Source organism: Suricata suricatta, chromosome 10, assembly GCF_006229205.1.
Source record: "Suricata suricatta isolate VVHF042 chromosome 10, meerkat_22Aug2017_6uvM2_HiC, whole genome shotgun sequence".
Lineage (NCBI taxonomy): Eukaryota > Metazoa > Chordata > Mammalia > Carnivora > Herpestidae > Suricata > Suricata suricatta.
Window position 1 is genome coordinate 107,002,167 of NC_043709.1, and position 72,089 is coordinate 107,074,255.

Below are 72,089 nucleotides of genomic sequence, written 5' to 3' on the forward strand. Positions count from 1 at the left end.
TATTCAAGATAATACACTTAATTCTCAAATCACTTCTTCTGTGGTTAGCTTCTCTAATCTTCCTGTAGGTAAAGCAGTGAGAACCAGAAAGTCATCATGAGTGAAATCACTTCTGGCACTATGATTGCATAAGAGTTTTTGAAGTTCTCATGAACTCCATAGGTCATCTGCAAGGTCACAGGACTTGTATTTTAACACAAAAAAATCCTTAAACCTACATATACAACGAGGTTTCCTCAGAACACATGTGTGGATCCCTTGATAATGACTTTTAGAGACTGCCTCATTTTTTCCCTCTGTTAAATAGCCTCAAGAGTGATTTTTTATCTTTTATTTTTAATTTCAGTTTATGTTTTATTGGGGAAAGTAATCAAGAAAGATATTAACATTTTATCTACTTAAAAAATTGAGATAATGAGACCGTTTTTCTCAAGTGAGCTTGCAAATAGGCTCATGAACATTCCAAGAGCTGTTTGAAAATATACTTCAAAGGACGGCATCGTCTTGAAATAAGTATGATCACTGTAAGGAAAAATTGTCATTCGATCTATAAAAGTAAGATTTCAAAGAAATACTTTATTGCCTTTTGGTCACGTCTGCCATGAGAGAAGAAGGCACAATCCTCGATGCTGTGCTCCTGATTACATGCTAAAGAATACAAGGTAAAAATAAATTTAAATAACTACCCCAAAATGCTAAATTGAACTCTGTGGCTTGGCATAAAGTTTAGGGCTTATGTTTAAAAACTTATTTTTGAAAGAAAAGCAATTCGGAGGAGGGAGAAACCACTGAAACAGTAGTTCCTCTGCCAACTTTAGCTCCTTGACCATTAAGCTGCCTGGCAACCAAATGTTCCATAAACTGTAAATGCCAAGTAGCAGCCTCAGGCTGCCTCTGAGCTCACGTGCATACACACACTTGCTCAGAGGACTGCTTACTACCGAGAGAGGCCAGGTTGCTTGTGTATGGACCATCAGCTGGGCTTCTGCACCCTAGACTTAGACAAAAGGGTCCCATAGCCATGCAATGCTGGAAGGAGCAGGTGCAGAACCTCAGGGGGAGGGGGGGAGTCAGGGACTAGCACTACCCCGCAGGGCTCTCTGAAGGAACAAGAGCAAAGCCTAGCACTCCCAGTTACCTGAATGTGCCGATCAGATAAGCCATCCCACTTAGCCAGGGGTTAGGTTGGTGAGTGAAGAAGGCCAGGAGAGTTCTTCTACCAGGAGGGATATATTAGGGGTGCTTCATTCAGCTATTCATCTGAATTATGTGGGAAAGAGTGTACAGAGACTTGAACTTAGGCTCTCTCCTGCTTGCTGGCTTTTCATACCAGCCCCGTAACAACATGTCCGTTGCAGAGTAAGTAAGAACTAAATGTCAGCTATCACAGTACTATCCTGAGGTCCCTATTTCTCTGCAAAATAAGTTTCTTGGACGTGGCTTTCTCTGAGGTTCCTCCCAGTTACGGAATTTGAAAACAACTTGCTGTCTGACTAAAGTCGTTTATACAATAGCCTGGTGTCTGACTAAATTAAACTTTTCCCCCCAAAGCCAGTTGGCTTATGTCAACACAGACCAGGGCCTCCTTTTCCCCAATTACAGCCAAGCAGTGTTTAGGACACCGAGAAAGAGCTGATCTCTCCTGCAGGGGTGCTCTGTGGGAGCACGGGACTGGTTTGGGGAACAACCTTCAATATGTTTACAAATGGAAGCCATTACTTAGAGAATGGGAAGAAACCCAGTGGCTACAGGAAGAAAGGAAGAATGAAGAGCCAAACAGCAAGTAACCAAGACAAGGCAGAAGAAGCCATAGTCTCTTGGAAAGGTGGCCCTGAGTAGTGAAGACTTCCATCCATGAAATATAAGCATTACAATCATCTTGTTCAGATGGGGCACTGCCGAAACTTGACACGGTCCCATCACCAATATATTGTCATTTTTTAAATTAGAATCCTTGGAAAAGAAATATGTGTGAGTGTTATAGGCAAATGAGCATTCCTTTACAGCCTTGGTTCATTCATAGTATAAAAATGAGCCAAGGGACCCCTCATTAAAGACGTTCATCTAGACCCTCAGTTCTCAAGAAGGTATAGGGGACATGTGACAAGATGGAGCTATTTTGGGTTGTTACAACTGGAGTTGGGGTACCACTGGCATCTAGTGGGTAGAGGTCAAGGATGCTGCCTGACATCCAACAATGCACAGGAAGGTCCTCTCCCCATGACAAAGAATTGTTCAGTCCAGATGTCAATACCACTGAGGTTGAAAAATCTCTGCGCCAGGTTGTGCAGAACAAGTGAAAGACACAGCATGATCTTGGTGGGTTTCTGGCTATCCACTGCCATTAGAAGCAATATTTTATAAGATGCCGGGGGCTCTTGAAGCAGACAGCTCCCAGGTAAATCTGTCGGTGAGTCTGACTTCCACATACATAAGCTCAGCCTTCTTAAGTGTTGGTTGGATTCCACATCCAATGAGTTTACAAGCTGGAACAGTTTAGTCTGGAAGATGGGAATATGAAATCTCTGAAATGATTTCCCTACAGAAAGAAGAAGTTAGAGCTGGTTGAAATCAGAAAATCAGGAGTTATCGTTCTGGGCAAGCGAGACCACATGAGCCTATCTGGGAAGTGTGTGAGTTTGAGGTAAGTTTACGGCCCCTGCCTTGTTGGAAAGTTGGAAAGAGTCTCACATGCATACGAAATTGCTTCTCACTAAAAGATTAGACAAAACTGGTGATTCAGGGAGGCAAGGCCTATATAGAAAAGATTAGTTAGCATCGGGATAATGGAAAGTTCTAGATAAACTGGCTTTTATTTTAAGACCTAAAAATATTAGTCACAGGAGCTTGAAAGCCTATTGTTAGACCTTGGCTATGCAAGAGTCCACGTTCCCTAGTGAGACATTTCCACCACTACCCCAGCTTCTTTCTCAAAATACCCAGTTTCATGGTACCCCTGTGTTTCCTTTTGTCTGCCTGCCTTCACCTACCTCAGGTGGCAGGGACACCAGTGCCCTGTCCCCCCAGCCCCCGCCATGTTGTGGGCAGAAATTACCTGTCATCTATCTACCTGCTACAAAGACAGGAGCTGCTTTGGGGGGACTCCACCACCTTAGCAAAGACGTCTCACTCAGGAGTGCCACCTACTGGACGAAGGGAAAAGGGAAGAAAAACGGAACTGAAGGTGAGCAGGCGTGAGTGATTCTGTACCTAACTTTGAATTTTGGTCAGAGCCATGTGCTAAGATGCTGCATCTAGGCCCAGATTTAACAGTTTGCTCTACTTTTATTTATTAAATTATCCCAGATCAGAGGTAAGAAACACTCTATGGGACTTGACCAACACCCTAGATCAGGGATAAAAATTAGTGTCATTCCTAAGGCCAAGCTGGTAGGGAGGCTGGGGAGAGAAATATTCTAAAAATTGCCTAGAGTAATTGAGAAAGCTCAGGGCACAAACAGGAAATAGTGTCACTATATGCCCTGGTGGTCATGCCGGATCCAGGAATGGCAAGTCAACAGGACTTTATATATATCTCTGTATAGCAAAATTTCTGATAAGACCATTTGAACTTATGGTCCACATGAACCAATTCGGGGTTTGGGAAATTATTATTTGGTCACCTTATTAAGGTTTCCCATTTCCAATTAGGAATCTAACTTTAAAATCTTATGTTCAACTAATTTTGGAACATAGTAGAGCTTGAAACCTAGCCCTTTGCAGCTCCAATTTATATCCAGTAAAGAAAATAAAGTCACTAAGTATGTGTGTGGCACTGAGGTCTTATTCATGTTTTATATGGGGGGAAGACTCAGGCTTTCAGCCATTTCCATTAAATTAGCCATTATTAGGGGCACCTGAGTGGCTCAGTCAGTTAAGCATCCAACTCTTGATTTTGGCTCAGATCATGATCTCATAGTTGTTCGATTGAGTCCGGCTTTGAGCTCTGCCTGGGTGAGGAGCCTGTTTGGGATTATCTGTCTCCCTCTCCTCCTGGCCCTCCCCCACATGCTTATGTTTTCTCTCTCTCTCTCTCTCTCTCTCTCCTCTCTCAAAAGAAATAGTCATCATTATAATCATTACTTAGTGAGTTCCCTCCATATGCAAAACACTCTCCTAGGCAAATTAGCTCTCTAGTGTAATCCTAGGTATTGTACCATTTTGTAGGCAAAGAACTTGAAGAAGCTCACAGTGCCGAATGCCTTAGCTGAGGTTAACAGTGTAAATGACTGAGCTCTCTCTAGCCCTTCTGTCTGTTTCCTCCATATAGAGTCAGATTCCAGGACTTAAAAGGGAGGCAAAGGAATTTCTTCAGAATCTTCTTAACTTCCTAGAGTCATAAGTGAGTTTCCAGGGGTACTATTTTCTGGGGGACCATGTTGGAATCTCCTCAGAATTCCCTAAGTGAGAGCAGCAGGACAGAATTCTCCAGGACACAATATGGCGGGCCACAGAGATGAGGAGGGCATCGGTGACTTTAGATAATAGATGGAAGGGGAAACCTGGGGATAAGGGTACAACAGACCATGATCCACGCATGGGTTTCTCCTTTCTTTCATTTTTTTCACTTTTGTTTTATAAGAATATGTGAATATTGTGGTTCATATATTTGAACCCTCATTAATAAATATTAAGACAGTAAATGTCCCTTTATTGAATGTTAATAACTGATTGGGTTTGTAAATTAAACCTCATAACTCTAACAAGTTAAAACTAAAAAAGTCACAGGAAAAGAACAGTAGATGGAGGGGAAATGAATGTGTTCTGAAACCTCATTTTTGGTTTTCTTTCCCCAAAAGAGCACCCAGCCAGAATGAACGTCAAATATGAAGAAAGACCACAAAGAATGTGTTTTCTGTTCTTACCTCCCTGCCTTATTGAAAACTCCATTCACTGTTCCTGCAGTAAGTTCCTTCCCTCAACAATCAGGCCACTGTCCCTGAGAGTTGGCAAGGGCCTTTGACATAACCAACAGCAAGGGAGATGTTTTAACAGCTCCGTTAATATGGCAACAGAAGTTTATTGTTATCAGACAGACACTCTGGTGTCACTCCCACTGGCCCACCTGCTCTGCTTGGAGGACTCGCCAATCTAAGGGCCAAGTCCCAGCAACGTGGAGGATTAGCTCTTGGGTTGGTGAGCAGGGACAAAGAGCACAGGGATTTGGAGTTAGGGATTTAGAGTTGGCGAGAGCGGAGTGTGAGTCCAGATCCTCTGAAAAACTTTGTGACCTGTGGCACATTGCTTAATATTTTTAAAGCTCAGTATTAAAAAAGCTTAACATTTTACATGGCACATAATAAGCACTCAATAAATAGCAGTGCCTTTCTTCCCTTTAATTTTTTTAAAATTTGAGTCCTTACATATATAATAAGTTGCACAAATATGTATTGCAGAAATCTTAAATGTAGACTTTGATGATTTTTTACATATATATAAACATCACACGGATCAAAATATAGAACATTCCTAGCATCCAAGAGAGCAGCTTCATGCCCCTTCTCCATTCTACCTGTGCCCCTCAGAGGAAACAACTTGTTTGATGTCTATTACCAAAAACAGATTTTAACTGTTCTTGAACTTTCTAGAAAGTTCATCATTCAGTATATATACTTTTTGTGTCTGATTTCTTTCATTCAACATTTTCTCTTTGTGTTGTTTTGTATATCAGAAGATTGTTCTATTTTGTTGAATGGCATTCTTTTGTGTGAATGCACCATTATTTATTTATCTATTTTACCGGTAATGGACACTTGAGGGTTTTTTTTTTTTCCAGTTTGGGACTTATTGTGAACAAATCTGTGAACCCTCTTGTACCATGTCATTATTTTTTATAGGCAGAGAGTATGAAATCTGCTTCCCTCATTACTGGTTAACCAAAATTGGTTCCAAAACCATTTTTCTCTTCTGTTTTTCTCATCTATCATTTCAGTGAATATATTCAAATACTAACTGCAGCAATTTCTAATTTTTCCCATTTCTGTATCTTTCCCTGTATCATATTGTTTAGCTTCTGAAGAAAAGAAGCATCACACTACCTGGAGAATCCCACAGCTATATCTATAAAAAGTTTCATGGGTTTTTTTTTTCTAATAAATATATAAAATGATTGGATTTTAAAAATTTTACAAAAACTGTCTGCTCTTTCCTTCAGAAAGTATTTCATTAGGGGCACCTGGTGGCTCTGATGGTTGAACATCCCACTCTTGATTTTGGCTCAGGTCATAATCCCAGGGTCATGGGATAGAGCCTGCTTAAGATTCTCTCTCCCTCTCTTTCTCTCTCTCTCTCTCTCTCTCTGCCCCTCCCCCATTCACACTCATGTTCTCTCTCTCTCAAAAAAAAGAAAAAAACATTTCTTCAGATGAACTAGAAGACAAGAAATGTGCTCTAGGAAAAAACAAAGATTGGTATGATATGACTCTTACACTCAAAAGTTTGTAATCCAGAAAGAGGGAAGATGTCCATATTCAGTAACAGTGTAACAGGCTGGAATGTGTGAAGAGCAGTAAGAGAGGCTCAGCAAATCCCATAAAAGTTTACAGGAGGAACTCACATGAGTCGTTGTTCCCTCACAAATCATCTTACCAAGCACAGAACCCTCTAGCAGGTACCACGTCACTACTAAGTGCAGTGATATGAAACATACATCTGTCAGCATTCATCAAGAGCCCACAAAGAAAACTGCAAGCCAATGTGTTGCACATTTAAAGAATACTATGATAAAAGGTGTTCCAAAATACAGAGTAGATTTGTTGGAGAGTCTCCTCCAACTTAATTGCCAGGAAATAAATACTTTCCTTTTTAGTTTGCCCTTAATGTCAAATAAAAACCTCATTTATCTGTAATTCTTTACCTGAGGTCTACAGAGGAAGGACATTATACTTTCCCCAAGTCACAGGGGAAACAGAGGCACATAGAAATTGAATGCATTTAATCCAAATGTTTTAAATAAAGGATACATTGATTAAAGAAAACAAGTACAGGAAGTGAAGAAAAGGTATAGCCCAAGCACTCTCACCTTATCTCAGACATAAGGGCTACTTTGGAAGTAGAGGCTTCCAAATCTATCTGGGGCCAGCACACAGTAGAGAGGCAGATCCCCAGTGGGAAAATGCCAACACAGCAACAGCGAAGAGTTGGTTGTTGGGTACTGGACATTCCATAACATGTCTATTTCTATATTTCCATGCATGTGTTCATCTCAGAGACTTTCTACTCAAAACATGGATAACTCTCAGGTACAGCCAGAGCCCCAATGGAATACTACTTGGCAATGAAAAAGAATGAAATCCTGCCATTTGCAACAACGTGGAGGATGGAACTGGAGGGTATCATGCTAAGTGAAATAAGTCAGTCAGAGAAATAGAGGTATCACATGATTTCACTCATGTGGAACTTGAGAAATGTAACAGAAGACCATGGGGGAAGAGAAGGGGGAAAAATAGTTACAAAAAGAGAGGGAGGAAAACCATAAAAGGCTCTTAAATATAGAGAACAAACTGAGGGTTGATGGGGGATCAGAGGGGAGGGGAAATGCGTGATGCGCATTGAGGAGGGCACTTGCTGGGATGAGCACTGGGTGTTGTGTGTAAGCAATGAATGACGGGAATCCACTCCTGAAGCCAAGAGCACACTCTATACACTGTATGTTAGCTAACTTGCTGATAAATTATATTAAAAAAATTTTTTAATTAAAAATTAAAAAAATCAATACCACATCCCCCATGATGTCTCAGGGAGGAGAGACTACCTTAGCTAGCATTTGCCTAACATTCCAGAGGTCTCCAGATTGTGCAATAAATATCTGTTCAATATAAATATTTACATTTCAAGTTTTTATATAGGTAGGCAACTTCACTGTAAGTATGAAAATGAATGGTAATAAAGATCCAGTCATTCTCACTAAACTGAAGAGTGTGGTTCCAAGCCTCAGACAATAAAATGCCTCTCCCAGAGCAAAGCTCTCTGCTCCACCCTGTTGTTTGAAGACTTCTGCCCGGTATGGGTGTGCACGGAATGCCTGCCCTCCATCTGCCCACAGGGTTTCCATTGACGTAGATGGGAACCCTGGCCTCCAAACATACAACCCCAAGTAGGTCAGGAAAGGAGGCTTGTCACAAAAGGCAATCTGTCTTTCAAATGTCAGTGTGTGACAGCTCTCATGAGAGAAAGTCATAGGAACCCAGATACTGAAGCCTCTGCTCTAATTATTTCAGTGAATTGTCCTGAAGAAAACCACTTACAGCAGCATCTGTGAATTTTTATCTATAACTGGAGTGATGTTCCATCATTTGAAATCCCTTCTTCAATGAGCCTTCATAGATAAACAGATTGACACAGTATGGACATCTCTTTAAAGGGGCTCATGCATCCAGAAAGGCAAGAAAAATGAAAAATGCACCTAGGATCAGTCCAAATTGGGTTTGGCTTTGGCTGTGTGTCTGGGCGGCATTCAGTCCTCACCAGCCGTGTCCTGAGCCACTCCGTGTGCCCTTCACAGGGCCATGTGCCAGTTCCCCTCCTCGCTGATGTGTCCCATGGGTCTGAAATGCCATTTCATCGGGAGGGTGGCAGGGTGGATGAGTTAAGTTGTGGTCCCAATAAAATCAAAGTTCCCCAAGTAAAAAGGAAGATTAAGCCCGTAGGCCTGTTTCAACTGAACAGCTGGTTAGAAGCAGGTTGGATAAGGGTGGGGGCAGGTTGGAAGGGTGAGCAAAAGGAAAAGCCAGATGAAAACCCTGTGCTTGACATTGGGAGAAGGGCTCTCTACGGGGAAAGGGTGGGCCATCAATGGCCAAGCATCAGCCTCCTTCAAGTGACTTTCAGAAATATTTACAAGGCTGAAGCTTTTCTATTTGCTCTGACACCTACCACCTCATAAACAACATGATATAGTGCATGATCTCACTTCAGTCATGAACCGTCCTAGGAACCGTTATTTTTTTAAAGTTTATTTATTTATTTTTAGAGAAAGAGAGGGAGGCAGAGAGAGGAGAGAGAGAATCCCAAGCAGGCTCCCCACTGTCAGCACTGAGTGCTGACATGGAACTTGAACCCATGAACTGAAAATCATGACCTGAGCTGAAACCAAGAGTCTGATGCTTAACTGACCGAGCCACGCTGGTGCCCCAGGAGACAAGTATGAATAGCCTATGTTATGGATATGGATTTGGATTTTCAGCCTGACCTGCCCATCGTGGAAGAAGCAGTACGCGAGAATGCACATCTTCTCTCACCACCAAGCACAGCAAGGCTGGGTGCACCCAAAGTCCAGGGATGGTCCATAGAGATGGCAAAAGGTGATTGCATTCAGGTATCATCCAGCATCGGCTTTGATTATCTTCCAGAGGAGGCAACAAGGAAAGCTCTGTCACCACTCCTATTTTCATTGAGCTTTTGTAGTCCATGATGAAAATAAAAGAGCAAGCTGCCAACATCTGATGCCCTGAAATTGACAGTGAGATAAAAGAGCACCTCTGTTGTTCTGCCAGCCAGCGGCAGCCAAGCCTTCTCCCCAGCCTGCCTTCTGCACTGGTGACACCACTGAATGGAACCCAGGGATACAATGTCACCACACCCCCAAGAAAGGTCTGAATCTACCATTGAAGGTGGTACTTCCATTACCTTTCACTGAGAGAACCATCTGGGAGGAGCTGGGACCAGGATTAGCCGGTGGAGCTGCATTCTTGGCCATCACATCAGGCATCTGATCAGTGGTTCATCTACTTTTATCAGTAAACAACTTACATTCGTGTAGTACTTTAGATTTTAGAAAGGCTTTTTATTCATTACTCCATTATATCCTCAAAACAATTATGAGAGGCAATTCCTGATTTTACAGCTAAGGAAGCCAAGAGGTTGAATGACTGGCTTTGCATGACCTAGCTCATGAATATCAACATCAAAATGGGAATTCAAGTATGTTGGGTATTTTTTATTATTAAAATTTTCAGATGTAAGAAGGGTAGAGAGAGTAGATCATACTCTATGTGCCCATGTCAACATCTTTCCAGATTTGCTTCATTTATTTTTGACTTGCTGGAGTCATTTCACAGACATCCCATCATTTCACCCCAAAGTGCTTGGTGTGCACCCTTAAAAATAAAACCACATGGGGACATCTGGGTGGCTCAGTCAGTGAAGCATCCGACTTCAGCTTGGGTCATGAAGTTGTGGTTTGTAGGTTCGAGCCCTGTGTCAGGCTCTGTGCTGACAGCTTGGAGCCTGGAGCCTGCTTCAGATTCTGTGTCTCCCTTTCTCTCTATCCCTCTCCTGCTCATGTTCTGTCTTTATCTCTCAAAAATAAATAAATGTTTTAAAAATTTAAAAATAAAGCCACCTGTCTTTCTGACTTTAAATCCCGTGGTCTGCCTACCACTCCCTACTGCACTGGCAGAACTCACTTGTGTCATACACGCCTGGCAAGCACATCCTGGGCCAGGTAAGCACTCAGTTCAACGACATGCAGTAATGTCTGGTTTCTGGCCTCTGCAGCCAGGGCAGCATTCACCATGATGGCTTTAGGCACTGTTCTCACCTTCCAAACGTGTTCCCTCTCCTGTTCCTGACTCTAGAACTTCATACCTCATCAGCAGGCGAGCTGAGAGAGCCATGTTGAGGTGTCTGATAAAATCAGGACTGGGCTGCCTCATGGAAACAGACCAAGTGCACCCCTTGAGGTATCAGCAAAGGGGGGGGCACTTGAAGAGTTTATAAAAGAATGGGTATGAAAAATTACAAACCCCATACCATATTCTTGAAAAAACAAGAACTTGATTGGTCTTTGTGATGCTTATCCTATGGTTTAGTGAGATTTGTGTACCGGATTTTCAAGGAGCTCTACAGCTTTTGCAGTATTTGGAGCCTCTGAGGGATCACTCTGACTCCCACCAGTATAGGAAGATAGAGTTCCAGCCTTGTTTTCAGATCCAGTGAAAGACCCTAGGTGCTTAGTAATTAGGAGAAGAATTTTCTAAAGCAAGACGATGGGATGAGATTCTCCTCCTCACAACTTGGCTGAGCACCAACTTTTCAAGTGGCATTCACTAAGGTTTATAAGGAGAACCAGGGTGGCTCAGTTGGTTAAGCGTCCAGCTCAGGCCGTGATCTCATGACTGGCGGGTTTGAGCCCCATGCGGGGCTCTGTGCTGACAGTGCAAGCCTGCTTGGGATTCTCTCCCTCCCTCTCTCTCTGCCCTTCCACTGCTCTCTCTCTCTCTCTCTCTCTCTCTCTCTCTCTTGCTCTCTCTCTCTCAAAATAAATAAACTTTAAAAGAAATGAAAAAGTTTGTGAGACTATTTTCCCGTTTGCTGTGACATCTACCACATCCCAAAATGAAGGACTCTGTTGTCATGGTGCTCCCGGATTCATGCGCCCATCCTACAAGACAGGTGTTTATAGCCTCACCTTTTGGGTCAGGATATTCCTCTTGAGAGATTCGGGTGAAAGATGTCCCAGAGTATCCTGCAAATTTCTCTGGAACAGGGAAATTCCAGTATGAGCAGTGGCTGTTGTCACAGTGTGTAAGAAGGTGGCCAAGCCTGACTTAATGCTCACAGTTCTTGGGATGAGCCTGGTCGGCCTGGAAGAACCACCGCAGTGCCGAGAGCCATCCTCACTTACCCCGGCTGCAGCATCTAAGATGCCTCATGTTTCACATGTAGGCACATTTGGGGTGCTGCCCCCAGGGCCTTCCACCCAGAGCCCCCAAGCTCTGGGATAGGGGCAAGCTGGAAGCCCAGCCCAGTGCATCGGCCAGCTGCATTGGAAAGCCTGCTAGAAGTCTGGGCGTGTTACAGCCAACAACTTTATACCATGCAGAGAACGTATACCAGACGCTGTCTTGAAGAATCTAGTCTCGAGAAGCAGTTTATTGATCTGGCAGATGATTAAACAACAACAGAGATGAGCTCAAGTGATGCTTTGGTTTTTCCATCCTGAATGTGATCTGAAATTTCCTTGGGGGATCATTAGCCTGTCTGGTGCTGCAGAAGAAGCAGATGACTCCTCAGTGCAGTCAGCGGTCACAACAGTGTCCTGTCAATGTGTCCTGGCTCTTGCCTGTTTTCAGCAAGATACCCTGGGAGCGACACGTGCCATCCTGGATGTGGGGCATGCCAAGCCCTCATTCCAGATCATGCCTTTGCCAAAGGAGCCCACATGCAGTCTCTAGGATGGGCTCTGTTCCCCTTCTCTCTGTTTATGGGACGGGGGGAATGCTTATTGGACTGGCTGTAAAGTTTTAAGCCTGTTCCAAAAGAAAAAAGAGGAAAAAAAAAACTGGCCTGTACACAAGGCAAAGAGCCGACCACTTCCAGCGGTAGGGAAGAGGGATGGAATTTGGGCTGGTGTGCATGGACTCACCTGGAGTTGTCATCTGAAACAGACATCACCACTGCCAAACCTTGGATGACCTAATGTGCTGCACAGCACATTACTTGGACTTGTCACTAAGCAGGTATGCTCTGGTTTGAGGAGAAATTACAGGGGGTTCAATGCTCAGGCAGCAGATTATTTACAACCTGTTCCTAATGCAAGGGCTTTTACAGCGGTGGTTTTGTGGACAAAAGTACATATTAAAAGGCTAATGTAATCGCTCATGTTGGCAGTGAAATACAACCAGATTGGGTTTCAGCAGGACACCTATAGCAATGGGGCATGCTGCAATCGAATTAGGGAGTGAACAGCTCTCTCCTGGAACAGATTACATACTGCCCAGGCCAGCACTCGGAGAGCCTGAATAGCAAATGAATCCTGACAATTACCTTCTTCAAAGTAGAATTCTCTTTCCTCCTCTTACATGCTTTCTGACACCAGAGTTGGAATTGCATACTTAACGCTCTTTTATGCAGGACTCCACACACCAGCTCCCGAGCTACCGAGGAAAGCCAACTCTGCTTTGGAAACCCCGAAAAACAACAACGAGACCTAAATTCCCCTTTCACTTCAAAGTTCTCTGCAGAACTTGCTTTAGAGTAAAACCGCTGTGTCCCAGAAAAGCACTCTTACACACAATTACATTGGACCGCATCAAAGGGAACTTCTTTAGATGTTTTTTAAGGGGGGGTGTTGTGCATTTTTAAAGATAAAATGAGCCCCGTTTACCACCCCCACCCCCGACTCCCTCAGCCCTGGCAGCCCACTGTTTTTTGTCAAAGATAGTTGTAGTTACAGCTCATTAATCATCTGCCGCCCAGACGGACCCTGCCAGGAATGCTGATAGCATCGGGGCCGCAGGGAGCAGTCTGCACAGACAGGACGGGACGGGTGGCCTGGCGACATTCTCTGCAGCCCAGTCTGCCAGGCCACCAGCCCAAGACCTTCTGTTTCTTCATTCTTTTCCATAGATTGGGAGCTCACGCTCTCACTGAGGCTCAGATCAGCTGCCCAGGCACTCTGATGGTGGAGTCCTTAGTACCTGAGTAGTAATGGCACTCCCAGGCCAGCCTCAGTGCTGGCATTATGGAAGCAATGAGAAGCAGTCAACATCTTTATTTAAGACATTCACTGTGCTGGGGGTGCGGGGTGGCTCAGTCGGTTAAGTGTCTGACTTCAGCTCAGGCTCAGGTCATGATCTTACGGTTTGTGGGTTCGGGCCCCATGTACAGCTCTCTGCTGTCACCACAGAGTCTGCTTCAGATCCTCAGTCTCCCTTTCTCTCTGCCTCTCCCCTGCTCTTTCTCTCTCTCTCTCTCTCTCAAAAGTAAACAAACAATTTTTAAAAATTAATTTAAAAAAGACATTCGCTGTGCAGATTATGCTCTGGATAAGCAAGTGAGTTTTGTTCTATCATGACATTAACAGAGCAATTCTATTTCTGGATATCAGCTAGACTCATTTGTGAATTAAAGAGCATACCCACAAACATAGGCACATACTCACACACTCGGAGGAAGAATGCAGTGTTTACATATTGACCATAGATTCCGAACCCAACATTGGGACAGCTAGTGTAGTATGCAATGGCAGTATTGTTTTATCTGGAATAAGTATACATATCAAAGGCATGCACACACAAAAATTCAATGGATAATATATTGAAATCCTAAGTTCTCAAGATAAGAATTTTCAATAAGCAAATAATTTGCTTTTCTCCTAAAGAGATAACTTAACATCAAATGATCACTTTAAGACCCAATGATAGTTTTTAAAGAGAGCCTTAACTTGTTCACAAATATCTTTAAGTACTCTTGAGAAGCAAGATTTATTGCACTTTAGAGGTGAAAATTTGGAGGCCATAAGATGAGAGGCCTACCCCATGTCACTTGGGGAAGTCTCATTCTGTGACACTCTATTTAACACCCATTCCATTAGCCCCCTGCCAATGACGCTCATTTCCTTCCTCAGACACTGACTTTAATGGACATAAAGTCCAATGTTGGCATATATCAGACCTTACTTCCTTTACCAGTTCTCTGTTTCAGGGAGATGTAGGGGGAGAGGGAGACAAACCCAGACAGAAGGGTTAGGATGGAGAGTCAGGTTTACTGTGTCTGGATTTCCCTGCATGGAGGGACTTGCTACCTGAAGTTAGCTGGGATCTTGTGAATATTCTAAGTCACACAGGAGGAGGGATTTTATGAGTCATGGGATTGTAAAATTCTTAATTAAAGAAAAGATTTCAGGGATAAATGTAGCACCCCTTCTTTGTTTTAATGCCGACCTATCCATCAGCCAGTATTATTACCCAGTTAGGAAGCCACGTGCCCCGTGGATAGGCTGCCAGCCTAAGAAGTATACCATCTACTCAGCCTAATTCAATGTTATGAAAAGCTTGTTTTAAAGAAAGTCCCAGGGGCGCCTGGGTGGCTCAGTCAGTTAGGCCTCCGACTTCGGCTCAGGTCAGACCTCACGTTTGTGGGTTCACGTCGGGCTCTGTGTTGACAGCTAGATCAGAGCCTGGGGCCTGCTTCCGGTTCTGTGTCTCCTTCTCAATCTGCCCCTGCCCCTCTCATGCTCTGTTTCTCTCTGTATCAAAAGTAAATAAAACATTTAAAAAAAATAAATAAAATAAAAAATAAAGAAAGTCCCAGAAGGGCACCTGGGTAGCTCAGTCTGTTAAGCATCTGACATCAGTTCAGGTCATGGTCTCACAGTTTGTGGGTTCAAGGCCTGTGTTGGGCTCTGTGCTGACAGCACAGATCCTGGAGTCTATTTCAGATTCTGGGTCTCCCTCTCTGCCCCTTCCCCACTCATGCTCTTTCTCTCTCAAAAACGAATAAATGTTAACAACAACAACAGCAAATTCAAAAAAATCAAGTCCCAGAATTTAGATTATCCAAGCACACAGAAGCTTGTTTATAAACAAGAACATTTACAAAAGATCTTAGGCAAAATATTAAGATAGAGAAAGATGCTTCCAGAGACGTGCAAGTGACTCACAAGTGCACAGACATGCCACGTTAGACACTGGGAGGTAGGCACTTGACTCGCATGATTCTGGGACCTCACCGACTCTCCCGTTATCCCATGACTGAACTCCAGAGAAGGTGGAACCAGAGAACTGTAAATGAGAGTTTTCAAATGAAGAGGCACACAGAAGGCCTCGAGGTGATGAGTGGGGTTTTGACGAACGCTTTTAGACAAGTAACTTTCATTAGTGTTAATATGAGCCAGCCTTCCTAAAACCAACTCGTAAGCAAGTCAAGTAACTACTCCTGAAGGTATAAAAACAAAGTCCTCTCTCTTTACATTTGGGGAAAACAAAAGGAAGGAAAATTTAACAGCAGGGTCCAGATACGCCACAAGACTCTTGCCATGAATGAAAGTTTTTATTTAAAAGATAAAGCAAGCTCTGGGCATCGATCATAGTCCCTCTCTGTGAGATAACAGCCATGGCATTGATAGAAAAGAAAACTCTCAGAGAAGCCAAGACTTTTCTTGTCAAAGCACGGAGTTTATTTTCTAGCCACCAAGCTCGGTCCTTCTGACCTTGCCTGCCCTTAAGGTAAATGAGATAATAGAAGAGGAAGTGAGAGATTGAATCAGATAGCCAATGTGTGAGAAGAATGAGAAAGGCATTTAAGGGGAATCCACTCCACCCAGATGCTTTTAGTAAAAGGGTGCCTGCCTCATTGCTTCCCACTGTATTGAAAATGTAGAACAGTTTTTACTTGGAATGGGTTTTATTTTTATTTATGACCTCGCGCAGTGGCTGCTATGTCACAGGCCACCGCCCCTCCATCAGCCCGGGGTGCGCTGGTGGTGCAGACGAGGCGGGGCACCAGGGAGAGAAAAGTAGCCCCGGGAGCTCACTGCCATCCCTTTTTCAGATGTGCTGGCAAGAGGGGCTCTGGCTGGCCCTGTAAAAGTGGCTCCAGAGCAAATCATTAGCACATCTAACCTCAATATTTTGAAATCCAGAAACAACATTGAGTCATGCTGGTCGTACTGTAAAGTTTTATTGCTTTTTTTTTTTTTTTAAACAGAGTCAAAAACAAGCGAGGGATCATGTGAATTATCTCTTTACATGTGTCAAGCCCAGGAATTTGGCACAAGGATCCCAAAGATGGAATGGAGCAGGGAAGCCATTGGGAATATGTCATTAGAGAAAAATTGCCCTGGGCTCAGGAATGTATGCACCTCATCAGGCGGGTTCTCTGTTGTCTGAACCACATACCTGGCATGGTGTCTGATCTTAGAAAAACTGGGGCTATAAATACCCTCCAGCCTGTACTAAAAATAGAGATTCATTTAAAGCAAAAGAATCCGCAGGGAAAAAGTACTGACCACTGCTAACATCTATTGGTGTCTTCCAGTATCTGTGTTGTCCTGACCGTGCTGTCTGTGAGCCTGCAGTCAGGGATCTTAGACGGGATTTTCAGGGGGAAAAAATGAAGGAAGGAAGGATTCTCTCCTGGGGAAAGCAGAGTATGCACTGATGACTGAAACGGCCCATCAGCATTTCCTAAACGCTTTCGTGGATTTCCAGGCCTACCTTCCCTAGAAACAGTCCGCCAAAATCACCTGTTCTGTCATCTTGGTAAAAATGCTTGGTTTCGGGAGAGTCCAAGAATGATTTCTCAGCCTACAGCATCCAAGACCATGAGAGCAGACCACTTTCCAAGGTTCCCAGGTGTTCAAGAGGACCTAACCAAACTGACCGTAATTCAAACTAACACCTTGCATAATGCAGAACATTAAACAGATGAGAAAATCCAATAAAGTATTTCTGAAGACAAACAAGAAGACTCACATTGCCAGGCACCAAAATAGGTTATAAAGCTACAGTAGTTAAACTAATATGACATTACAACGAAATGGACAGGGGCGTCTGCGTGGCTCAGTCGGTTAAGCGTCCAACTTCAGCTCAGGTCATGATCTCATGGTTCATGGGTTCAAGCCCCACATCCTGCTCTGTGGTGACAGCTCAAAGCCTGGAGCCTGCTTTGGATTCTGTGTCTCCCTCTCTCTCTGCCCCTTCCCCACTCACACTCTGTCTTTCTCCAAGAAAAAAAAAAAGTGTTAAAAAAATGTGAACGGACAAGGAAATCAATGTTTCAAATGTCTAGAACTGACTCCAAAATTCAGTATGATATGACCAAGCTCCTACGTCCATTTAGTGGGGAGCACATAGATAATAGTATAATTAGTTAGCTCTTCAGCAAACAGCAAGTTAGAGATATACCCCCATGGCTTATACCAAAAGAAATCCCAGATGATGTATTTAACACAAAATCATAAAAGAAGAAAATTTAACTGACTGTTTATATAGTTGTTTAATGAGAAGGGAAGGGTTTTTTTTAAAGCATGACCTAAGAGGCCGAAACCAAAGGGGAAAAAGAAATGGATGCAAAACAAAACACACATACAGAGAGAATAAAGGGTGAAGGGGTGAATAAGGAGTCTGGAAAAGAAGCCGTACACGCGGCCATGCTGTGCATACGGCAAAAACCGTTGGCTGGCTGCCCCAACAACCATTTGTGAACCCCTTCTCCCTTATGGATTTCCACCCTAAAAACTGAAAAAGTGCAATACTCACTTCTCCACCTGCAGACACAAGGGTCCATGTGATGCAAATCTGTGCACAAAGCTGTAAGAAGGGGGTGCATACCTCTTTGTCAAGCAGTTGACAGATCTCCACTTTTGTAGGGCTGCCTACTGGAGATTTATTTCACTTCAGTTATGCTAGATGAATAAAGTCTAAAGGTCTGCTGTACAGCATAGTGCCTAGGGTCAATCACTTCAAAATTTGTGCAGCAGGTAGGTCTCATGGTAAGCGTTCTTACCGCAAACAAAACAAAACAACAAACAAACAAAACCCACAAAGGGACCCAAGGAAATTCTGAGAGGTGTTGGGTATGCCTATCTTGACCATGGCATGGTATCAGGGTGCATGCATATGTCTAAACTTATCAAATTGTATGGCTAAATATGCACAGCTCTTTGTATAACAATTATACTTCAATAAAACTGTTAAAAATAAATAAACGTTATGTGTAGAATGTTAGAAAAAAAAAGGTTAGAAGAAGAGGTTGCCATTACTTCGTTTCTTCCCATCTTGAATGAGGGTGTGAGGCCTAGAGGGGGGCAGCCATTTTGTGAGTAGGGGAGAAGGTTAAAGGGGTCACAGATGATTTACCTTCAACATGAACAGCCTTCAGCAGGTGCCAGTCTCCTGGTTATAGAAGAAAAACTAAGCCCTGTTTGTCTCAGTCAACTTTAATCTGGTTCTTTATTCTTTTGTAGGAAACACATCCCTAACTGAGAGAGCAGCAACAGTTAGAGAGCATTACACAAACTCATAATATACACCCAATCCCTTAATATCCAAAAGAAAAGTTGGGGGGGGGAGTGAGAATATGCATTCAAAAGATACTGGGCAGAATAACATTTTTATTTTATTTTTCAATGACTGTGCTATTTGGAATAAGAGGCTGTGATTCTAGAAATATTAATTTATAAACAGCCATGCCTGAATATTCTAGATAAGTAATCTTTTATGAAGCATCTAAAAAGCCCTATAATGACCAATTCTTGCTAGCAAACCAAAAACAAAAACAACAAAAATAAAAGCATATTATAAAAAACACATTTGAAAATATTCATTTTGGAGCACCTGGGTGGCTCAGTTGGTTAAGGATCTGACTCTTGATTTTGGCTCAGGTCACAATCTCATGGTTCGTGGGATTGAGCCCTGTGTTGGGCTCTGTGCTGATAGCATGGAGTCTATGTAGGATTCTTTCACTCTCTCTCTGCCCCTTCCCTGCTTGCGCTCTCTTTCTATCTCAAAATAAATAAATAAACTTTTTTTAAAAAAAAGAAAATATTCATTTTAACATTATATTGTCAAAATAAAAAGAGCAAAAACACAGCTGTGTAAATATGAGATTGATTAATAAATAATCACAAATCTATGCAATGAGACAAAACATGGCCATTGTATTACGCATGTTGCAGAAGAGCATTTAATAATACAGGACAATTGATGCTTTGTAGTTAATGGAAAAAACAAACTACAAGACATGGTACATGGTCATTTCTGTTGCGGAAGACAGACACCAAATCAATCTTGTTCATCATTGCATTCCCAGTGCCTAGTACAGAGCCTGCCATGTATTCATGTGGTTTTTAAACTTTGCTTAAATAAATTAATGCATGAAAGAAATGTAGTAAACTGCCACTAGAGGTTTTTTCTTTTTTTCTTTGATTAAACACATATCCTGTTTTTCATATTTTTTAAATTTTGCATTAAATATACATGACTTTTATAATGAGGAAAAAGTGAAAAGATAGCTAATGAAGTAAACTTTTCTTTTCCCCAATGCCACCTTTGCCTTTCTGTGGATGAAGATCATGGGTACCTTACTTCCATTGGCCGTGCTTGGGGTGGGGAGATCTGAGCTGCTTTCTGCATGTGCCTTTGCCTTGAGGCCCTGCTACAGGGGATGAGCAAAATCCATGGCCTGAATCCTTGCTGTCTGCATGATCAGCTTGCTGCTCTCTCCCCTCACCCCCCTGCTGACTTCCATGGAGGGCTCCTAGGATCCCCACTTTTCTGTTCACTATCCTCCTTTCTCTTCACCCCTCCACCAAGAATCCAAATGGATTTGCTCTGCATCCCATTACCTGTGTTCCTTCAATCTCTTTTGTGTTTGATAAAGTGACACAAAGTTATCATGAATAGGTGCTTTTACTCCTCCTTTCCAAGCTAATATTTTCAGCAGAAAATAGCTCTGGTGCAACCCAATTTGGGCCCAAATGGCAGAAATCGGAGGGTGATGCTCGCCCATGAAGTATCTAGACAGGTTCAGGTCTAAGACACTGGGTTGGTCTCAAACATGAAGGGTAGGCCAGGTCAGTTCCTGGAGAGCAAAGGCAATTGGAATGGAATTGGGGTAGGAATATAGCAAGTTATGACAAACTTACTCCCCTCGACCCTGTTTCTACCATCCTTCTTTTTAAGGTAGATCTTTTGATGTGTGACTGGAGAGAAATCTATTGTCCTCACCGAGGGAGCCCTAAGACTTGTAGGATAATATTGCTTCTTCTTCTAGTCAACAAGGATCTGGGAGATCCTGCTGGTGCAAGCCTGTCCCTCTATGGTTGTGAATAGCTGTCTTACTTTCTCCACCTGCCTCTCTACCCAGGCTCCTTCCCACTTGACAATTCCCAACCATCACACCAATTGTTCATTGTTCTTTACTTTTTATATTTTTTAATGTGTTTATTCATTTTTTGAGAGACAGAGAGAGACTGTGAGCTGAGGAGGGGCAGAGAGAGAGGGAGACACAGAATCTGAAGCAGGCTCCAGGCACAGAGCCCGATGTGGGGCTCAAACCTAGGAACCATGAAATCATGACACAAGCCAAAGTCGGACGCTTAACCAGCTGAGTCACCCAGGTGCCCTCAACTATTCACTAAGTATTCCTGCCTTGTGAAAACCCTGCTCTTGCCATCAGCCTCAATGTTTAAAATACATTCCACCCACCCTGTACTTCTGTGGAGTCAAAGTCCCCACAGCCATTGGCTTGGTGCTGTTTTGGAAGTCTTGCCTCTCACAGCAGAAGGAAATAGAGGAGACATTCAGAAATGAAGAGAAAATCAAGATGGAAAGGGGAAGAACAGAACAAAGAGCTGAGGCAGGGGTCCGGGGCCTCTGGAATTCTGTCAGGTGTTCAGCTGAGGGGTAGCAACTACGCCGTCAAGCATTTCATAAAAATGGGCCCAAATCACTGAGGGACACTCAAATGTTCACCATTCCAGGACTTTTCAGCTTTGCGGGATCCACCCAGACCACCATAGTCCCCCAGGCTTACAAGGGACAGACGTCTGAAAGCACGGCAGGACTGCCTGCCCAGAGGAGGCCACGACATGGGAGAGAGGAGATCCATGTTTCCATCATCCTCCTTTTTTCTCAAAGGCTGCTCACTCTCCCTACAGTCTCATGAAACCTCCTTGGGTCCCCATCTTGCCTTGGCAAACCTGGGGAAAACTCCCCACACCTTGGGTCCCACTTCTGTTTTCCAACTCATGGGCCAGCAGCTGGCCCATGGGGCATTGAAAGTCTTCCCAGGGAGCCCCCCGGTCTTCCCAGCACTGGGCTTCACCATGGAAGGAAGGGCTCTGGTGAGCTGTGCCCTGAACATGGGCTCAGGAAAGGCAGGGTGAGTATCTACTATTTAGAAACATTATGCTGAGGTACAAAGAGGAATACAATGCCCTCAAGAGACTGGCAGACCACAGTGTGCCCAGTCACCATATCCTGGCTCTCTCTAGTGACACTAGCGCATCTCACTGAGGAGGACACCCAGGTACAAAGCCATCAAACAGGCTGCTCTTGTGTTCAGACAGTTGATACTTCGGCTTTTAGGCTCCCTCCACAGATCAACTTTCCATTAAGTAGAATCAATGGAAGAAGTAGGACACACCACAGAGAATTACAAAAGCTTTTTAAAATCTCTTCCTACATATTTTTTAAAAATACCTAGTTAGGAATTTATTAAAAAACGCATCTTTTCTACACTTGTACCTGCACATTTTGTTCCCGTTGCATCCCCCTGCTCATTTCAGCAGCTATGAAAAACAGGTTCTTGTGTTGTTTCCAACTTTTGCTGGGTCTCATCAAGCTGAGTTAAAGATACTGCATTTTGAGGGCAGGGGTGATCTGGAATGCAAAAGGAATAAAGTTTGGAGCAATGTTTTCAAAGTAAAACTTCTGTGGCAACTTAGAGTGTTCTGGAAGTTCACAGGGTTATCCAGGGCCAGCTTTTGTTTACAAAGTGCAGAGGCTCATGGACTGTTCTAAATGGGCATATGTGTGTGTAGAAGCACTATTGTAGCAATTAGTCAACACAGGCACACAGTGTGTGCAAGAGTGTGAAGCTTAAACGCCATACATACATATATTTCACATTTAAATATATGTATAGAAATGTAAAAAGATGTATGTGTCTACCTAGATCTGTAACACAGATATAGACAGGATAAGTTGACAGCATCCAATAATGCTCTCTCTCTCACCAAGGGGCAGTCATGACTCTGCAGTAGGCAGGGCAGGCTGACCAGAGGGAGGTCATATTGATTTTCTTGCTTGGCCTCAGAGAGAAAGAACACTGCTATGCCCCTATCATATGCTGAAATACTAGGAAATTGAGGAGCCTGTGTTTTGCACCCTGTTGTGAAAAGCATCTGTTAATTTTCTGCCAGAAACAGGAATGGCTTTTGCCCAGAGGTCCCACACCGAATCTTCTTTCCTTGCCTTTGCACCTATAAACATGAGATTCATACTTATGTGAAAAATATGCTAGTTGTGAATGAGAGAACCTAGAGAAACCCTAGAAGACAAGAATGCAAATTTCAACAAATTAAGGAAAGCAAGGAAAGTGGAGAGTACAAGTAGTCTAATTAGAACGAACCCCTTACTTCGCTTTGCCTCGAAGGCAATCTGGAGTCTTGGCCACTTGGTTTGCCAAGTGAAATGTTTTTTCTGCTCTGCCATTGACCCAGCAAGTTACATGGTGTGTAGTTTTATTGAAAAGTCATGTGCAAAATGTCTCCAAAGCAGCAATGAGGATGAGACTACTTGCTTCAGTCTCTTTGAAAAAACCAACACTGGGAGCATGGGCTAGTTCACTGATGAAATGGCCAATATTCTGGGCTCTCTGAGCATCAGTTTTCAAAGAAGCAAACAATGGTCATAAATCTTTGCAATGAGCAAGTACAGTATTTAGCCTGACTTACCCTCATGGTGTGTGTGTGTGTGTGTGTGTGTGTGTTTATGTGTGTCTTGTTTTTGTTCCCTAGTCCTGGGATCCATCTCCATTTCTGTACTTGTTTTGTTTATAATTCCAAAATGCAAATTGTGACTTGCTGCCTGGGAACACTACAAAGTCCTTCCTCACAAACACTGAGGAAACAGAAAACTCACAGATTTCCCACAAAAGTGGCTTTCCACTCCTATCAGATACGATGATTTTCATAACGGGTTCACAGAAAATAAAACACTTTTTTTTTCCAGTGGGAAATAGGAGACTCTGAGATCCACCTGAAGTAATAGAAGAAACAGGGCTTAGGGGCCTCTTTACCAACTTAAAAAAAAAAAAACCTTAAAAACAAAACTTCTTGAATTTTAACAGAATTTTATAGAAATTTTAGGACTTTCCATAAGATACACAGTCATGGTGTTGAAGAGCCAAACTAACGCCATGACAGCCTTCAAATAAGCCTCAGAAACTAGAAGGCCTAAGTTTCTGTTTCCCCAGGTGTGACTCAGCAGCAACAGGAGGAAAAACAACGCACCCATTGCCCAAGCATACCACCCCTAGCCGGAGCCAATCATAAGACGCCTGATGTTCCCACTGTTTTAGTGAGCCTGCTTAGTTTTAAATTAACCAATCACCCTGCACCTTGCCGACCCCTGCCGATGCGCCGCCCAATCATTTTGTAATCCTTGCGCCTCACTCCACCCTTCACCCCATCCCTCGCCCCTATTGTATTAAAAACCCTGTCCAACTGATGATTGGGGCTCTCAGCACGGATCCACTGTGTTGGTGAGGTCTGAGAGACCGAGCTTAAGCCCGAATATACGCCCTTTGCTTTTGCATAGGTGATTCAGACTCCCTGGTGGTCTTGGTTTTTGGAGACCCCGTAATCTGGACATAACAGTGTCTATCATCACATTAAAAAGATGATCCCATACATTTGTCCTTTTTTCCATAAAACAGGGCTTCCATTTTCTATAGTTCTCATAGAAAGGTGGATACAAGAGTTAGAGCAGGAGAGGATATAAATTAGGAATGGAAAAGTTCCCAGCGCTGGTTATCTTTCTCCTTACTCTCCAGAAAGCTCTCTTTGTCAGCTTAGACATGGTTGGACACAAAAATTCTACTTTATTCTGGAAACATGAAGATGTTCCTCTCAGCACCAAGGACTGATAGCATCTGTCCAACAGTCTAGGAAGGGTCCTTCGTGTCCAAGAGTCTCTTCTTAAATGCCCAGCTCAGTGTTTCTGCCATAATCACTGTGACCAAATGCTTCATATATCCAACTCACTTTCAAGTCTGGCTGACTTCTAATGAGGACTGAGAAAAGGCTGGTCAGGAAGGTGAGTCTTTAAGAAATGACATCAAAGGTCATCCCTTTCTCTCTGTGAAGTAATTTGAGTTCTTTTGTAATCCAAATCTCATCCCCAGTGCACTCCAGCTGGGACCTGATTCACAATACTGGTCTCCTTTTTAAGGTTAAATCACAGAAGACTCATTTTAAAATACAAATACTTCATTCAAGAGGGACCAAGTCCAGTGAACTATGATTAAATTTGAGCAAGAAAAACAGAGAATGAGCATTGGAAGGAAGGACAGAGGTAGTCAAACGTCATTATAATTTAGGCATAGACAAAGATTTGAAGAATGTGGTTTTGCTAAGACTTGTGGGCCTGGATAGAAAGGTATAGCAAAGTCAACCTAGCACAGCAAGAGGGTGCTGGACGCAGATGGAATTCAACACCGAAGGGGATGAGGTGGTAGTGAGACAGCAAGAAAGTCTTCTGCTAGATAATTCTACCTTATCTGTGCTGTCCAGATAAGGATATTGTCTTTAAGATTCTGATCAATCATGACTGTCTAACTCCAGACTTACCAACATCCGACCACAGAGCATGAATATGACCCCAGCATCCCTTGTATCAGCATTTATCACCAACGTGGTGGTCAGTTTTCTGAGCCTCCACTCCAGATAACATGAAAAAGCAATGGAAATGAAATTAATAAATGCACCATATGTCAACTCCTTGCTCAAGTTGTATTTCAAATTAATGAGTTCCTCTAGAAATGTGTATTGCTATAGGACATTTGGAGGGAAACATCTGAAATAAAATGACTTTATGTGTCTAGGAAAACAATATTCCTGGAAATGAGTCAAAATCTACCTAATTCAAAGAACATCAAATATTTTTTTTAATCGTGCCTTCTTAAGGAAAATAAAGAAATGACACAGAAGTAAGTCTTTTGTGTGTTTTTGATGGGGACATTGTATTATTAGGATTTTGAGTAAGTCTGAGTTTCTCTTTGAAACGATAAAACCCATAATGAAGATGTGTTAAGCAGCACATTTATCTGTTAGTGAAACAGTTCCTTGAGAAATGAGATGACACGAGTATTTTTGGTTTTCAAAAAATCTATTTCTGGCCTTTTTCAGCTAGTATTTAACTGCAACGAAACATTTTCCACAGATTGAACCAGACACCTCAGGATCTTATTTGTAACCCATTGGGACAGGGGAGTTCATGGCAGTAGAATGATTTCAGCTTCCCTGGAAATGCAGAAATGAACCAGGATTTGCCAAGTTGGAAGTGTTTTGACAACCATCTAATGTGGGGCTTCTTAAAGCAGGTCCACACGGAGCTTTGGGAGTGAATTCCCTGTGCATGTTTGCATGTTTATGTGTGAATATACATTCTCCCAGGGCCATGGTTTTCATCAGATTCTGAGAAGACAACTCCAAAAAGGTTAAGAACCACTGGTATAAAGTAAAATAAAAGTGAAAGAGTCAGTTAGAAACAGAAGTGTATTTTGGAAAGAACAAATATTGTGGAATTGAATAATTACAGTACAGGAAGGATTTGTTTACTCCAACATTTTCCTGAGGACGTGGCGCCGAAGTCTGGGGAAGGGAAAAGGCAGAGCCTCATTCCTATGGGATGAAGGCAGCCACCGAGCAGACTCAGTGTCCCCAAAGGCAAGGTTTACTTTTAGGATTTTACAAATGTATGATAGGATAAAAGGTCTAGACTCTCTGAGTCCAGAAACAGAGATGAAAGAGTTCAGGGGGAGAAGAACAACATGTGAGAAGCAGATCTAATGTCAGCGAGAACAGGCTTGGAAGGATTCAGATCAGCACTGTTTTCTACTTGAAGTTTGAAATTAGGTAATGGAAGAGAATATATCACAAACAAAATGAACCCTTTGTAATTGTTTCGGACTCCATTTTTGTAAGAGGATGTCATCTGGCCTATCGGTGTTGAAGTTAGTGTCTTTCAACGTCACTGTGGTCAAAACTCAAGACTGAAGGTAATATAAGGCACATCCTCACCACACACCTACATACACACCAAACCCAGTTAGAAGAGAAAGAGTGTGTTAGGGTTCTCCAAAGAAACAGAATTAACAGGAGATATATAGAAAATAAGGAATTGGTTTATGCAGTCATGGAGGCCAAGTCCCAAGACCTGCAGTCAACAAACTGGAGACCCAGGAGAGTCCGTGGTGTAAGTTCTAGTCCAAAGACCAGCAGGCTTGAGACCCAAGAGCTGATGTTTCAATTCAAGTCTAAAGGCAGGACAATACTAATGTCCCAGTTCAAGGCAGTTAGTTAGCCAAGAGGAGTTCTTACTCAGTCCTTGTGTTCTATTCAGACCTTCAATTGATTGGATGAAGCTCACCCACACTGGGGAGGGGCATCTGCTTTATTTAGTCTACCAATTCAAATGTTAACCACATCCAGAAAGGCACTCACAGACACACCTAGAACAATGTTTGCTCGAATGTCTGAGTACCCCATGGCCCAGTCAAGTTGACACATAAAATAAACCATCACAAAAAGATTGATTCTTTTTAACAGATACCCCACTTCCTATATATCCGAAAGACTATTTGCCTCTTTGAAACCACCAATTCAATAAACTTTACAGTTCTGATAATACTGGTTGGCCTTCCCTGAGCACTTACTGCATGCCAGAAAATATCTGGACACATCTCATGGATTGACTCCCTTCATCCTCATCGCAACTATAAAAAGAAGATTCTACTCTTCTCCCCACTTTAAAGATTAGGAAACTGAGGAACAGAGAACCGATAATTATGCCAGAAGCAAGGAAAGGAGCTGGGTTTCAAATACAGCCAGAGCCTTGCTTGGTCTTGGTCCCAGAGCCCTTCTTCCAACTGCCTCTCATCTTGTGTCCTGCATTTACTCTGGTCCTATAATGCTTCCATAGCTCAAAATGCCTGGTGCTTTTGTAACTTCTTCCTGCTTGTATGGACTACTTTGAAATATATATTATATATTGAATAAATATAATACTATAAATAAATAAGCATAAACATAAATAGTATAAATAAATAATATAAACACATATGTCTGTGTATATCTTTTAAAGCTAAATTTAATTTGATATTGCATCTGCCTATGAAGGTGGTTGATGAGCTCTCATAATACTAACTATAACCTAACAAGGTGGGTCATAACCTAACACAGTCTCTTCATATAGTCTCTCTAAAAACAGCAAAGGAGGGTTTGGTCAGTGACTCAAAGATGATATGAAAACATTCTATCCCAACCAAATAGGGCAGTAAGAACACTTAGTAACCAAATAGGGCAGTAAGAACACTTCACTGTTAGTGAATCTGGAAATTGCCAACAGTGTTGTGATTACACACATGAATCTCCTGCCTATATTCCAAATATATAGTATTAACAGGTTAAAATAAAGTAATTTTAAAAATCAAAACCAAAATAAAAATTAGACAAATGAACCCATGGGCAGGCCATGAATAGAACAAAATACAAAGCAGTAAGTGGGATTCATGATTGAAACATGCATGAAATCAGGGTCTAAGCTGGGGCTCCCCCTTTTGGACAGGGCCTCCATGCTGGGCTGTTAAGCTGCATAGAGCTGCTAGCTGATGTGGTGAGAAGAGATGGAGGCAGCTTTATGACCTTGAAGGAAGTCTGCCCTAGCTGGCTTAGGAACAGGAGCCACCACATCCCCACTTGACACACCAAAAGAAGAAATGTTTCCAAATCAGGGACCTTGAGGGGCAGAGACAATAATAAACTATCCAGATAGAGTCATTAACACGGGGAAAGGAAAACGTGCGTGTGTGTGTGTGCATGTGTACACACTGTGAGTACACATGCACCCACACACACCTTTCCAAGAAAGCTAACCCAAGAACAAGACATTATGAAACCAAGAAACAAAATCAGAAATATTTGAATCCAGAACAAGGAATATTACAAAAGGCAAAGACTAGAGTCTGAACAAAAATACATAAACTAAAATTTAAAACTAGACAGAAGGGATAATAAACATCGGATTTGTCATAGCCGCAGGAAGGAACAGCGCAGTAATATTGTTCTCGGGGCTCCAGAGTGAATCGTGGACAGGTAAAGAAATGGGAAATATAGAGAAGAGCCCAGGTAACCCTCCCTAAAGGACACAGTAGGAATTCCAGAAGCAGAGAATATACAGGATGGTGGAGTGGCAGTTTTTGGAGAACTAAAGGCTGAGGATTTTCCTGAATTGAAGGAAAAAAGAGCCCTCATCTATGTAGTGCATGCCAAGTGTGGAAAGGATAAAATAAATAAATAAAATCAAACTATACCTAGACACTTTGTAGTGAAACTATAGATCATCGAAGAGACATATTTTAGAGGTTTTAAGAAAAATACGATGAGTTTCCTACCATGAGTAACAGGTGGGTGATGTATTCGTTTTCTATGCCACAGAAAAAATTAACACAAGTTTGGCAGCTTAAAGCTACATGCATTTAAAAAAAAATTTTTTTTAATGTTTTATTTTTGAGAGAGAGAGAGACAGAGTGCTAGTGGAAGGGGCAGAGAGAGAGGGAGACACAGAATCTGAAGCAGGCTCCAGGCTCTGAGTGAACAGAGCCAGATGCCGGGCTCGAACTCCTGAACCATGAGATCAGGACCCGAGCTGAAGTTGGACACTCAACCAACTGAGCCACCCAGGCACCCTCATATGCATTTCCTCATCTCCCATTTACCATGGATTAACAGTCAGGGCACAGCTTACCTAGGTCGTGAGGCTGCAATCAAGCTGTCAGCCAGGGTTTGCATTTGGGGGCTCAGCTGGGAGAGGGTTCACTTCCAAGCCCATTCACATTGTCAGCAGAGTTCATTCTCTTGCAGTTATAGGACTCACAGTTATTTGCTTCTTCAATGCAGCAAGGAGAACGAGGCTCTAGACCCAGTCTCCTAGCGAGGCAGTCTTATGCAACATATCATCTCATATCATAATCCCAGCAGTGATCTCCCATCTCCCGGGCCATAGTCTATTGATTAGAAGCAAGCAGCCACATTCAGAAGGAGAGATTAAGAACACCAGTAGGGAAGATCATGGAGACCACGTGCAAGTTTGTATGCTATAGGTAATAGTCAATAATATTGAAAGACAATGGCAAAATATCCTCAAAGTGCTGGAGAAAGTAACTGTCAATCATACTAGGATAAATGATCATTCAGTCATGGGGGCAAATAAAATAATTTTCAAACAAAAGCTTAGAAAGTTGACTATCTATAGAATCTTCCTGAATTTTTAAGGAATATAGTGTTAGAAAATAAGTTGATACAGCTAATTACTATTAGTTAAATATTAATAATTGGGCCTTTTTAGTTTATTTATTTTGAGGGAAACAGGGACAAAACACAAGCAAGGAGGGGAGGGGCAGAGAGAGGGGGACAGAGGATCAGAAGTGGACTCTATGCTAACAGCAGAGAGCCTGATGCAGGGTTTGAACTCATGAACCACAAAATCATAAGCTAAGCTGAGGTCAGGTGCTTAATCAATAGCCACCTAGGTGTTCTGATTGTATTTTGTTTTTAAAGAGGTAGCTCTGAAATTCCACATGGCAATAACATGAAGCTGAGGAACAAGATGGAAAGTATGCAAAACATGCTAGCTTCCTAATAGTCCCTGTGCTGTTTGGGAGGGGGACAGAGGCACTGAATAACTTATCATTAGGGAAATATGAAATAAAATTAAACAAATTTTACCTTAAAAAGCAATACTATAAGCTGTAATATTTAAGCAAACATAGAGGGCCAAAAGGTAGATCCAAAACCACCACCACCACCAACAAAAAGCTTTAACATTTCAGCATATGTCAGGAAAGTTAAAAAGAAAAAAGAAAAGAAAAAACATGGCATAAGAAAAGTGGTAGGAAGTAGCACAAATGTGTTGATAAATACAATTAAAGTAACATAATCATCGTCACCTATTAAAATATGCTGCTTTTATTTTTTTTAAGTTTATTTATTTACTGAGAAAGGGAGAGAGAGAGAAAGAAAGAAGGGGAGAGAGAGTGGGAGAGTGAAAATCCCAAGCATGCTCTACACTATCAGAGCCTGAAGATCATGACCTGAGCAGAAACCAAGAGTTGGATGCTTAACTAACTGAGCCACAGAGGTGCCCCTAAAATATACTGCTTTTAAAAGACAGAGTAGAGTGTGGAGCTGCTTGGGATTCTCTCTCCATCTCTCTCTGGCCCTCCCCTGTTCATCTGTACACTCTCACTCTCTCAAAAGAAATAAACATCTAAAAAAAATTTAAAAAATTAGAAAATAAAAGAGCAAGCATCAGAAGAAAGTTTAAAAATAAAAAATTTTTTTGATTTATGAATTTCAAGTCTCCCTACTGCTTTAGGCAGTGATTCTCCAAACTTCTAATGAACCACTAAAGTATTTGTTGAATGTGCAGATTCCTGGGTCCCAACTGAAAAATGTGGATTCAGTACACCCAGTTTCTCAACCCACCAGTCTGGGTGTTTAGCCAGTTAGCCAGTGATTTCTCATGAAGGTGATCAAGTATCCAACTCTAGAACATCAGTTTCTTCAGCCTTCGGTCTTGCCATCAAAACCTTGCGTCCTCAGCTAATCCTACCTCTCTCAGCTTAGCTTTTTCTGATCCCCCAACAAATGATATTTTTCCTTTCACTGTCTCCAACACATCCAGAGCTCGTTTCCAACAGAGTATGAGCTCCTTGCAGACATGAGAAACATCTCCTTCATTGTTGAACCTCTACAGCCCTTGGTATGGTGAGCTGAAAGGTTAGGCTATGTCATTTTCTGGCTTATGAGTAAGTCAAGGAAAGTGGGGGAAAAGCAAATGGTATGAAACTGGAGATAAAATTGCACCAAAAAAGGAAGAGGAGGGGAGGGGGAGGGAGAAGGGGAGACGGAGGGGGAGCAGGAGGAGGAGGAGGAGGACTGAAAGAGGACAGACCAGGGGAGTCAGGAAGGAGAAGACACAGCAGAGAAGGAGAACAGAGAGCAGGGAAGCATGACTTATCTGGTTTATTGCTTCCCAGGCTCCAATCTTCCGGGTGAGGCTCAAGGTCTTCCACAGACATTGTTTCTGCGGCAGCAAAGATGAAAGTCAGACAAAATAATTCATAAGTGCTGAACTATGCTTGCTGAGTCCTTAGGGGTTTATTAGACTTTACTTTCCTCATTGAGGAAAGTCTTCAGCTGAAGTCCATTAAGCAAATTAAAAAGCAGGAGAAAAAATAAACAGAGATTGATGTAGATAGCAGTTTTATGAGGCAAAGGGAGCAGTTAGTTCTGACAAAGCTCCTGGACTTACTTCTACTCTTGGATTCCCCAGCCCTTAAAACTGAAGATACTGTTTTCTCCAAGACACCCTGCTGGCAGTCATTAAAGGAAGCAAATAGAATGTTTTCCCCACCAAGACAAAAGCCGGTAGAAACTACAGTAAAAATATTATCCACATTGTTCCTCGGCGCACTTCCCGACACTAAACCATTTTTGTCCTTTTGTCTCTGAGCAGGGTACTAAGAAATAAATCCAATACTCTTGTATATGTGTATTTTATGGATTATATAGGGCACATGCTGTGGGACCTGAAAAGAAACCAAACCACATTAATATACATTTCCCCCAAAATAGAAATTTGTATGTTAGAGAATCACTTCAAGCTCATACCTTCTTGCGATTATTAATAGTATCTGAAAAAAAAAATTTTTATAACGTTCCAGATCTTTAATAATGCAAGTCAGAAAGATGTCTCTCGGCACGCTCACGACAAACAAAGCGCCACGCTTACGCCTGTGATACATGCAAAAAATCTGAACAAAAGATCTGCTTTTAGATCATCTTCCTTGCATGACTCTGTGAACTTATTTTAGACCCTTAAAAATAAAGTGACTCTTGGACCTTGTCTCCAAGGCAAGGAATATTCCCTCGGGTCAATGACGCTCTGCGCTCTGTGCCTATTTTCCTCAGGGGCAGGGGCAAAGCCTGCATTAGATTTTCCATTTCACATTCTGTGGCCAATTTCAGACGCTCAGCTCTTCCTCACCTTGCCCTGAGGTTATGGAAACTGAGCCTGGTGCCAGCCCGACTCTCTCCCAGATTCACATGCGTCCCCTGGTTTCTGTCCAGGACCCAGGGCTGCAGAAGGTGGAGCCGGTGATGCCTAACTACAAATTTAGTCCTTGGGGTTTCTAAGCCAAGTAAATTCAGCGTTTCAAAACATTCTTACATTAAAAAAAAGAAAAAAACTCAGGCTTTCCAAATACTGCAAAATTCTTGACTTGCAAGTATCTCCAGGCTTTGCTTCATGTTGATCATGCATTTGCATCATCATAGAATCATATATTTCCAAACAAATCAAAGGGGAAATAAAACAAACGTGAACCATCCAAGCCTATCAAAAGTGAAAAGCATTGTTTTGCAAAAATGTCACAGTATTTTTTATGGGAAATAAAATTAAGTACTAATTTTTTAATAGATGAAAGCACATTTTCATCTTTTTTGTGCAATTAGTTACAAAGGAGAGTGTCTTTACAACATAAAGGACCAGATTCTCCCATAGCCCAACTAAGTATCTTCAATTAATCTGCTAAAAGAGCCTGTAATAATCCCAAAGCTAGTTGCTGGCCACTTGACGCCAAAATCCAAATTAAATTTTATTATCCTTTCTAGTAGGACACAGGAAAGGCATACCAATTTAAATCCACAGAAACCCCAAACCTCATTTTTACCAATCATTTTAACATTTTCTCCCTTGAAATCTTTTGTAAGAGTTGCCTTAATGACAAAGCGGGCTGATTTGAGCTTCTCTTTTGCTTAGCTCCGCCCACTGCTTATTGGAGATGCTAACGACCAGGGAAATGTATGGATCATGCAGAAACCGGAAACGGGAAGTTCAAATACTCCACAAACCAGGTTACCAGTCAAAGGGAAAATATAAAAAAAAAAAAAAAAAAAAAGAGTTTTCCCAAATTCCCAAATGAAATTAGAAATAATAGCCCTCTGGAAGTGCCCATGATTTTTGACATCCGTGGAATGCTTGGTTGAGTTAATATCAAATATTATCATCACATCTAGGTTAGCAAGTGGAATTTCCACACAATCTTGGATCCCCAACTTTTCTTTTGCAACCTTATTAGGGGTATAAACTCTGCCATGAAAATCTATCCAGATTTGAAACCAGCGTTATCTTGTCAAAACGGTGAGACCTGTTAAGGTCAAAGGTAAAATCCTGGGCCCCGGTGCATATGGGGAGTAGCTGTAAAATGTGGACATGGCTAGGCCAGAGTGCCTTGGGAAACAGGCGGACGCCCCACGGCTCCCAGAACAGACTAGGGGGCCTAGAGAGCCTGCCATTTTTGAGCACTCAGGGGTTTGGGTGGGGCACCAGAGCTCTGATTAAGACTGGGTGAAAGGGGCACCTGGGTGGCTCAGTTGGTTAAGTGTCCGGCTTCGGCTCAGGTCATGATATCATGGTTCGTGGGTTCAAGCCCCACGTTGGGCTCTGTGCTGACAGCTAGCTCAGATTCTGTATCTTTCTCTCCCTGACCCTCTCCTGTTCATGCTGTCTCTCTCTGTCTCTCAAAAATAAATAAAAAACATAAAAAAATTTAAAAAAAAAAGACTGGGTGAAAGAAATGACTACTTGGAACAGAGTCAGAATGCCCTAATCAAGATCAGCCACTGTGAATAGAAAACTACACTTGCCAATTAACTTGTAGAAAGGGTAGCAGGCAATAGTAGCAAAGGGTTGGTCTTGTTTAGAATTCTGCTGCTCCGCCACCATGTTCGGAAGGGAAAGTGAGGGGCGCCTGGGTAGCTCAGTCTTTTAAGCCTCAGTTCTGGATTTCCACTCAGGTTATGATCTCAAGGTTAGTGATATCAGGGTTAGTGAGCTGGAGTCCCACACTGGGCTCTGCGTGGACAACATGGAGCCTGCTTGAAATTCTCTGTACCCCCCTCTCTCTGTCCCTCCCCTGCTCTCTCTCTCTTTCTCTCTTTCTCTCAAAAATAAATAAATAAACATTTTAAGAAAAAAGAAAGTGAACACTGCAATCATATTTCACAGTGAGGTGGGCTGGTTTGTGGAGAGTTGCACCCCTGGGATAAATGATATATTTATCCATTGATATATATCCTAATAACTCAATATTTATTAAGCTCTGACTAGGTGCCAGGCACTTGGAGACTCTTTCTTATGGCAAGTCACTTAATCTCAAATATTCATTCAACAAGCATTTGGTGTACACTTACTTGGAGCCAGACTTTTGTGCTGCATTTTAAATGCCACAGGGTAACTTCAGGACTCAGCCTTTCTTCTTCTTCTTCTCCTTCTTCTTCTTCTTCTTCTTCTCCTCCTCCTCCTCCTCCTCCTCCTCCTCCTCCTCCTCCTTCTTCTTCTTCTTCTCCTCCTCCTCCTCCTCCTCCTCCTTCTCCTCCTCCTTTCTTTTTTAAAACTGAAGTGTAATTGACATACATTATATTAATTTCAGGTGTACAAAAGAATGATTTCATATTTGTATATACTGTAAAATGATCACCACAAGAAGTCTAGCAAATATCTGTCACCATCCCTTGTTACAGCATTTTTTTCTCGTGATGAAAACTTCTAAGATTAATTCTTTTAGGAACTTTAAAATATGCAATACAGTATTAACTATAGTCACCTCGTTGTACATTATATCCCCGTGACTTACCTTATACCTGGAAGTTTTTACCTTTTGATCCCCTTCACCCGTTTGGCCCCTCCCCTACACCCTGCCTCTGACAAAACACCAATCTGTTCTCTGTATCTATAAACTTGGTTGTTTTGTTTTTTAAGATTCCACATATAAGATCATACAGTATTTGTCTTTCTCTGTCAGACTCATTTCACTCAGCCTTGCTTATTGCCCTCATGTTCCATCCATGTTGTTGCAAATGGCAGGATTTCATTCTTTGTTATGTCTGAATAGTATTTCACTGCATATTCGCCACATTTTCTTTATCCATTCATCCATCAATGGACACTTAGGTTGTTTCCATGTCTTAGCCATTGTAAATAATGCTGCAATGACATGGAGGTGCATGTATTTTCTCAAGGTAGTATTTTATTTTTGTTAGATAAACACTCAAGTGGAGTGGCTGCATCATGTGGAATTTCTATTTTAATTTTTTGAGGAACCTCCATACTACTTTCCATAGTGGCTGTACCAGTTTGCATTCACACCAACAGTGCACGAGGGTTTCCTTTTCTCTGTAGCCCTACAACATCCATCATTTCTTGTCTTTTTGATAATAACCATTCTAACAGGTGTAAGGCAACATCTCATTGTAGTTTTGATTTGCATTTCCCTGATGATGAGTGATATTGAGCATCTTTTCATGTACCTATTGGCCATCTAGATGTCTTCTTTGGAAAAATGTCTATTCAGATCCTCTGCCCATTGTTTAAATTGGATTGTTAGTTTTTTGCTATTAAATTGTATGAGTTATTTTAAAATTTTTTAAGGTTTATTTATTTTTGAGAGAGACAGAGTGTGAGTGGGGAAGGAGCAGAGAGAGAGGAGACACAGAATCTGAAGCAGGCTCCAGGTTCTGAGCTGTCAGTACAGAGCCTCATGCAAAGCTAGAACCCACAAACCATGAGATCATGACCTGAGCTAAAATCAGACGTTTAACTGACTGAGCCACCCAGAAGCCCCTTGGTGAGTTTTTTTTTAAATACATTTTGTATATTATCCCTTTAGCAGATACATGGCATGAAAATATTTTCTTCCATTCAGTAGGCTGCCTTTTCATTTTGTAGATGGCATCCTCAGCTTAAAATTTTTTAAAAATCTTTGTTACTTATTTTTGAGAGAAAGAAAGAGAAACAGAGAGAGAGAGACAGACAGAGCATGAGTAAGACACTTAACCGACTGAGCCACCCAGGTGCCCCCTCATCCTCAGCCTTTTAATCTGTAAAATGAGGTACTATATAACATTTCCAGAGTTTCTTCCTGTTAAAAATATCCCTTATTTTGATTGGTTTTATTATTTGTTTGTAAATAGTTTGCCTTTCATTTATAAACTTCAAGAATCCAGATTTGTTATTGTGATGTTTCCTAGATCTAAATTATATACTGGAAAGGTCACCCAAAGATTCAGTTGTCACCGTTGGGGGCTGCCAGCACTGAGAACGGAGATAAACGTTAACTGGAATTTTAAACACATGCTTACAAATTACTGCAAACCTCAGATACAATAAACAAATGACAGCAAGGGAACCAAGAGCCTTAGGATCATTCACATAAAGCTACTTTCTCACGTGATAGTGGCAACATAACTGGGATTCCAGCAAAAGAAGGACGGAGCCCTTACTTTGGAGGACACGCCGAAGGCAGTAGTTTTCACTGGGGCCTCGCACCACAGCCTCTTGCCACTGACAGGAGCCAGGGGTTGTACGCCTGCTAGGTTTCCGATTTTTCTTATTCTGGGAGTGCACAGTTGGATTGAGTGATGGAAAAAGTCATGCCACACAGACATTTTCCTTTCAAGAAGTTAGGGAGAGTTCAGCCACAGTGCAAGTTCTTTCTGCATTTATCTTGGACTTAAAAAAATTGGAAATGGCTCTAACACGACATGCTGACATATGAGAGTGCAAACGCGGAAGGTTTGCAAAGATGATGGCAAGAGTCTGACCAATAGGTGGGCATTTGTGGGGATAAGTATCAACAGTGTGGTGGGAAAGACTAAATGTTAATGCGCACAGACACACACACACACACACACACACACACACACACACACACACACAAATTCTCCCAAAGCTTCAGCATGAACAAATGAAGAAATTCTTGGGGTGCCACAAAATTTAGTAAATGTGTATGTCATGGAGGAATTAATGCTATCCTGATGTCCCAAACCATGACCTCCAAATTTTAGAGTGGTTGGAACATTGGAGAGCTTTCATTATGCATTCAGCAAATGCCAAAAATGTCAAAGAATAGAAACAATAAGAAAGAGCCAGTGCACAATGAGTGTGGCATGAAAGACAGACAAAGGATTCCTGTCCTTTCCCTGCCTGGGTCTCCAGGCAAAGGAGAGTGCTCCAGGGACAGAGCTATCTACCCTTGACTGTGTTGGCTCAAAAGTGGCAGTTCCTAATATTTTGGAAGCCCCAGATTTCTTTGAGAATCTGTCAGGTTTGGAGTCCATACCTAGGAAAATGCACACAAATACTCCCATTTTGTATACAATTACTGGAGATTTTCAGATCCCCAGAAACTTTGGGCTAAAAACTTCAACTAAAAGATACCTCTGTACCTGTCCAATGAATGAAGCTTTATGCTGAATGTTCTCACATTTCTTCACCAAAATAACTACCAAACTCACCTTGTTGCATTTACCTAAGACTTTATTTTCTTCGCTGTGGTAATAAAAAGTCACCAAAGTTGTAATCCCTATAAATGATGATGATAACCAGAACACGGTGAGCTCTTATGTGTAAGGCAGTATTCTGACAGCTTAAGTGTATTATCCTACTTGGTCTTCGTGGTGATCCTATTGAAGAAAATGCTGCTATCATCCCATTTGACAGATGACAGAACTGGGACACAGAGAATTTAAAATAACAAGTAGCAGTTGGCAGTGTGATTTCAGACCCTGCATTCTTACCTTTACTAGTTTCTTCTACTCATAAAAATGTTTCTCTCCTATATATGGCAGTGGAAACTGAAAATAGCCACACACAATAAAAACTCAATGAACCCCAAAAAATGTAAAGAAAATAGTTTTGTCCTGTTTCCTTATTATTTCAGAGAAATAGTAGAGAAGAAATTCAGGGAAAGTCTTGGAATATTTTTAAACGCTTATTCATTTATTTTGAGAAGGAGAGAGCACACAGGAGGGGCAGAGAGAGAAGGAGAGAGAGAATCCCAAGCAGACCTCGCACTGCCGATGCAGAGCCCAATGCAGGTCTCAAACTCATGAGCCGTAAGATCATGCGACCTGAGCCAAAACCAAGAGCTGGACACTTAACTGACTGAGCTACCTAGCCATCCCAAGTCTTAGAATTTTAATCAAAGGATCCATCGCCTCATAAGGATGGGTTCCTCTCCAATTCCAGTGGCCAGTCTCCACCCATCACTTCACTAAGCCCTATGGCCCTGTGTCCTGCATCTTACTTTACATGGCCACAAATAAGTGGATTAAGAATCATGTATCTTTTCCTTCCCGTCAGGGATAATGGAATTAGTAGTTAATATGATCAATTTTATTAAAATGAGACAGTGGGATCTCTGCAATAATTGGTAATGAAAAGAGTGATTTTGAAAATCTCTTGTGCCACGTGTTTGTTGGGGTTTTCACTGGTAATGTAGTAAAAGCGTTGTCAAATTTAGAAATTAATCATTTTTAGTTTACAACAGTAAGTCCAATATGTGTGTTTGTGTGTGTTTTTCCAACACCACCAAGCAATTCTCCGATGCTCAGCAGACCCGGTCTGGGTGTCGGATATTTTAACTCAGTTCTGACACTACCTGCCTCAAGGTAGGTCCCACACATTATGGGTTCAGTCCCACAAACTGCCCCCTGCTTCAGATGCCTGTCACGATCCAGACTGTCATCTGTGTTTCTGGGCAACTGGCTATAAATTGGAGACTCCAGAGAACCCACTCCTTGGGTTCGATACATTTCCTAGAGCAGCTCAGTGAACTCAGAGAAACATTTCCTTGTGTTTGCCAGTTTATTATAAAAGGCTAAAACTCAAGAAGAGTCAGATGAAAGAGATACATAGGGGAAGGCATGTGGGCAGGGGTGCAGAGCCCCCATGCTCTTTCTAGACATACCACCTCCTACAATTCACCAACCCTGAAGCTCATTAAACCCCATCCTTTTTGGGTCTTTTTGAAGCCTTCATTATATAGGCACAATGAATTAAATCATTGGCCATAGGGGACTGGACTTCACTTCCAGACCCTCTCCTCTCTGGGAGGCTAGCGGCGGAGTGGGATTGAAAGTTCTAGCCCCCTAATCATGTGACAACCAGCCCCATCCTTTGGTGCTCTCCAAAAGTCACCTCATTAACATAAACTCATAAACATAAACATTAACATGAAAAGGATTTGTTATAAATATCAAGACGCCTTTGTCACTCTTATCACTTAGGAAATTCCAAGGGTTTTAGTTTTGTGCCAGAAGCAGAATGAAGATCAAATATATATATCTTACTATAAATCACAATATCACACAAATGTTTCAAATTTGCTCAACTTTTCTGTTCTAAGTGGCTATCAGAAGTATGTGAACTAACAAATGTTTAAACTTATTTTGGAACAATTTTAGATTTACAGAAATGTTTCCCAGAGAGCACAGAGTCCCCATATACCCTTTACTCGGCTTTCTTAATAATTAACACCTGTCATGTCCACAGCACATCTGTCAAAACTAAGAAATTAACATTGGTACAGCGCATTAACTATAGGCTTTATTCAGATTTCACCATACTTTCCAATTTTGTCTTTTTAAATTCCAGGATCCATCCAGGATACCACATAATATTTAATCATCATATCTTCTTAATCTCTTTCAGTCTGTAACATCTTCCCAGTATTGTTTTTCTTGATTTTGACACATTTGAAGAGTACTGATGAGGTATTTTGTGGAATGTCCTTCATTTGGGATTTGACTTGTTTTCTCATGGTTAGATGATGCTTGTAGAAGTTGGGGAAGAAAACCATAGAGGTCAAATGGCCCTCTTATTACATTCTGTCAGTGGGTACATAGCATGACTCCTTTCTAATGAGGTTAACCTTCAACACTGGCTAAGGTGAGGTCGTCCACCAGGTTTCTCCACTATAAAGTTTCTGTTTTCCCCCTTCCATACTCTGTTGGAAGCAAGTCACTAAATCCATTCCCTACTCAAAAGGAGGAGAATTAAGCCCCATTTCCTGGAGGGGGATTATCCACATAGATAATTTAAAATTCTTCTGTAAGTAAGATTTGTCCCTTCTCCTCATATATTTATTTATCCAATCATTTATTTATATAAGTATGCACTCATAGATATTTATTTTCTTTTCCAAGTTATAATCCAATACTATAGTTATTTATTTGGTTGTTCAAATTGTTCTGGCTTTGGCCACTAATGTCCTTTCAGACTGGCTCCTCTCTTCTTTGGATTTAATACCCCATCCCTCTTCATGTCTCTCTTTTTAAGCACTTCCTTAATATAATACTAATAAGATGCTTCAGGCAGGCTCATCCGCCATGTCCATGCCCCAGGTCTGAAATCAGCCAATTTTCTAAGAAGTCCTGATTTCCTTCATTGGAAAATGATGCTAGAAGCAAGATCTGGGTCCTGAGTGTGCTCATTGTTACTGAGTGTCACACCCTCTAGGTCCTCTCAGAAGACAGAGTTAAGAAATAAGTATATACACTAAGCTATGTATACACACACACCTACATTTATTTCTCTATCAAAGCTGAAAGATATCAAAGATAGGGGAAATTTTAAGTACGTGTGTACACATGTATGTATGTATACATGTGTGTGTGCATGTATATATCTATCTGAAGATAGATAGATATAGATAGATAGATTGATTGATTGATTGATAGATAAAGCTCTGACTCTAATACAGCATCACAGGGTTCATTCTAGACTTCCTTATTTGCTTATTTGTGACTTCTTTCTCTGACAGTGTGAAACCCATTACCCATAATTCAGTTACTCGTTTAATCCTAGTATATGTGTAAAATAGTTTTAGAATTGCTAACTCTTACTCCTATGAGAAACTAATTAACTAACTACAGTACAGTGTTGATACACAGATATTTTTGTCCTTAGACTTAATTATCCAGTGAAAACACTGTTTTCCAAAATTATCTAGGTCAATATCTCTTTTTCCACCCCCTTCAGTGAGGTTATGTCAAACATCTGTAACACAGTTAGGTTTGTCACAGTCTACATCCATCTACATTCCAGCCCAACATCTGGGCTGATTTTTTAAAATTTGCATACAACAAAATTCATTCTTTGTGGCACATAGTTCAGTGTGTTTCAACAAGTGCATAGAATCATGTATTTGTTATCCCAGTCCACAAAGAATGGTTTCATTGACCTCAAATTTCCCTTGTGCACTCCCTTTGTAGGCAACTCCACCCATAACCTCTGGCAACCACTGATCTATTTTCAATCCAATAGTTTTTCTTTTTCATAATGTCCCATAAATGAAATCCTAAAACTTAGAGTCTTTTATTTCTTTTACTTAGCTTAATGCACTTGAGATTCATCTGTACTGTGGGAATCAATAGTTCATTGTTTTTATTGCCTAGTAGTATTCCACTGACTGGATATGTCAAGCTTTGTATACATTCTCTTGTTGAAGGACATCTGGTTGCCTCCATTTTCAATGATTATGAATAGTTGCTATAAATATAGGCTAATTTGTTTTCATGCAAACAGAAGTTTTCAATCCACTTGGATAAATACCAGAAGTGTGATGGTTAATGTAATTGGAAAGTCTATGTTTAACTTTGTCAGAGCTGCCAAACTGTTTTCAAAGGTGACTATACAATTTTGCATTTCACCAGTGATAAATGAGACTTCTCACTGATCCACAGCTTCAACATCTTTTCATATTGTCTGTTTGATTGATTTTAGTTATTCTAAGAGATGTGAACTAGTACTTCATTTTGGTTTTAGTTTATATTTCCCTAATGACAAAAGATGTTGACCATCATTTATATGCTTATTTGCCATCTTCATGTTTTCTCTGATGAAATGTCTGTTCAGACCACTTGTACATTTTTTAGTTGGGTTGTTGTATTGCTGATCTCACTAAAAAATATTGTATTAATAATAACAAATTATAACAAGACATTTTGTACTATTAATACAACTTTTAAGTGATAATTTTACCTTTATCTCATCCATTTTTAACAATCCCTATTTTCATTTTGTATATGTTTATAATTTATGTAACACTAGTACAGAAGAACATGATATAATTTGATATATACCTACTGGGATTATGTGCTCAAATTTCTTTATTGATGGGATTTGTGGCAAAGTTTGGAGACTATTGCCTGAGAGGGGAGTTTGTACTTGAATGGGAAGCATTGGTTGAGTTGAGTAGTGAGGAGGGCTGTTGTAGAGAAAGAAGAAGAAAGAGAAGTAAGGAAGGCTCAGAATGCAGTTATCACCCAAGTCCCATGAAACAGGATTCTAGAATCTCTAGGCATTTGGGAACAAGAGTTAGGAACTCTTCTCTCTCTAAGGCTCTAAGGAAAGATTCTTGGTTGAATACAGATCACTTGTGCCTTGTAAGAATCAGAAATGGTTTCACAGGGTGCAGGAAGCTCATGCGAGCTGCCAATCACTGATTGAGTAAGTAGAACAGTTCCTTTTCACAGAATCACCTGAGTAGGATCTCTGGGGCAGGCACCAGGAATCTGCCTTTTTTATGAGATATAAATTATTACAATGAAGCCCCCTGTCCCAAAGAACCAGCAATGGCAACCTCTGACTTGAAGGACAGAGAAAGATGTGCTTGGGGCTACCACTTCTGTGAGGTCTTATTTTGTTTTATTTGCAACCAGTAAGAGTCTAAGGCAGGGGATGGAAACCAACAAAATTCGTAAGCTCTGTATCCTAACCCTAATGTATCTCCCTTTCAGTGCCTGGCGTATAGTTCACTGCTGTATATCAGGGACCATTTCTGGAAGTTTTCAGATAATAAGTATCTTAGACTTTGTGACCTATATGGTCTCTAACATGACCACTCAATCTTACGAAAAGCAGCCATACACATTATATTACGAAATGGGCATAGCTATGTTCCAATAAAACTTCACTTACAAAAATAAGCCTGGTTTGCTGACCCTTGCTATTTACCAGTATGTATTCTATATACCCCAGGTGACTTGTACTTACCTTATTGCTGTTACTTTAAAGCCCCCACAGTGACTCTTCCTCTAGCCTTTCTGAATACTCAGCCCTGTTTTTAGCATCACCTTTCCACTGGAGAATGTAACTCTAGGAAAGTAATAACTTTAGAAATTTCTAGTGAAGTGCAGAAAATTATGCTGGAAGAAAATATGTATGAGTATAAAGTTCACTATCAGAAATTTCACAACACCCCCATCCCAGAAAGATTGCTTTATTTGGGGAATACACTGCTTTGAGAGAGGAAGCACTTCTAGAAAACCAGTAGACAACAAGGCATGGAACTCTTGATCTTTAATGGGGTCTCTATGGACTCTCCCACCACCAACACTTTTTCTTTTTGTGACCCATGGTCATCTGTCCCCTCTTGCCCAACAGACAATACCAAGATTTTTTTAAGGTATCCAATGAAACAGTGACAGAGGAGCTTAGAAAAACATTGCATTTGCAACATAACAATGATATTTTTGAAACAATGTTCCCACACTTGGAAATGTATTAAGAGAATAGAAGAAAGTAAAGATGCTAAATCTTTTTATTTCATTTATTTTATTTCATTTTTATTTTTTGACAGAGAGAGAGAGAGAGAGAGAGAGAGAGAGAGAGAGAGAGAGAGAGACAGTGCATGCATGCAAACGGGGGAGGGACAGAGGGAGAGAAAGGGAGAGAATCTCAAGCAGGGTCCTCCCAACGTAGGGCTCATTCTCATGACTATAGTTGAAATCAAGTGACCTGAGCTGAAATCAAGAGCTGGGTGCTTAACCAACTGAGGCACTCAGGCACCCATAAATCTTACTTTAATAAAGCTCCACTTAATAAATCTTAAAAGTTGTCCCTGCAGACCCACGCATATGCCATCTCTGGTTGAAACTGGGGTGTGTGTTTCTACATAGATAAGGAATGCTTAACTATTTGAATTATATTTTGGTCTATTCATAGAGTTAAAATGGGAATCCAGGAAATGGAGTGCCCTTTGTGGTTTCTCACTGAACCTCAACAAAGGAGGGTTCATTTCTTTGTTTGCCTGATCCCAGGAGCATAGCATTTACTTGAGAGTGACCATGAAGAAAAGTATTAAGGAAAGAGCCTGGACTCATTCCTTCCCCTGTATACTCTTATACTTTGTTTTTTTCCCATGCTGCTTCTGAATGATTGAAAGAAACAGGAAGTGGGAGGCTGGGCAAAATGGGTGAAGGGGAGTGGGAGACACAAGCTTACATTTATAGGATGAATAAGTCTCAGGAATAAAAGACACAGCATAGAGAAGATAGTCAATGATATTATAACAGCATTGTATGGTGACAGATGGTAGCTACACTTGTGATAAGCATAGCGTAATATATAAACTTGTCAAATTACTGTATTGTACACTTGAAACTAATGTAACTCTGTGTGTCAATTATACTAAAAAATTTTTTTATTAAAAAATTAAAATAAAAATAAAATAAAGTAAAATAAAAGTACCAGAAGTTTAGGCAGGACCATCCACAACTATGGCAGATTTTGAAGTTCTCAATGGCAACAGACTTAATCTCAGGACTCAGGACAGAGCAAAATTGTCTAATGTGATTTCCTGTTTTTGACAGGTTCTGTCTCCAACAGGCCTAGGGATGAAGGCTGCCAGCATCTTGGCCTTGATCAGCTGCCTGGTCACGGTCACTGAACCCAAAGTCTACACTCGTTGTAAACTGGCAAAAATATTTTCAAGGGCTGGTCTGGACAATTACCAGGGCTTTAGCCTTGGAAACTGTGAGATTTCTTCCTTTCTATTCTTTTTCTACCTTTGATCTCCTCCCACCATCCTCCCTGAGATATCAGAGCCTCCGCACACCTCCAGCTTTGGCTTTTGCACAGTCTGTCCCACCAGGAACACCTGCTGGCAATCTACATGTTCTTCTTAACCGCTGCTCTCCAGGGTTCCTGTTCTCCCTTCCCCTCCTGTATACACCCCTGGAGTCCACCAGTCAGGGAAGGAGAAAATAATGCTACCCTTGTTGGGGCAGTAGGGAGAGGACCTGAGTTCCCATCTAGTTGAGATGCAGCCACTGCCTAGGTGTGTGGCTTCAGGTTTGCCCCGAGGGTATACTACCCACCCTGTCCTTCCCCAAGCTATGTTGGCACCACAGCATTATTATAACATGTATAAAGGAACTCTCTCTTAAGAGCAGGGTTGGAGGGAAAAAATTCATTTACTGGTGTTTCTGGTCTTTTCCTCCCCTAGGGATCTGCATGGCATACTATGAGAGCCACTACAATACAACAGCTCAGACCAAGCTGGAGGATGGAAGCATTGACTATGGCATTTTTCAGATAAACAGCTTCACATGGTGCAGACATGCTAAGCTGCAGGAGAAAAACCACTGTCATGTTGCCTGCTCAGGTGCAGTTTTGGTTTTCCAAAAATAACATCCCGGGGGATAAAGGCAGGAAAGCTGATAATGGAATATCCACCCATTTTCTGCTTTCATGGAAATTTGGAGTTCAGATGTGCAAGTAGGTCTACACCATGCCAACATATTATGGAACAGCTCCTCAGGGTGACACTCAGAGCTCTGTGACCTTACTCGCCCAATGATAACTTATTCCTTCTAGGATGGTTTTTATGTAGCCACCATAAAAACAGAGGGGGGGACAAATGACCTTACTATCCTTTCATGCATACAGACATTAAATATGTTCAATACGAAGGAGAGAGTTGTTTGCCAACTGGTTTCCATAAGCGATTTGCTCAAAATATGCATTTATGCTTCTTTGTACAGAATGAGATAAATAAATATACTTTAAATTTCTTCAACAGTAGAAATTAAGCTAGAATTCACTCCAAGGCTTCTACTTCAGTTGTTTAAGAATATACATGTGCACAGAGTTGAGGCTGGCAGAAAACATCAGACATGAATTCTGGTATTAGGAAATTTTATATGCTTTATGAATTAAATGACTATAACGAGGTGTTGCTACACATGGTGGACTTCAGAGAACAAAGATGTTATTGATAAAGTCATGGAAAAATCACAATGATATTTGAACTAAGACTTGGAAAATAAGTAAGATTTGGACACTCAGAGATGAGTCATTTCAAGTTAAGGGAACAATGAAAGCTAAAAGTTGCATGTGGGAAGATTTAGGGCAAGCACAGAGCAGTGAGACATTTGTATTATCTGGAACAAAGGGAACATGAAGAAAAATAACAGGACATGGGTTGGAAAGGTTGATCACCACCTGACTGTGAAGGGCCTGGAATCCAGGCTAAGTATGTACTGATCTCTGCCTGCAATAGGAAATCAACAGAGATCAGTTGATTGATTGAGCATTGCTCCAGAAGGATTAATCTGCACACAGGGTGCGAGATAGATTGAAGAAGAGGTCATTTAAGTGCCACTGCAAGTGTTGAGGTGAGAGATAGAAAAATCTGAATGGTGATCATGGTTGGGAGTCATGGAGAATAAAGTGCAAGAGATACTCAACCAATCCTCCCCACTCTACAATGTGAGGGCAGGGGTTTTATCTGGTTTTTTTTTTCCCACTGATGTGCCCAGACTGGTACCTGGCCATAGTTTGGGGGTTCAATATATATTCATTAAATAAATGAATGGAAGGAATGAGAAGCTAGGGTGAAGACACAGAGGTATAAGATGTTCTCTGGCAAACTCCTTAGAAGCAAGAAATAAACTTTTAATTTCTCTTTGACACTACTAAATAATCCATACATATGTCTGAATGTATGAAAGATTGAACAATGTGTTAATTTTCTACTAAATTGTCCCTATACCTACATTAAAACAGAATGTTCACTAACTCCTGAGGCAGAGCACACAACTGTCTATCAACTCTTAATTTAGAACATCCTTTTAGTGAGCCAAAATCTACTTCCTTAAAGCTTTCTTCTGTTAATTCTAGGTTTTTTTCTGGATTTATTAAAAATGAATTTGTTCAAATTTATACATAGAAACTTATTAAATGCTTGAAAATGACTAGTAGCTATTTCTTTCCTTTAATTTCTTACCTTCTGAGCTAAAACATTCAGTATCTTCACCTTCCTACAGGTGTGAATTTTAAACCCCTGCCCATCCATGATCAATTTCACCAGCATTCCCCAATGGACTCTTCCAGTTAAACCCAGTAACAAGATGTGTACATTTAAAAAAATGTATTTATTTAAATTCAAGTTGGTTAACATTCCGTGCAGTATTGGTTTCAGGAGTAGAACCCATGGACATGCACATTTTTAGAAGCTGAAAAGCAGGAGGACAAATTCTGGCGAATTTAGTAATTAGAGAAATTTGAGTCCTAAACTGACAGTGGGAAAAGCCAAGAAGCAACCACAGAATCCTAAAAGGGCTCAGAAATCAGCAAGATCAGCTAATTCGGGAAATGTGAGTGAGGGTAGGTAGAAAATAGGAGGATCTATTGGAAATCCAATTAAGGAGCAGCTAGACAATCAGATTCCGTTCCTGACTCCATTCAGCTATTGACTTCTCCCCAATCCTGACAGAATACTGGAACTTTCCCTTCTGGACAGAGCAAGTAGAATGTTTCTCAACTGAGGGAGCTCGACACCCTGTGAATGGGAGAGCTCCTTACTGAAGACATCAGAGATTGAATTAGTTTCCATAGTCCCAGTCACTTTCCTCCATTTAGATCCCAGAATGATAGAAGCTAGCAGAGAAGATTCTGGCCGGGGGATTCAGACAGATGAAAAGGAAATAACCAAGGATTCTGAGTGGGACCTTTCCATTAACAAAACAAGCCAGATTTCCCCATAGTGAGATACACAGCTGAAAATCCCAGTGTCTGTGTACAGAACTCCTAATCAGCTTTTTAGTCTCTCTTTCTTAAATAAAAAGATCACCAGACATCATAGAAGTGTCATTGATGTGAAAGAATGAGACAAAATAAAACAAAACAAAAACAAAACAGGAAAAAACAAAATCAGATAAAAGTAACTTGTTGAAAGCAGAGATTATACAGGGAAATGAAATTTTCAAGTAATAAAGGAAACTATCATTAATATCTTCAGATAGATAACATGTCAGTCATATCAAGGAAACAAGAAAAGGATGCTTTCTTTTATAAAAACAAAAGAAACGTTTAAAGAACAAGAGCTTCTGGAAATTCAAAATACGACAACCTCATTAGAGAAGTTGGAAAATAAGATTAAACAAATCTAAAAGTATAACGAAAAAGAAAGAGATAGATGTAAAATAGGAGAAGTAAGGATAAGAAAAATAAATGGATCTGAATAATACAAGTTTCAGCAGGATAGAAGAGAAACAGTAGATGGAGTGACATCTTTCAAAAATATTTCCAGAACAGAAGGGCATGCATTTCCAAATTAGAAGTTTCATCACAGGACCAGTACAGCCATTTAACATAGATTCCCATTAAGGCACGTCCTCATGAAATTTCAGAAAACTAGTGAGTATTAGAATACACTATGGTCTTCAAGGAGAGAGAAAAACATGCTCCATACAAAGATCAAGCATCAGAGTAGCATCAGACTTCTCAATATCAACACTGGAAAGCTAGAAGAAAATAATGTCTTTAAAATCTTGGAGAAAAACTATTTCCAATATAAAATTCTATACTAGCTGAATCATCAATATATTGTGAGTATAGAATGAATATATTTTGGGCACCTGGGTGGGTCAATCGGGTAAGCCTCCGACTTCAGCTCAGGTCATGATCTCACATTTGTGGGTTCGAGCCCCGCGTCCAGCTCTGTGCTAACAGCTAGCTCAGAGCCTGGAGCCTGCTTCTGATTCTGTGTCTCCCTCTCTCTCTGACCCTCCCCACTCATGCTCTGTCTCTCTCAGTCTCAAAAATAAATAAAACATTTTTAAAATTAAAAAAAAAGAATGAATATATTCTGAGACAAACAAGTTGTCTTTCTTATAGAAAGAACCCTGACTGTAAAACATAACCAATTCAAACTAGGTAATTCAAGAATTTTTAAAAGGGAGCTACTTACTTGCAGTCAGATTGCAGGGGAAACCCCAGGAGGAATGAAGTAAGGGATTAGAAACAGCAGACCATTACTAACTCCCGGCCCAAGGGATACTGGAGAGAGAACTGTGACTCACACCCAGGTATGGGGTGTGTATGGAGAATGCTACCTTGTAGAAGCTGTGACCTTCCATCAAGGAACACAGTTTATTCTTGATGACTTAACAGAAAAAAAGCTGGGAAAACAGATATGTCCCAACTTCACTGTCCTTTTCCCTTGTGATCTCCTGCTGGTGTTCACTTTTCAACTCTACCAGAGTCAGAGGATGGGGCAGGTGTGGGGAGGGGGGTGTCTACTGATGTCATCCACGTAGATCAGCCTCTTAGTGCATAGGGCAGAAAAAAGTGCTCCAGTAACAGGATAAAGTAAACCAAAAAATAAGAAGACACAGATCCACAAAACAAGATTTCAATAAAGGAGAGAGGCAAAGGGAATGCCCAAGATGATTATAAGGGATGATTCCAGGATGAATTTTTATACTTGATTTTTTTTTTATTTTCTTAATTTATTTTTGAGAGACAGAGAAAGACAGCATGAGCAGCGGAGGGTCAGAGAGAGAGGGGGAGATACAGAATCTGAAGCAGCTCCAGGCTCTGAGCTAGCTGTCAGCACAGAGCCCGATGCGAGGCTCGAACCCATGAACCGTGAGATCATGACCTGAGCCAAAGCTGGATGCTTAACCGACTGAGCTACCCAGGCGCCCCTATACTTGATTCCTAAATTGATTCTATTGCAGTAGTCTGTATGGTTTCAAACCTTCAAAATGATTTGAACCTTATTTTGTGATATAGATCTAGGATCACCACGTAGTATATAATAATGGCAAATGTGCATTTGAAAAACTAATATGTATTCTACAGTTGCTAGGTGGATATTCTATGCCATATGTATATAAAATAAGTATATATTATATATATTTTATAAGTATAATATATAATATATTAAATGTTTATTTTCTCACTTATTCTATCAAATAATGAGAAAGATGTATTGAAATCTCCAACTATAAAGTTATAATTTATGTATTTCTCCTATCAGCTTTGTCAGTTTTTAAAGCTCTGTTATTAGGTACATACATATTGAGGACTGTTAAATCTTTCTAATTAGTTAACCCTTTTACCATTAGTGCCAATGCCCCTCTTTAACTCTGTTAATATTTCTTGTCCCCAAATCTACTTTACCTGATATCACTATAGTGACTCAGATTTCTTTGCACAATATATTTCTTTTTATTTTTTTACTTAAAAAATTTTTTAATGTTTATTTATTTTGGAGAGAGAGACAGACAGAGAGAGAGCACAATCGGGGGAGAGCAGTGAGAGAGAGAAAAAGACACAGAATCTGAAGGGCTCCAGGCTCTGAGCTGTCAGCACAGAGCTTGATGTAGGGCTTGAACTTATGAACAGAGAGATCATGATGTGAGCTGAAGTCAGAAATTCAACCAACTAAGCCACCCAGGCTCCCCACCATTGTTTTGCTTTTAACTTATCTGAATTTTTATATTTACTGTGAATTCCTTACAGACAGCACATAGTAAGGTGTTACTTTTATATCCAGTCCAACGACTTCTGCTTTTCATTAAGAATTTTTAGATCAGAGGTCAGCAAACTCCCTTCTTTCCTTTCTTTTTCTTTCTTTCTTTCTTTCTTTCTTTCTTTCTTTCTTTCTTTCTTTCTTTCTTTCTTTCTTTCTTTCTTTCCTTCCTTCCTTCCTTCCTTCCTTCCTTCCTTCCTTCCTTCTTTCTTTCTTTCTTTCTTTCTTTCTTTCTTTCTTTCTTTCCTTATTTCTTTCTTTCCTTATTTCGTTCTCTTTCTTTCATCTCATTGTGGTTTATTTTTTTAACATTTTAAAAAATTTAAATCCAAGTTAACCTATAATATAATAATGATTTCAGGAATAGAGTTTAGTAATTCATCACTTACATATAACACTCAGTGCTCATCCCAATAATTGTCTTCCTTAATGCCCATTACCGATTTAGCCCATCCACTCACCCAACATCCCAAAAGCAACCCTCAGTTTGTTCTCTGTATTTAAGAGTCTCTTGGGGCGCCTGGGTGGCTTAGTCGGTTAAACCTCCGACTTTGGCTCAGGTCAGATCTCATGTTCGTGGGCTCAAGCCCCGCATCAGGCTCTGTGCTGACAGCTAGCTCAGAGCCTGGAGCATGCTTTCAGTTCTGTGTCTCCTTCTCTCTCTCTGCCCCTCCCCCTCTCATGCTCTGTCTCTCTCTGTATCAAAAAATAAATAAAACATTTAAAAAAAAAAGAGTCTCTTATGGTTTGTCTCCCTCTTTTTTTTAATCTAGTTTTTTCTTCCCTTTCCTTATGTTCATCTGTTTTGTTTAAATTCCACATATGAGTGAAATTATACGATATTTGTCTTTCTCTGACTGACTTGTTTCACTTAGCATGATACACTCTAGTTGCATCCACGTTGCGGTAAATGGCAAGATTTCATTCTTTTTGATCAGTGAGTAATATTTCATTGTAACCCACATCTTCTTTATCCGTTCATCACTCAATATACATTTGGGCTCTTTCCATTCTTTGGCTGTTGTTGGTAGTGACAGCAAACGGTTTCTTAAAGGACAGTTGTCCTTTAAGCCTTGTGTACAGTCTCAATTGTACATTTCAACTCTCTGTGTAGCACAAAAGCAGTCAGAGAAGATGTAAATGAGTAAGTGTGGGTGTCTTCCAATCAAACTTTATTTACAAAAACAGAGCATAGGCCTGTGGGTCAGTTTGCTGAACCCTAGTTTCGATCTTTTATAGTCAACGTAATTACTGATACGGTTACTTTAAAATCTACTGTCTTGTTTTTGTTTGTTTTCTCTTTGTGCCATCTGTTTTTGGTTCTTTTTTTTTTTTTTTTTTTTTTTTTTTTTTTTTTTTTTTTTTTTTTTTTTTTTTTTTTTTGCCTTCTTTTGGATTACTGAATACTTCTCAGTACTCTCTCGCTATTTCCTCCACTGGCTTATGAGCTACGCTTCAGTTTTATTTATAGTCATTACTCTGGGGTTTACAATATACGTCATATTCTCACATTCTACTTTCAAATAACATTACATCACTTCACATATAACACACGAGCCTTATAACTCTATGCTTCTGTTTCCCCATCCCATCCTTTATGCTGTGGTGCCCTGCACCTTACTTTAACATGCTATACACCACATGCATTTTTGCCTTAAACAATTATCTTTTAAATAAAAATTTTAGATGGGGAAAAGGGTCTCTATATTTGCCACATACTTACCATCCCCAACACTCATCATTTCTCGGGTGGATTCATTTGGGTAGACAGTTAAGTGATATAATTTTCCTCCAACCTAAAGACTATCCTCCAATATTTTTTTTGGAGTGGAGGTCTACTAGAAAGCATTCTCTCAGCTTTTGTCTATCTGAAAATATCCACATTTTAGTTTTTCTTTGAGGGATATTTGCTCTCTGTATAAAATTCTAAGCTGGCAGCTGTTTTTCTCAAAGATATCCCTTTGTCTTCTGGCTCATCTTGTTTTTTTTTTTGAGAAATTGGTGATTTTCGAATTTGTGTCCCCTGTGTGCAATGCCTCTTTTATTCTCTATCCACTTTTGAGATTCCTTTTAATTGCTAATTTTCAGCAACGTTATCACAATATCTGTTTTCTTAATATTTATCTTACTTGATATTCACTAATTTTGGATTGCTGGGTTTACGTTTGTCTTTTCTCCTTTGAAAACTCTAATGGCACATGTGTTAGATCATTTGATATTTTCGCATAGGTCACTGACACTCTTCACTTTTCCCTTTTCTGTGTTTTATTTTCAGTTGTTTCCATTGCTTTATCTTCACATTCTCTGATCTTTCTTCCGAAGTGCCTAATCTATTAAATTCTTTAATTGAATTTTTTCCAATATTGTATATTTTCAATAATAGGTGATTGGCTTATATATTTCATTTTCCTCATTTTATTCATGTTTTCATTTAAGTCCTCAATATAAATAAGCATATCTATAAATTATTTTAAATTCTTTGCCTGGTAATTCAATCAGTGGTGTCATTTCTAGGTCTTAACATCGACCACTCTTTCTCCTGGTTATGGGTCACATTCTTATACCTCTTTGCACATATAATCACATTTTGTTCGAATTAAACATAGTATATTTTACATTTTTAAGTGTCTTGATATTGTTTCCAAGGTCCTTTAAGGACTATTGGATTTCATCTTGGCAAGTAGTTAATTCCAATCAGCCTGACCCTTTTAATACTTGTTTTTAAATTGTGGTAGGGAAGTTTGGGAGTAGTATCTATGGTAGGGCCAATTTAATCCAACCACCAACGCACAGCTTTCCTAGTGTCTTTTGAATGTCCAGGGGTTTGCCAAGGTCTCTCCCCTCCGATTTGTCACAAATGAAATTTCTCCCAGACCTGCATGAGCTCTGTAATTGCACAGGTCCCTGATAATTTTTCCTAACTAGCTTCATGAAGTTTTACCCCTTGCAAGCCCAGTTCAAACCTTCAGTCAAAAACTCATGGAATCCCTATGCAGATTTCTGGTGCTCTCCTTCTGGAAGGCCTCTCCCTCTCAGGTCCTCTTCTCCACAAATCCCAGTTGCCTTGGCCTCTTATCTCTGTCTCCTTCACTTAAATTGCCATCTCCAAGGCTCCAAGCACTTTCTGGGTTTTACTTTTCTGGTCTGCAAAAGTGCTTCAGGGCAAAAACTCATGACAATCATAAGATTCTCCTTATTTGGTTTCTATGTTTCAAGGGCCGAGATCCTGCATTGCCTGCTGTTTAATGTCTGAAAATAATGTTCTCATATACTTTGTCTAGTTTTCTTGTTGTTTATAGTGGGAGAGAAAATCTGTTACCCCATCATGACAATGCTTGACTTTACTTGCAGTTGACTAATTTAATATTGTTCAATTTAGTTTCAAATAAGGGAGTCTGGGGCAAACATATATCTGCAAGGCAATCTTGAATTCTAGGAAATTTAAAATGTTGGACGGTTCATGGTTAGAGGTGAAGGAGCTCTCATATCTGCTTTCTCATCATAAAGAGCATGGGATTTTTAGAGACAGCTTTAAAATAGAAAACAGGATGTTGGTTTTATATCCTAATCACCCCTTAGTAGCCGTCTTCCCTTAGCCTCAGGCCAGAGAAGCTTTAATTATGGACAATGTCATTCTGTCCCATGCATTACAGAAGTAGGGACATTTGTCATGGGAACTAGGAAACAAGTTAGCATTTGGTGTCTTTATAAGAAACATTACATTTCATAAATGTACGGTTCACATGCACCTCTGCCCATCTTCCAAAGCTATGCCACTTCCTGATACCCGTACCAAATTGTATTTGCAAAATTCCTGCCTACCCCCAAACTATTTAGACAGAATATTTGTATATATATGTATGTATAAATATAAACATATATATGCACATGATAAGGGAATATCAATCTTTATTTTCCTCCAATGACACAGACCTCTTTAAAATAAGAGATGTTTGGCAGGGGGGAGGGTGATTGTTGTCTCTTGTATCTAGTCTTGTTTACCTATACTAATCTCTATTTCTCATCAGCCTGGTATCTGAGTTGGCCTTTGTCACTTCAGAGAGGGGAAAGAGAAGTAATTTTTGGGCATGGTAGTGATATTTTAGTTGGAAGGCAAGAGGATGCTGGGGGAGAGACACAGAGACTTTGTAGGAGAACTAACTTACCTGAAAATAAGTTATTCTTTTTGTGTAGATCATTGCTGTTTTCCGTTGTTGGATGTGGAAGAATAAACTATTCAGTTGAATAATGCTTTGCTGTTCAACGGTACCCTTTGACAAGACAGACTTGTCTATTTAAAGTAAATTGAGCAGAAGCAATTCTTGGCATGGATCCTTATAAATGCTTGCTCTCTTAACTCATTTCTGCCCCTCTGCTGCCCCTCTGTGGTGAATTCCTTGTGTCTTCATATCTCAGCACGTCAGGTTCATGTTTCCCAGACCCCCTCTTCCTTAATATATTTTCCTGAGCAAAGTCAAAGTCATGTCCAACTAGCACTTTGAAAATATCTCATTTAGGCAACAAAAAGCTATTGAAAAATTGGAGACTGATAAACTTTAGAAGGTCTCCACCAGATAGGCCTGCAGCAGCTAATCTCCAGCCAATGTTTACCAGTGGCTCCACAGCATCTCCAGCCAAGTAAATCAAACACTTTACCCCAAACACAAGCCTTCTGCTTTGTGTTCCAGTCCTGTCTTCCCATGTGTTCCAGTCCTGGCACTATAGAATACTCTACCTCTTCTGCACTATGTATAACTTGTGTCCTTTCCACCCCTCAAGGCCCCACTGAATCCACTTCTCTTAGGAAACAGGCTCCAAGCACTTTCAGATACAAACCACAATATCTCAGCACTTATCAAGAATTTATACACACAGGGTGGCTCAGTCAGTTAGGCATCTGACTCTGGATTTCATCTCAGGTCATGATCTCACAGTTCATGGGATCTAGCTCTGAGTCAGGCTCTGTGCTGACAGCTTGGACCCTGCTTGGGATTCTCTCTTTCTGCTCTTCCACAACTCATGCACACGTACAAATGTGCACACTTGCCCTCTTTCTCTCTCTTTTAAAATAAATAAATAAACATTAAAAAATAATTTATGCATACAAAATAAAGTGTTTCTATGTAATTTGAACATGTATCAAATACCAAGAACTTAAGTTTGGATAATCTCCTAATAAATAAATAATTACTTGAAAAACTAATAAAGTATTTATATTTTTATTATCAACTTTATTAGCATGTAGTCTTACATAAGCAGGAATTTTTGCTTACGTGGCCATGTTGGAAGGAAGCAGTGTAGGACAACAGAATTTAAGCCCTAGGTTTGTATGCAGACTCTTTTACTGGGTGTCGACCTCAGTGTAAAGAGCTGATAACGGTCCACACTCACATGGTTGTTCCAAGTCCAAACAGAGATAATAGATGAAGAGACTTAACATGAGCCTGATACAGAAGATTTTTTCTATACAGGTCAGCTATTAGTAATAGTGATTACTATTCTAACTATTCATCTCTCTAGAAACAAGGTAAAAGACTTATAAGCTAACAAAGCTTTAGTTTTCACTGTGTATCAAATGCTAGTGACTTAGAATATATTGTCCCAATTCGTCGTCACTTATAGCTCAAATTTTTCATTAGATTTCTCTTGTTTAACAGAACTTTGTTTTCAATTTTAAAAGCACCCCATTTGGAATGAATTTTCTTAAAAGAAAATTACCTTTATCTTCTAGTTTAGCTTATCTGAGTAGGCAACCTAATTAGCAACTAAATCGGCATACTCAAGAAAAACACCATTTTCAGCTGAGTTTACAAAATAACTTTGTGTTGTGGTGATTCCTTTGAGGTAATATTATTCTTTTTTGTTATATTTTTCTGAAAGTAAAAATAATACATCCCTGTTGTAAAAAATGTAAAATCATGCAGGAAAGAGTTAAAGCACTGGTGATCCCACAATTTAGAGCTAAACCTTCAAGTACTGGTGACTATGACTATCCTTTTATTTTCTCTCTAAACCAGTGCTGTCCAATAGAACTTTCTGTGATGATGGAAATGTTCTCCGTGCTAGCCAAAGTGAGAGTGACTAGCCACACTAAAGCTGCTATAAGGCATCTGAAATGGGGGCGCCTGGGTGGCTCAGTCGGTTGAGCATCCGACTTCGGCTCAGGTCATGATCTCACGGTTCGTGGGTTCGAGCCCCGTGTCGGGCTCTGTGCTGACAGCTAGCTCAGAGCCTGGAATCTGTCTTTGGATTCTCTGTCTCCCTCTCTCTCTGACCCTCCCCTGCTCATGCTCTGTCTCTCTCTCAAAAATAAGTAAAACATTATAAAAAAGTTAAAAAAGAAAAAAGCATCTGAAATGTAGTGAGAGCACCTGAGGAACTGAACTTCTAATTGTATCAGTTTCTTTTAGATTTAAATAGTCCCATGTAGCGAATGTCCACCAGATTGTAGCTCTAGGTGGATTTTTTTTACAATACTAAGAACTTTATATTGGGAGCATTTCCCACTATTATGAAATCATGTCAACACATGATTTTAAATGGCATTTTATTTCATTCTATGGAGGTATTATTAGTAACGTGAACATCCCTAATTATAAGGCAATTAGATCTTTTACACTTGGAAATAAATTTCCTTTTGTAAACTAAACTACAATAAACTACTTTGTAAATAAATCTTCGTCTGGATTCATAATGGATTCCTTAAGATAGGACCAGAAAGAGAGATTGCTAGGTGAAAAGATAAGAACCACTTTAAGGCTCTTGACACATGGTATTCAACTGCTTTCCTGAAAAGCTGAACCCATTATATTCTCACCAGCAAGCACGGAAGAGTGCCTATTTCATTGCACCCAGTCAACATGGAGTATTACCCTACTCTTTAAAAATCTTTGCTTAATTGATAAATAAAAATGATATCAAATGGTTTTGGCTTTTATATCTTTGATCAGTCATTGTGATGGGCCAGGAGATGGACCAGCCAGATTCCCCTAGAAGGGAATAAGTCTGACTCTAGCTGCATCTGCACAATTTGCAGTCAGTCTACCCAGCATCTCCTCTCGGGTCTGTCTTAGCTGCAGAGAACCATCTAATCTAACACTGTGCCCCCCTTTGGCAGCCCACACCCAGGGACTGAGTGAGGTAGAGGCAGAAAGACTTAACCATCTGGGGGCTCCTGGGTGGCTCAGTTGGCTCAGGTCATGCATGATCTCATTCTGGGTTCTGGGATGGATCCCTTTGTTCACTAAGGAATGCTAACAGTGAGGAGCCCTCTTGGGATCCTCTCTCTCTTCTCTTTCTGCCCTTTCCCACTCCTACTCACATGCATGCACGCACACGTGTACTTGCTCACTCTCAAAATAAGTAAATAGACATTTAAAAAAAAAGACTTAGTTATTTGGGCACAACTTGGACAACTTTGGTGAGCCTGCATCACAACTGGATATCTCCATCTGCCCAGTCCTGCTTCTGCCCTCTTCTTTTCACAGATGTAGATTTCTGATAAATATTGGCATCCCAAACCCATCTCTGCATTTGCTTCTGAAGAACATGCCATGCAACAGAAATGATGCTGGACTTTTGATTTGCCTTTTCCTGTCATGTTTACATTGAGGATTTTGAGGCCCCTTCTGGACAAGCAGAAAAGAATGCTGATACCAATGATTTCATTTGCAATCAAAAGATTCCTTATATCTGAAAGCCATGGGAAAAAATAATAAAGACTAATGTATTTAACATATATAATTTTGCATATGATAAACACCTCAGGTAGAACTTTTTTAATGCACAAACTGCAAAGTTAAATAGACAAGTTTCATATTTACCTATAAGGAGATTGTATGTGTCAAAGGAACCCAAGTAGAAAAAACCTTGTACTTACTGATCCTCTTACTTGTGTATTTCTTTAGGATACATAAAACATTCTCCTACTATGTCTTTTTAAAATTATTTTTATTTTAGAGAGAGTGTGTGTGCATGAGTGAGAGGGAGGGAGGGAGGAAGAGGAAGAATCTTAAGCAGGCTCCATGCTCAGCACGGAGCTCAATGCCCAATGTGGGGCTTGCTCCCATGATCTTGGGATCATGACCTTAGCTGAAATCAAGAGTCAGTTGCTCAATTGACTGAGCCACCCAGGTGCTGCTTACCGTGTCTTTTCTAAACACATTTCCAAAAAACTTTCAGGACTAAAACTTCAAGAAGTCAAGATGTGCCTACTCTAGAAAAAAAAAAAATTCTCTGGTTTGTGAAGAAGCTCAACAAAAATAAGAATGCAGCTCATAGTTCTTCCTACCCTCCTGTTCCAAGAAATAGTGACTGGGGGCTCTTCTCAAATAATAGTCTCAGCTGATACTGTACTTTTCTCTCTTACAGCCTTGCTCACTGATGATCTCACAGATGCAATTATCTGTGCCAAGAAAATTGCCAAAGAGACAGAAGGGATGAACTATTGGTAAGAGTCTTTCCTTGGGAGACTTTGGCCAACCAGGGCAACCCTGACAGTGTGTACATTCATCATGGGTGCAGCCAGCACTGGCAAACTCCCCTTTGCAGAACGGTCCAACAATTTTAATGTAACCTTGTCTACACCCTTCCCCATGAGTGTGTGCGTATACTGTGAACACCATGAAAGGGGTTTCTATGGGGAGGAGAGTTGTTATGAGCCATGGTAATTTGTGATTGTCTTTCACATTAAGATGGTCCAAACAATGGAACAATTGGTGTTTTCTAATGTGAATTGCTGGTGAAGGCAATACACCAGAGGGAAAAAGCCTAAGCTTGCCCAACATTTGATATGGTTTTGGAGAGCTAAGGCAACATTTTGTGGAGAAAGAAAATAGGCAGAAGCGAGAGAAGAATAACCAGGTCAGTCATATAAGCTGGAAACCAGCCTAGGATTGTGCAGAGACAGGGTTTCTGGTGCTCACAGTTATCTCTGAGGCTGGGTTTCTTGTGAGCATTGCTAATTAGGAACCTGAATTTTCAGAGGTGGAGGTGTTTAACTAAATGACTCATCCTTTAAAAAGTTGTTTACTTGTTGCTGAGGCTAATAAGGACTAGGAGAAAATCAAGAAGAGAGAAGTCTTCACAAGGCACAGGGACAGAGTCCTTGGAGCTCAGAAATAAATAAAACTAAATCCTGGGTGCTGCTAGTTGTTTTGGTTAATTACCTATGGTTTTGGACCTAAGAATGTTTGGATGGTCATGGTTCTTTCTGTTGTTCCTGCTCCCCTGTCCTCCTCAGGCAAGGCTGGAAGAAACACTGTGAGGGCAAAGACCTGTCTGAATGGAAAAAGGGATGTGAGGTCTCGTGAGCCAGAACCAGACCCAGGACACTCTCCAACAACTCCCTAGGATTGTGTCAAAATGCTCCTCTCACCTTGTCCCCTTTCTCCCGATGTTCCTTCTCAAAGTTGGGGAGGGAAAACTAAGTTCTAGTTTAAAAGAAATAAATATTTCCATTTGAGTATCTTTACCTCACCCTGACTCTGTTTCAGTGATGTCATAAAAGCATAGTGGTTAAGATTTGAAAGCCACCTGCAAAACGTTCTGGCCCCAGGAGGAACAAACTTCCATCCTTCATTATAAGGATCACTGGCTGCTGTGGCCCTGGTATGGCTCCTCATTTTCAGAGAAGACTCCCACATTAAGGAGAGCCCTAGATGAATGATCACAGTTTGCTGACTTCTGTCCTGAAGCATTAGGTCATTCTTCTCTGGTCAGCAGACACCAGTCCTTCCTCAGCTCACCACGGCCAGAGAGAGCTCTAGGCAATCCTGATGGACACTCCAATGGAAATACATTGGTGAAGTCACAGCTTTCATCTCCAATGTTAAGAGAGTTCCCCATGTTGTTCCAACATCTATTTAAATTAAATCTATCAAATTCAAAACTATACTAACATCTCATGGTAAAATTGCTTCCAGCCTTAGACCTATAGATTTTATTACTTTGGTCAGGGAAATGCTGACAATCTGAAGGATGCCTCATTACATGTAACCCAGAGCTGAGGAGCTCAGATCCCTAAAAGCTGTTCCCAGAATGCCCTCTGCTCCAGGCAAGGATGGCCCACATAGTAGGGCAGATCTGCTCTGCAGAGTTTTCTCTTGTCTGTTCTCTGTCCTGCCAGGGCAGAGGTGGTTAGGGCTATATTATTGTAACTTTACATAAAAAGCTTAGGTTGAATGCAATCTGACCTCAAGAATGCACTCAGTTAAGGTTTGTTGAAGAAATGGTTATGCCTACAAATAAGTTTCCCACTTAGAAGAAAGTCCCACTGGTCAGACCAATGAGTTTTGTGATAGCACCTAGCTGACCTATAAACACTCTCTAGTTGCCAACTGCCTGGGCTTTACCATTGGCTCATTTCACATCCACTGGCTTCACTTGCAGGCATAAGCTTTAAAAAAATCCCAACTGCTACTTGCCAAAATAATATAAACGTTTCATATGTGTCTAAACAAACATAATTCAGTGACAATTTAACAGGCATTCAAACCGGGGGGGGGGGGGGAGCTTTTGGACTTCGTGTAAGAATTGAAAAAGAATTCTGTAAGATGGCTGAAGAAAATGTGGAAAATGTTGAAACCATTAAGCTGCACTAAGTCAACAATTTGTGCTTCCAGAGAAGTTCACAGAATGCATCTTTCTTTACTATTGTCCTGTTATCCATCTGCTTTGCTGCCCCAACTCTTAGCCAAACCTCCTTCATTACATCAGTAATACTATGTTCATGACCTAGGTTGGCATGGGATCTTGTGCTGCCTGTGCGAATATGTGGGGAAAGATTAAGCAAACAAACAAAAGACCACTCAACTCTAAAAAGGAGTGCATGGAAATTACAAGTGAAGAGAGGTTGGCTGACCCTACAATTTGATCCATCTTTTCACAAAACTCATAAAATTTCTAAGCATGTAATCCTACTATTTCTGTCCCTAATTGTTGTATCTATTTAATATTTTCACTAAAAATTTAGGATAAAAAAATGCTTGTCCTTCATAATTTCCCACAATTAATAGTCTAAGAAATTCAAGAAAATATTGCTCCTTTTCCTGAGTTACCTTTCTGTAACAAAGATATATTGAAATAACAACTGAAATTTATATTCCCTTGTATAGTTTCCAAGATATTTAGAAATAGATTTTTTAGTTTCTTTTCATTTCCAACTTATCAGTAGCTTACCAGATGTACCGAGAAGACTGTTTGATATTAGGATTTGGCCAACTACTGAGGTAGATACGTTCTTTCTTGTGGGAGGGACTCAGCTCTGCCTGATTCTTGGGACCCCTCCTCCCCCAGCAACTGGCTATATGTATCTCAGCTCATTCTCTGTCATTCCTCAACACTTTCTGCCTGGTTCATCATTTTGTCTTGATGCCTCCTGAACCCATATGCCATTTCCCCTTAGATGTCTTTACTCCTGATTTTCCCCCAAAAGCAGAAGATTCAGAAGATTTTACCACTTCCCTACAGCCACTTCAAGCCCCACCCAGCCTACAGGAAGCCTCTCTAGTCCTCCAGCCTCTTAACAGTCTTTTCTCTATGGTCCTTTCCAACTAAACACATGTGAGATCATAGAAGGAATACAAACAAGACTTTGTATTTGGAATATTTTTATTTGCAAATGAGGTTCAGAGCTAGTATTTCAAATGCACCTCACAACTACCTTGCGGCACAATGTAATCTTCACCTTACACAGAAGACACTGAGTTATATGTAGAATGGGTGACTGTCTGCTCAAGACCCACAGTGCCACAGTGGGGAGTCCAGAGCAACTCAGCCACCCCATAGGAATCTTCAGAACTCAGTGAAAGAATAGTGGCCTGCTTTTTTAGGGAGAGGGAGTGCCTGAGCCCTTCATCTGTGTTCACCACCCACCTCTTTGCATACCCCAATATAACACAAACATCAGCCAGCCCCAGAAAAATCTAGAAGAGTAGGAAATGCTCACACCCAAAGTTTAATCTCTCCAAGTTGATTTAAAGAAATGAAGACTTCATTAGGAGGCCAAGAAAGATTTCCTCCGTCCTCCCACAATACCTAGAGAAGGGTCTAGATTTCTAAAACTTTGAGACAAGAAACATGTATTGCTTTTTCCAACAAAAAAGATTCATAGTTTTAAATCTAAGATGTGAAAATTATTTCTTCTGGTGACCATTTCTTCCAAGTGTCCACTCCAAGCCCACTCCCCCAGAGTCAGGCTCTGCATTTCTTCTGTAGTGCCACTAGACTGAAGAGTAGACATGGCCAAGGAGGCACTCTGGTCATGACCATCATCCAGGGCAGCCACTCCCTGGAGCATCAAGCTGCTGGAAGTTCCTGACACCCAGTGGGGCAGAGGATGGCAGTTCCCACAGCTGGTTTGCACAGGATCCCCTTCCTGGGGGGGCTTACAATCCTGAAGGAAACCCGAGTGTAGCCGAATCATCTGGATGACCACAGGGCTCCCTTAGGGACCTCAGGCAGCTACACAGCACTGTGACTCCAATTAGGTGGCTCTGTCCCTCCCCCATTCTCCTTCCCTCTTATCCTGTTGGTTCACGGTGCAGGAGAATGGGAGAGAAACGCTCAGAACCCTTCCTCCATCACAGACACAGCAAGCACATCTGTTTAATTTGATTCTTCTGGAACAGCACAAAGAGGGGGAAACAGAAGATTAGAAGCTAATAAACAGTGTCACAGAAGAGGGGAAGGGAGAAGAAAGACAAAGACGGTATTTTCTTACAAGAGCCTGCAATTCAAACAACATTTGCCACTTGGGGCCTGCTCACTGATGTTCAGCCCAAACCCAACACTGCAAATGGAGCAAGGGGCGTTTCCCTGGCCTTTGTGTTGGGAACTTTATCTCATAACAAGAATACATACTCATTGTGGAACATACAGAAAATATTTCTTAAAACTACAAAAATATTCTTGCCAGTCAATGATAACTGCTATTAATACTTTTGGCTTTTCTTCCCGTTTTTCCCATCTTTTATAGACTTGGAATGTGTTTTAATTTTGTAACACGATCTTTTCACTCCACATACCACACGATGTCCCCCAATTAATATTTTCTGAAATACGAGGCCCATGAACAGAAGCGTGCTTGCTGTTCCTGTCCTCTTTCCTCTTTTGTTGTTGCTTAACTACCGGCACTGTCAGGCCTGGGACTCTAGACCTGAAGCTCTGGAGAGGGTCTTTCTTTTCTCACTGCTTATGCTCCTTCCAGACTTCACCAAAAGCCCTCAGTATATCATTTTTTTAAAGTATTTATTTATTTTGACAGAGAGAGAGAGAGGGAGGGAGGGAGGGGCAGAGAAACAGGGAGAGAGAAAGAATCCCAAGCTGGTTCCTTGCTGTCAGCGCAGAGCCCAATGCAGGGCTCAATCCCTCGAACTGTGAGATCATGATCTGAGCCAAAATCAGGAGTCAAATGCTTAGCTAGCCAAGCCATCCGGGAGCCCTGTGCACAAGATTTTTATGGGGCCTATCTTTCTTTACAATTTTTTTAATGTTTATTTATTTTTGAGACAGAGAGAGAGACAGAATGCAAGCAGGGGAGGGGCAGAGAGAGAGGGAGAACCCAAAATCTGAAACAGGCTCCAGGCTCTGAGCCCGACTACAGAGCCCGACCTTGGGCTCGAACCCATAAGCCATGAGATCATGACCTGAGCCGAAATCAGGTGCTTAACCGACTGAGCCACCCAGGCACTCCTGGGGCCTATCTTTCCATGGACTCCTTGACTGCTTTGGAGGAGAACCTCATTTGAGACTAGAAATAGGAGATTGAGCCACATTTTCCAATCAGGATCCATCATCCGCCATTTGATCCAACACTGAGAGGAAAAAAAATGAAAGTCCATGCTGTCCTGAAAAATCCAAAGCATGTGATAACCATGCTGTTTCACCTCCTATAAAATGGGAAGAACATATATGCCACACACAGTTTGGGTGAAGATTAGCAATAATATCAGAAGCACATTGCACAAATCGGGCTTTTAAAGAAAATTGCTTACTATTGTCTATTTCTACATTTTTCTTCCTTCAGTATGTTTAACAGGTGATTTTTTAAAAAAAGTTTTAATGTTTCATTATTTTTGAGAGAGAGAGACAGAGTGCAAGCAGGGGAGGGGTAGAGAGAGAGGGAGACACAGAATCCAAAGCAGGCTGTCAGCACAGAGCCTGAGGTGGGGCTCAAACTCACAGACTACAAGATCGTGACCTGAGCCAAAGTTGCATGCTTAACCAACTAAGCCACCCAGGCACCCCAACAGGTGATTTCTTTGTTTTTTAATGTTTTATTTATTTTTGAGAGAGAGAGAGACAGCATGAGCAGGGGAGGGTCAGAGAGAGGGAGACACAGAATCTGAAGACAGGCTCCAGGCTCTGAGCTAGCTGTCAGCACAGAACCCGACGCGGGGCTCGAACACACAAGCTATGAGATCATGACCTGAGCCAAAGTCAGACACTTAACCGACTGAGCCACCCAAGCGCCCCTAACAGGTGATTTCTAAGAGGTACTACAGACACTTTAATAGGATGAATTACATTTTGTGGGAAATAATGACATTTCCCAAAAGGGAAGGGGCAGATCTTTCCTGAAAGAAGCTGCCAGTAAAACCTTGGCTAAATTTGTTTCACCAGGTCCCACAGCTGAGGTTTTCAAGCTACAGGGTAAAAAGTTAAAAGCTCTCTGGATTCCCCTGCCTGCTTGCTACCATGCCCTCACTGGCAACATAATTCTTGGTGAGGAAGAAAAAATAAATCTATAGTTGCCTTGAAAAGCATTCATGCAAAATAAAGCCCAGATTCATAAGTAATCGGACTTCTGCATCACTTTTCCAAACAGTATCCTGTTACAAGCTAAAGCAAACAGAGCGGTTTCAGCCCTGAGAACTGACAGGCAGTGCAGAGGGCAGATTGGAAAAGATTAAATATTTGTGCAAAAACACCACATCCCCCTTCACAAAGAGCTGCCTTAGTCTGGAATAAAAGGAAATGCGGAATCGGGGGAAGGGGGTACAGGAACTGAGAGGAGAGTTTTATCTTTCCAGAGGAAAGATTGGTTTTTGAAGGAGTTGGGCAAGGGGCGAGGGGCAGAAAGGGGGTGGGAGGAGGGGGTGCCAGCTCTCAGGTCACTGCTTGTGCCCAAGGCTGCACTTTTGACCCGTGCAGTGGAGTCAGGCCACAGAGGCTCAGGAGAAGATGGAAACAGGATGGTGAGGGCTTGGAGGCTGCCAGGCTGTGGTGGCAGAGAAGCAAGAAAGCGTCACACTCAGAGAAACCCACAGTCTGAGCAGCACCGTGTTAATTTGTGAGGGTGGGTGGAGAGGAGGTGACCAGGGTCGTGGCCAGCCAAGCGCACTGTGCAAACTGGTGGTCCAGAGGCCTGCCAGGGGAGGAAGGACAGACCAGAAAAGGGAGATTTTAGAAAATTGTTCAAAAACAGCACTTTTCAACTCGGCTGACAACCGATCAAAGCTGGATTCTGCTTCTTGGACGTTTTAGTGGCTGCCAGGAACTTTGATTAAAAAAAGAAGAAAAAAAACCCTCATACAATAGAACGTTCTGTGCAGGCAGGAGGGAGATTGCTGATAAGATGAAAATCTTTTAGGAACTGGGATTTTTCCGTGGACTTTGGAGCTCCTCGGGGCCCCACCACGAAGGCTAACTCAAGGCACTCCCCAGGAAAAAAAAGAGCCCTTTGAACACAGATCAAGTGACCCACGTCCAAGCAGGAGGAGGGTCCTTGAGAAGCGCCGCCTCTGGTCCCATGTGCAGGCTTAGCGACCGTGCTGGCCAGTGCAGGCTTCTCAATCCTCGAAGAAGCATCGGGAAGCTTTTTGAAAAATGCCAATACCCAGGTCTGGCTCACCTGTGTTAAATTGGGCTTCCTGAAGGTGGAGCCCTAAGGGGGGTATTTTTTTTAACTCCCCAATTAATTCGAATGTGCCACCAGGACCATGAAGCCTAAGCAAAAGACTTAAAGGGGCCCTGCTGGGCAGGCTTTCCTTGAGCTGTTGTACCCAGGCGCCCCCATGGGAGAAGAGTATCACGTACCCCCCCATCCTCCAGCTGCATCCTGGGTCATTCCTCTTGGATGGCTTAGAGCCGACCCCAAATATCTGAGGAGTTGAACCTAGTCATCAAAGCAGAAAGGAGATAGAAACCGTACAAGTGCCAACACTGTGTGCCAATCCCCATGCCATAAATGGTGTATGGACGCAATGGTGGGAGATTCCAATGCTTTGAGTGTTCTGGGTAGGGAAGGGTTGCAGAAATATCTACAGCCTTCAGAAAAGGTTAAAGTACAATTAAAAATACACATATACATATAATATATATGCAAATATAAAATAAACACATGTCAAAGATTTTATTCAACTCATTAATTAATGAGAAAACCAGTAAGATGCTAAGACCAGTTGAAAGAGATTTGAAGAGCTAGGTATTTACAGGCAATTTACAAAAGGAATATTATGGTCAGATCGCTGGGTTTGATCCAAAATTAATATCTTAAAGGAAATAAACTATATCCTTTGAGGGGTCTTTTTTCCCCTGCCAGACAAATTACTTGCATTTCTACCAAGGAAAAATCTACAACTTAATATATAATTTCGCCTCGTCTAGCAATTTTCAAAAACAGTAAACAGCAAGTTGGAAAAATTGCAATACCCCAGATAATCCTTAGGTGCGCTTTTGCCTTATAAGACATTGAAAGTACATGCTGGCTGCCTATCAGCCTTATTTCCAAGTTTTTGAGAATTTTTCTTGGTAGCGAGAGTAAGGTGGTGAGATTACAGGTCTGGAGAAGAAAGACTGAGGTAGTAGCTTCATGGTCACACCTGAGAGAGCCCAGAATCCACATCGTGGCAAACCAAGACCAAGACCAAGACCAAGACCAAGACCAAGACCATGCAGAGGCCAGCTGGTCTGTCTGCGGAGTACCATGCTGGACGGTGGGCACACATCAACTGTGGCGTCCAGCCCCTTCAACCTCCAGGAAGATGGATTCAACCCTTTACAGTCTTGGAAAGCCTAAGGCTTTCAGGAGATTTCTGAAAATTCCTGAAAAGTTTATGCTCCTCTGGCACAGACTAGTTCCTGTAAGGATCCTTGCATTTCTCACAGAGGGAAAATGTGTTCCTTTCTTTAATTTGCACAACACGAATAAAATTAAACCCAATCATATAAGACACTGATATGGCCTTTACTAGAAGGTTTAGTCCTTCTGGATGGGAAGATTTAGATCACAAAAGCAATTAACTCAGACACTAGCAATTCCTGTTTCCCAAAAGATGCTTCTTCTCCTGCTTCCTTTCTCTGGTCCTTCCTTCTCTATTCTCTTCTCTAATCAAATGACTTGTTTGTCCCCTCCTTATTTTTACCTTTAAAAAACTGTAATTCGCTAAAAAAGTTTTTTTTAATATTTTTAATTTATTTTTGAGAGACAGAGACAGCACAGGAAGGGGAGGTCAGAGAGAGAGGGACACACAGAATCCGAAGCAGTCTCCAGGCTCTGAGCTAGCTGTCAGCACAGAGACTGACACGGGGCTCGAACCCACAAACTATGAGATCATGACCTGAGCTGAAGCCAGATGATTAACCGACTGAGCCACCCAGGCGCCCCTGCATATAACTGTTTACTTCCCCCAAACTCAACTACTAAGAGCCTACTGTTGACTATATGGCTTACAAATAACACACACAGTTGATTAACACATATTTTGTATATCATATGTATTCTATAATGTATTCTTATAAAAAAAAAGTGAGCTAGAGAAAAGAAAATGTTATTAGGAAAATCATAAGGAAGAGAAAATACATTTACAGTACTGTACTGTATTTATTGAAAAAAGTTCTGTGTGTAATTGGAGCTCACGCAGTTCAAACCCATGGTTTCCAAGGGTCGACTGTAATTTATATATATCATAAAATCCCCTCTTTCCACCCACAGCACTGTTCCTTGGGTCCCAGCTCCCACCCACCATAACTTAACCTGCTAGCATCCTGGCCATCAGTATCTTGCTCTCCCCGCCCCCTCTCCAGGCCCCCACAGAGCAGATGCAGCACCTAGGTGGGATGGGGGCCAGAGGGGCACTCTCCTCAGCTACAAAATGCAAGGGCCATGGGGCACTCAGTTGCCAAGATCAACAATATGTTAAAGCCCTATTTATTTGCAATATTTAATTTCACTAAACTAAAGCAAAAAAAAATCAGTAGTGAACAAAACGTTGAATTTTTAAACACGGGATCAATATTACCATTTTTTTCATTCACCCCAAGTTTTAATGCACCTCTGTACAGCGCTGAAAATGATTTTTACTTTAAAATTTTGGTGTTTGGGGGCACCTGGGTGGCTCAGTTGGTTAAGTGTCCGACTTCTGACGGTTTGTGAGTTCAAGCCCCACGTCTGGTTCTGGGCTGCTGACAGCTTAGAGCCTGAAGCCTGCTTTGGGTTCTGTGTCTCCCTCTCTCTCTGCGCTTCCCCAGCTCATTCTCTCTCTATCTCTCAAAAATAAGTAAACATTAAAAAAAATTTTAAATAAAATAAAATATAATTTTGGTGTTTTGTTCATTATGGATTTTTTAAAATTGATTTTGATATTCAAAAAAATAGTCTTTCAAGTGTTACTTATTTCAATTACTGAGTGTTTGGACTCCCACTTAATCTTTGTGCTAAGGCCTCACCTTCATCCTGGCCGTGGAGGTATTCTAATCAAGGCAGATAATAGAACTAGGTGGAGATCTTTCTGAGAAATAAGTAAAAAGAGGGAGAGAAAAAAACTGTGAGAAATACAGAAGACAGAGAAGTGCAGGGCCCAGTTAGGACTTGGAATGAAAGCAGGTCGTCACATTAGCCAGAGAACAGCCGAACTGTAGCGATCAGGGTTCAGGAGCAGAACAGGCTGAGAGAGACATGCCAGACCCCCAGTGGTTCCCCTTCTGCTTGCTCACAAGAACCTTTTGTGGAGCTTTTTGAAAATACTGATTCCCGGGTTCCACCCACAGACTAGAAAGTCAAAGTCTCTGAGGTTGTGGCCGGGGAATGGGCATTGCCAACAGCCCCAAAGGTCATTGCCACCCTCCCAGGGCCAGGAATACCTGACTTCTTCCAGCTCTGACATCCTAGACTTTCTTGGTTCTTCTGCTGCTTGTGGGGTCCTTAATACAGTGACTTTTATAAAGTCCTTACCCTGTTTTGGATTACAGAAACCTTTGAGAACCTGAAGAAACTAAAGAAAACCCTCCTTAGAAAAATGCTCATTTGGCACACACATCATGCAGTCCTATTCATTGCCCCCAATCTATTGTAGGTAGTACTGTGAGCTGCATAGTGAAAAATACTGAGATTGCTTGTATGTGGCCCTGCGCTAAGTGCTGTCTAAGCGGTTTACACGGACCCCATTTCTCTTTCTGGAAGGCTAGCTTAGATACCGGTCCGACCAAGATGACGCGACTTTCTCACTCCTTCCGCCTTTCCATTCATCCAGCAGCCTTCAAAACTCACTCCTCGATGCCCTGGGTCAACCGCCCAGCCCTGATTGCCATGCAACTCATCTGAGAGCTTTTAGACAGACTTGCGCTGGGGGCCATCCCCCAGAGACCCTTATTTACCTCATCTGCAGTGGGCATCGACTGCGTCGTCAAAGCCACCCCGTGCCTCTGCGGACGGCCGGGGAGGGGCCGCTACCGGAGGAGACACGGCCACCGCAGGGTGCAGCTGGCCCCTGTCCGCTAGGTGTGTGGACCCGAGGGCACTTGCTGAGCTAATTGCTCCCAGCTGCAGTGTAAGTGAAATTGAGTGGTTTTTATAAGCTGCTTAAATTTAATAATCCAAAATATAGAGTGCCTTTAGCATCATATAACAGGAAGAGGGCCAGCTGAGGAATGAGAAATTTGGGGTTCCGTCCTGGTTGTACGGAGGCCCCCACGCCCCAAACCTGCCTCCTGCACGGTGGTCAAAGGCTCCTGCAGGCTGGGCAGCCCTGGGTTCACACCCGGCTCTGCAAGGGGGCAAGGAAGTGACCCCTCCTCACCTCTGTGTGCCCTCCGGACAGTGTCAGTGTTACTTCATAGGGTGTGATGAATGCTGAAGTGCCCAGGGAACATTCTAGTGCACAGCAGGTGTGCAATGAGCTTCTGCTTTTATTACGACAACTGGGCCCAGCAAAACCCCCGGAGCCACTGGTGAAGATTATGCAGAAATGCAAAGGCAGCCCTTCAGCTGTAACACAAAGCATTATAAGCTGGGCTGATGACTGTCACTAACTTCCTGGCTTTCATTAGGCTGCAGCCTGGACGCGAGGTGGGCTGATTCCACGGCTCCTGGGGACGGGACTGCAGCACCGCCCTTCCATGCTTTCGGAGGGTCTTTCAGACCAAAATGTGAGTGAGCTCGGGAAGCCCCATCTTAGATGAGCGGGGCCACAGTCAGGCTGGCCAAGCTGTCCCGTGATGGTTTATAGGTACTTTCTCACATGAGGCTGACTGAAAACCAGGTTCTTAGACCTGGGCCAACATGAATCATAGGGTAATAATAGTGATTGAATTGAATTGCTCAAATTAGGAGAAAAAAAACCAAAACAGGTGAGTACTACCTTCTTCTGGAATTTTTTTTTGTTGTTGTTCTTTTTAGAGAAAGAGAAGGTGAGAGGGGCAGAGAGAGAGCACGAGAGCACGAGAGCACGGGAGGGGGGAGACAGGAAGCAGGGGGGGAGAGAGAGGGAGAGGGAGAGCAGGGAAGGGGTTGAGAGAGGGAGCATGGGAGGGGGGAGAAAGAGAGCAGTGGAGGGGGGAGAAAGAGAGCAGTGGAGGGGGAGAGAGAGGGAGAGGGGGAGAGGAAGAGAGAGAGAGAGAGAGAGAGAGAGAGACCCAAGCAGGCTCCATGATCAGCATGGTTCCTGATACAGGGCTTGATCCCATGATTCTGGGATCAAGCCATGAGCTGAAATCAAGAGTAAGCTGCCCCTTCCTTCTGGATATTTTAAATGCTCCCACAGCAGATCCTAGAAGAGCTTAGGATATTCATAAATAGTTAGAAGGCATAGCTCAGAACCTGCAGACATTTTCAAAACTCTCTCATTTATGTCTTCTTTACAAGTGCTGCCAAATGCACCCCGAAAAACCTGCTTAGCTCCCCACATTCC

The 72,089-nt window shown here is 41.4% G+C and overlaps 1 protein-coding gene and 1 long non-coding RNA gene across 2 annotated transcripts; one reads left to right on the plus strand and one right to left on the minus strand.

Moving 5' to 3' along the window:
- Positions 1–21,968: 21,968 nt before the first annotated feature.
- LOC115305519 lies at positions 21,969–29,837 on the minus strand. Its single transcript, XR_003914823.1, has 3 exons — positions 29,259–29,837; positions 25,082–25,171; positions 21,969–22,109 (listed from the first exon to the last, which is right to left on the minus strand). It is a non-coding gene; the product is annotated as an uncharacterized LOC115305519 (long non-coding RNA).
- A 12,931-nt stretch (positions 29,838–42,768) lies between these two features.
- On the plus strand, positions 42,769–60,438 carry LOC115304850 (lysozyme-like protein 1). The gene is made up of 5 exons (XM_029955183.1): positions 42,769–42,866; positions 45,011–45,173; positions 45,646–45,804; positions 59,332–59,410; positions 60,203–60,438. The coding sequence occupies exons 2-5, from the start codon at positions 45,035–45,037 to the stop codon at positions 60,270–60,272; spliced, it is 447 nt and encodes a 148-aa protein (XP_029811043.1). The 5' UTR covers positions 42,769–42,866; positions 45,011–45,034; the 3' UTR covers positions 60,273–60,438.
- Positions 60,439–72,089: the final 11,651 nt, after the last annotated feature.

Bases quoted from the DNA above. Each gene is read 5' to 3' on its own strand.
- LOC115304850 (XM_029955183.1), top strand. From the start codon at position 45,035: ATGAAGGCTGCCAGCATCTTGGCCTTGATCAGCTGCCTGGTCACGGTC. The intron at 45,174-45,645 runs GTGAGATTTCTT...TTCCTCCCCTAG, and splicing joins GGGCTTTAGCCTTGGAAACT to GGATCTGCATGGCATACTAT. The intron at 59,411-60,202 runs GTAAGAGTCTTT...TGTCCTCCTCAG, and splicing joins ACAGAAGGGATGAACTATTG to GCAAGGCTGGAAGAAACACT.